This window comes from Choloepus didactylus, chromosome X (assembly GCF_015220235.1).
Source record: "Choloepus didactylus isolate mChoDid1 chromosome X, mChoDid1.pri, whole genome shotgun sequence".
Lineage (NCBI taxonomy): Eukaryota > Metazoa > Chordata > Mammalia > Pilosa > Megalonychidae > Choloepus > Choloepus didactylus.
Window position 1 is genome coordinate 45118554 of NC_051334.1, and position 72089 is coordinate 45190642.

Consider the following 72089-nt stretch of genomic DNA (forward strand, 5'->3'; position numbering starts at 1 on the left):
CCAGCACACCTGGGGTGATTTGAATCCTGTGAAGGGCGGTACTGGCTCTTCCTAAGATGAGGCCAAAGGTATTTGGGGGCAGTGGTCCATAAACTCCCGTTGGTATGAGGAGAGGACTGTTTTCTGGGGTTAATATTGATTTGGAGGTGGTACAGAGGTCCATCCCTGCGCTTCCTGCTGTTGCTCTCCATAAGTCTGCGATATAGCAGCGTGGTTTATAGTTGGGAGCGCAGGTACTGCGACTGGGGATGGCTGAACAAACCGTATTGCCCCTGGGTTTGTTCTGGTTGGGGCTTAGGCTTAAGGGGTTGGCCATTAATGTCTGCGTTAGAGTGGCATTCAGATGCCCAATGGAACCCCTTTTTACAGCGGGGACAAATAGAGGGCGGCAATGGGGGTTTATTAGTAATGGGTAAGGAGGAACTGGTTTGTGGCACGGGGCAATTTTTAAAAAAATGGCCAGGTTGCTTACAGTTATAGCATGTTGGAGGCTTTGCTTGTGCCGTAAAATTTTTATGCTGCGCTGCAAAATTTTGAAGGGCGGCACCAATGGCTATTCCAAGAGTTTGAGTGGGCCCAATGCCAGAACAGAGCTTTATGTAATTATTAAGGTTGGTATTACGAAAGGGGCGGATTGCTGCTTGGCAGGCAGCGTTAGCATTTTCATAGGCCAGGTGTTTAATAAAATCACTTTCGTTTTCACTGGCCCCAAATAAGCGCTCAGCCACGTTTTGCAGGCGGCTAAGGAATTCGCTGTACAGTTCATCAGGTCCCTGTCTTAATTTAGCGAGAGAGGCAGTGGCAGCACCCTTTTGCGGAAGTTTTTTCCATGCTCTAAGCGCGGCCGTTTGTATTTGCGCTAAGAGACCTGGGGGGAATTGAGCCTGTTTATTATTCTGATGGTAGGGGCTTTGACCTAAAAATTTGTTTAATGTCCAGGTTTTAGAGGTGGCTTTACGGGCATTACGGGTGGCATACTTTTTACAATGCTCTTCATAATCGGATTTCCACAACAGGAAATCGCCACCGGACAGGGCAGCTCTGGCTAATTGGGACCAATCGTTAGGAGTGAGTTCTTTTTCACTGAGACTCTCTAATAGGGTGAGCGTGAAGGGGGCGGTAGCGCCATAATCACTCACTGCCTTTTTTAATTTTTCTAAATATTTTAAACTGAGTTTTTTATATTTAACTGTTGAAGCAGTACTAGCTTCTTCCTGCTCTTCTTCGTTAGAACTAGGGGGATTTGATTGTTCCTCTTCCTCGCTTTCGCTACTAGAATCGCCATTTTGGGAGCTGGCAGCGCCATTTTGGGTTTGACTACGTGTAACTGGAAAGGCGTAGGTGTGGTGAGCGCAATGGGGATGTGATGAGTGGGCGTTTTCTGGAAGCACAAGGGCTGCAACGCTCTGAGTTGCCGACCGGAGGTCGGCGAGCAAATTGGCGGCTCGCAGCCGCTCTTGATTAAAAGTTTCTCTAAAGTTATCGGCATGTAGCCGGAGGTTTTCTGTGGCCTCTTCCAAAGCGCGGAACTGAGGTAAGGACGTGACTGAATAAAAATGAGAATATGGTTTTGGAAAATCGGGTGCGTAAGGGGGTGGCCAAAACGGAGGAAGGGAGTTGATCTCCAAAGAGGGAGAGATTTTAGCCTCCGGTTCCTCCAAAAAGGGAGAAATTTTAACCTCTGGTTCGATATTGTGCTGATCGGGCGATAGACTAGCTTGACTGGTTGGGGTATTTGGCCTATCCCTGTTGGGGTTTTTGTTCAGGGGATCCTCAGGTATGTTAATAATTACTGAGCTGCATGCTGAAGCGGGACGAGAGTGCTCTCTTAAAGCTTCCTCTCCTTTTTTGCAGAGGTTTTGAATGTCTGGAGCTAAAGAATGGACTCTTAAGATTTCATTAATTAGATTCCAATAAGAAAAGGCAGTAACCGGGACCTTTTCAGGACCAAAGGTCCGGGAATAATCTTTTAAACAGTCGCCGACTCTTAGCCAGCATTGGTGGTCTATAGTACCTTCTTGAGGGAACCAAGGGCAGGTTTTTAACAAAAAAATCAAAAAAGCGCGTGAGATCTTTTTTCTTAACTCTAGTTCCTCGTGCCTTGAGCGATTGTTTGACCTGACTAATATATAATTCATGTTGGGAGATTGCTTGTCCCATGTTGGGGGTGGGGGCTTACCTTTTGTTGCTTTCTTTTCTTCTTTCCGTTTCTTCCTTTCGCCGGCACTGATCGACTGCTGAACGGATCTGTCTCGCGAGCATGCTTCCCCGCGGCGATCCCGGGTGCGGTGAGTGTGAGAGGCCTCTCTCCTTGAGTGCGGCGTTCCGTCTCTCACAGAACTCCGAGCCCCACGTTGGGCGCCAGTTTGTCCCGGCCCGCGGGACGTTCAACGGAGACTCCGAATCCTGTGAGGGAGGAATGGTATGGGACAAGAGACGCGAGGAACGACAGCAAGACAGGTTTCTGATCAAGCTGCAAAATTTTATTGAAGAGGCAGAGCATATATACTCTAGGAGAAGGGGAAGTGGCTAGCAAGGGCTCGTGGCGGTCTAGGATTGGTGGCTGCTGTTGCTAGGGTAGATGGCAGATGTAAGGTTAGCACTTTTGGCGCGAACTAGCACTTTTGGCGCGAACTACTTCCGTAAAGAAGGCTGAGGGTAACTTAAGCTGTTGTTGCATCAGCCCTGGCGGCCATGTTGCATATTTCCGGCATTGCTGAGGGTGGATTTTATACATGCTACCTTAATCGCCCTCTACAACTTATAACGGAACAGAAATACCAAAAACAAAGGGTGCTGGGGACCACTCCCTGGCTCGCATACTTGGGGATCCGTCTCTGCTCTTTCTCCAGTCAGTGTCCAGCTGGTGACTGCTGATCATCGACAAATAATTTACTGGCGGCCTGTTTTACAGGGGAAAGCTTGTGCCCTGGCCAGAGGCAGGTCCTGGCACCTGCTCACCACTTCAGCGCTTGTTTACCAGCGCTCAAACCGTGGGGATAGGCTTGCCCGCCTGGCCCAGCAGCAGGAAGGCAACACCCGAGTCTGTAGCCACGCGCCGCTGCCTGCAGACAAAGGGCCTGTTCACCCCCACCCCAGCCCTCCTGGAGCCCGTGGACAGCACAATATGCAGAAAAATGATTAAGCCATTTGGGGCAGTCAGTGAGGATGCCGATCCAGGTTTCAATATAGGGAATTTGATTCGGGTGTCCTGCACTCCCGTAAATGACTCTTTGAACCTGAAAGGTAATTAGCAAATTTAGAGTGCCCTCGGGGGGTGGGGGGGGGCAATTAGAATTTGGAAAGGTTGGCCATTTGAATTTGTAAAGGGCCCGAGAGTTCCTGGGTTGACCGTAGCCCCCGACCCTGCAGCTCGTTGGCGGAAGTCCTGAACATTTTTCAAAAAACATTGCAACGGAGAGCAAGCAGAAGCAGACGGAGACTGACCCTATGGGACTGACAGTTGACAAAACAGAAACAGAACAGAACAAAGACACTAACAACAAAACACAAAACAGAGACTAGGTCTGCGCTAAGAGACCAATTCCGAACCTGTACCAGAACCTAAAACCTGAGGCCACCGGCCACCGTCGTGGTCCGAGGCCGGGTCTCAGAGTTATGGCTGCGTCCAGCCCTCCTAAAGACCCTAAAGGGGTACCCCACCAGACCAGATTAGAGATCTCTTACCGTTGTGGGCCCACGTCCAGATGGCTCCAGAGGCAGATTTTTGAATTTTGAAGCCCGACCACTCGGTTCTCCGCCGGGGCTGAGGAACGTCTCTCATGCGCGCCCCCCTGGGGGAAGACCAGTAGTCGGACCTTGTCTCTACCGATAAGCCTCGGAATATGCCGAGGATTAAAATATTCTCGCTGGGGCCTCCAAATGTTACGGTGCCCGCGAGTTAAGGTACGAGGCAGCCAAACAGAATTTAAAGAGCCTTTATTAGTCAGCTAGCTGGTGGCTACTGCCTGTCACTCCATGCAGGGAGTTTAGTAAGCAGCAGCAGCTCGACCGGAGAGTGCTTGAGACTTATATAGGCAGAAATCACATCCTGAAAATGCAAGCAAGCTACTTTGACAAAAGCAGAGTTGGCGGTTAATTAATGGGTGCTTAAGATCTTTAGCAACCTTGAGAAATTTTCTCAAGGCTGGTGCAATGGTTAATTATTGGAACGGTTACGCTTGGCTAATGCATACATCCGCAAGTCTCACTCCCTAAAACGGCACAGTTTCACTCCCTAAAACGGCACAGTTTCACTCCCTTCCTCTCAGGGCTTTAATGTTTACTTTGCAGTCATTACCGGTTGAGGGGGAAGGGGACTCTCTTGTTACAGATTAAGGGGAGGGAGCCCACTTCAAGGACACTGAGTCTCAGAGAGGTTTTAACTAACTTGCCCATAATTACAAAACATTAAATGATAGAGCCAAAAGTGGAATGGTACTTTTCAAACCACTCTCTCTAGAAATGCCCAGCTCTTTTTCAGACTAGTTGGATCTAGAGTAAATAGGATTTCAGTCCTACTAATATCTCTTTAAAAAAAAATTAAGAATGTATTTACAATACACCCAAACTTCATCTGTGACTGGCTTGACAAAATAGGCAAAAGTGTATGGAGAAATTTCTTACTAAAAAAAAAAAAATACAAAAAGTACTCCCACTTCAGAGCTTCTGAAGATGGGGTCTGTATTAAACTCTCTTGGCTTCTCTAGATAACATGGAACCTCTGGAGTACTATAACATTCTCTCCTTCCATTGTAGTAGTGGTTTTGTGAGCATATACTTATATAAAAACTCATTGAGTTGTATCCATAAGACTTTTGCCCTTAACTGTGTGTATGCTATGCCTCAATTAAAGAGAAAAAGCATGGTATAAGACAGTATGTAGAGAAAGCTCCATTTGCACAAAAAGGGAGGGGGAGGCAGATAGTAATATAATGAACTTCCTGGGGAGGTAACCTCTACTTTTTTGTAATTTCCAGTTATAGGAGAGTCTCCTGTTATTCATGGTGGGCCCAGAACCACATCTTATAGTTCATATGCTAATAAAATGCAGGGTTGGCCCAGCCATACCTGTAGTCTTCTGGTGGGGGCTGTACCAGAAAGACTAACTAAGTAATTAGGGTCTAGAGATTATGTTCAACTACATAGGCACCAATTCCACCAGTCATGCCTACTTAATAAGACCCCATATAAACTCAGGACACTCAAAGCTCCTGGGGAGCTTCCATGATTGAGAAGAAACATCTCTGTGCCAGGAGAATAACGTGTCCTGACTCCACGTGGAGAGGACATGGAAGCTTTCATTTGAGACCCTCCCAGACCTGGCCCTAGTCTCTTCTTTTGGCTTCTGCTTTTACTATAATAAAACTATACTTGTATAAGTATAGCACTTTCAGTGAGTTCTGAGAGTTGTTCTTGTGAATTAATCAAACCCAAGGGGGTGGTGGGAACCCCCAAATATGAAGCCAGTTGGTCACAAATGGGGATGGCCAGGGTCCCCAAACTTGTGAAGAGTAATCTTGTAGAGGATTGCCCTGAACCTGTGGCATCTGGCTTAACTCTTGGTTGTTAGAGTCAGAATTGAATTGAGTTGAGCTATTGCAGTCTTTGCAGAAGCTGTTGAAAGTTGCAGAAAGAAGGATGTTGCAACTTTAGAGAGACTCTGTAAGTACATACTTGGATAGGCATATAATGTGTCTGGGATGATGCACAAAAAACTGACAATATTGGTTGTTTGGGGCCACTGTGTCTGGTGAATTTTTACTATATGAATGTTTTCCCTATTTAAAAAAATTAGGAAATAAATAATTTCAAGGAAAAAGAAACACACAAAACCACAAAGTCCCCACAGATGTACAATGTGGTAAGTCATTCTGCATTTACAATGCTCGGCGGGAGTGCAATTATGAGGGGGAGACTTTCAGATACAATATTCTATTTTTCCAGGATCAGGAGAAATGATGATTTGCACTCCCTCCTTTCCACTGTAGTTGTTATGACAGTCAACTAACGATGGGGGATGAGGTTCAGGTTGGTAGGTACATGAAAAAGAACATCTAACTTATTCAGAGGCAAACATGCGTTGATAATTACCACGAATGAATAATTATGGCTGGTATGATTTTACATTTTTGCTTTTCTCTTTCAACCCTTTGCTTTCCTTCTATTTTTATTCTTCTTGATTATACGCATGTCATAAAAAATAGAGATAAGAAATCCAGAGCAATCTCTGTTCAGAAGACCTAAATTGAGATGCCAGTGGGGTTAAAGAAACAATGGCAAACCCTGAATATTGGAAAATATTCAAAAATAGATCCATTCATGTGTCTCTTTTTGACACCTATGCCTATAAGACATGTGCCTTTTCCCCCGGCTCCTAAGCTGACTTATTAATTCTTTAGGGGGTGTTTTTGTGTGGCAGTTTTCATCTTGAAAATGTTGGGTTCTTTGTCCTTTGTTATCAGCAGATTTCAGACACTTTGCAAGAAAATGCATGATTATTTTAAATCCAAATAGAAAAATGAAGATGAAGAAAAATTAGATGATGAACACAATGTACCTCAACAAAATAATTTCACAAGCAGAACAAGATACTTTTAAAAAAAAGTCTTTGCTGCAAATCTCTGTGAAGTCTTTTCTCCAAATATCTGTTTTCTCTTAGCTACTGAGCTCTCCTACAGTATGTTGAAAGGACTTTGTACTCCAATCTGTTTCTCAGTAACTCTAGAGATATGAAGTTTGCCATTTCCTAAAATGGGTTCTCAACCTCAGCACTCCTGACATTTTGGGCCCAATAATTCTCTGTTTTGTGTGTGTGTAGGGGGGTGGGTTGTACTGTGCATAGTAGGATGTTTAGTAGCATCCCTGGCTTCTACTCAATATATGCCAGTAACACCTGCCCAGTCATGACAATGAAAAATGTCTACAGACATTGCCAAAGATCTCCTGGAGGACAAAATCACCCCTAGTTGAGAAACATTGTCATAAATAATGATATCTAGAGATGCTTATTCTAGGAAATACACTAGCACCTCTTATTTCTGGAAAATAGGCATGTGTAGGGAACAGTGTAAATTCATACCCAGAGACTCCATCCTTAGAACTTATAAGTATTTAGGGGAAAGTGTACTGGTTGTCTGTAATTTACTTTGAAATGCACCTAAAGAATAAGACAGATAGAGCAATAGATAAATGGATAGATATGTGATAAAAATGACTGTGTGATTGTGAAAACCTTGTGGCTCACACTCCCTTTAGCCAGTGTATGGACAGATGAGTAGAAAAAAGGGGATAAAAAGTAAATGAATAATAGGGGGGAAAAACAAGTATGAGATGTTGTGGGTGTTCTTTTTTACTTTTATTTTTATTCTTATATTTAGTTTTATTTTTTGGAGTAATAAAAATGTTCAAAAAATTGTGGTGATGAATGCGCAACTATATGATCATACTTGAACAATTGATTGTACACTTTGGATGATTGTATGGTATGTGAATATATCGCAATAAAATTACACTAAAAATTTTTAAGAAAAGTAAAATGTTAATTGTAGAATCTACATGATGGGTATGACTTTTCACTGTAACATCCTTTCAACTTCGCTGTATGTTTGAATTTTTTTCAGAATAAAATGTTGGGGGAAAAAAGAGAATTCATGCATATTTCACTATCACAGCTAGGAATCCAAGAGGTTCAATTCACTAAATTATATTAGAAATAAAAAGAAAAACCAGGAAAAGATCTTGTTGTCAGTACTGACAAGGATATTCTTTTTCCTCCAAAATTATTCTATCAAATGTAAGTAATCCAATCACATGAAATAAATACTTAACAGTGGTGGGGCAGTTGAAAATATCAAGCATTGACTAGAGCCAAAAGAGAACTCCAATTCACAAATTTTCTCATTTTGTAGATGATAAAACTAAGTACTGGAGAGATCATGCTCCATGTTTTAAAACACTGCTTTACACAGAAGTCTTTTTCTAGTATTCCATTTTCAAGGATTCTGTCATTATCCTCAACATTTTATTAATCAAAAATAATCTTAAACACGACTTCCCCCCAGGAGTTTCAATGCCTAATAAAATCAAAGATATTGAAATATTCCAGTTAAATCACTTAAATTGCCTGATGCAAAACTCTTCTGACCCTCAATTATGGTGACTTTGCCTTTAAGCATTTCATTAGACAATTAATTCAGCCAAAGTTTAATGAAACTACCATATGTCAGGAACTGTGTACAGTGTCCACCCTAAGGGCATTGTAAGTTGTAGAGATTTACACCAATGTGAAATGGCTGTGCTATCATCCTAAGATTTTTAGAAGCAGATGACTCCACAGGTATAGGCTAGGGTCTTTGAATTCAATATTTTGCAAATTTCTTAGAAAGCAGGCAGGAAATGAAAAGATGCCCAAAAGCGTCAGTCATCAGAGAAATGCAAATTAAAACCACAATGAGTACTACTATCCCCCCCACTAGAATGTCTCAAATTTAAACGTCTGTTAATACTAGATGTTAGCAAGGATGTGGCACAACTGGAACTCTCATGCATTGCTGATAGGGATGTAAAATAGTATGGCCGCTTTGGAAACAGTTTGGCACTTTCTTACAGTGTTAAACATAAACCTATCATACCACCCAGAAATTGCACTCCTAGGTATTTATGCAAGATAAAAGAAAGCATATGTCTATGCAAAGATGTGTACACAAATGCTCATAACAGCTTTAACATAGCAGCCAAAAACTGGAAATAGTCCATATCTATCAATAGGGAAATAGATAAACTGTGGGTATATTCATCCAATGGAATACTGCTCAGCATACAAAAGGAACCAAACTATTGATGAACATATTTATTCATCTCAAAAACATGACGCTGAGAGCAGCAACAAGGCACAAAAGACTACATACTATACGATTCCATTTTTCGAAATTCTTGAACAGGCAAAACTAATCCATAGTGACAGAAGACAGATCAGTGTACAGAATAAACTTAAATTAAAAATTAAGTAAGAGTACTCATCTAATTCCTACAAAACAGGATAAGGCAGCACAGCCGTTTCACATTGGCATAAAGCTCTCTACAATTTACAGTGCCTCTGTAAATAAAATTTCTTCCTCCACCTTCACCACATTATGAAGTGGGCATAATGGGAGTTATCCTCTCTTTACTGATGAGAAAAGGGAAATTTCCTGGAAGTTAACTCAAAGTCACGTAACTAGTTAGTGGCGGAGATGGTGCTTATTGAATCTAGAGTCACTGCAGTCTACTCACCTTCTTTTACCCCAGTCGTTCTCAAACTTTAGTGTGCATCAGACTCATCAGGAGGGTTTGTTAAAACACAGATTGCTGGGCCCCACCCCCAGAGTTTCTGATTCAGTAAGTCTGGGATGGAGCCCAAGAATCTGCATTTTGAACAAGTCCTCAAGTGATGATAAAGCTGCTGATAGAGGATCACATTTTTTAAAAATTTTTTTAAGTTTTTTAAATTTATTTTTTAGAGCAGTTACAGGTTTACAGAAAAATGCACAAAAGTACAGCGTTCTCATACAGCCTGTGATTGTTTGAAGTTATATGTACCCCAGAAAAGATCGTGTTCTTAAACTTAATCCATTCCTGTGGGTGTGGTCCCATTGTTAGAATCTTTTGGTGAGTAGGATCTTAAGGTAAGTTTCACAGCCTCAGAACTGTAAACTCATAAGCTAATAAATCCCCATTGTTAAAGCCAGACATTTTCTGGTATATTGCATTTCATTAGCTTTAGTTATCTAAAACCCAGCCCCTTCCCCCACCCACACACACTCAGTTTTCCCTATTAACAGTTTTACTTTTTATTTTGAACTAATTTTAGACTTAGAGAAAACTTGCAAGGCAGAGAGTCACCATCTGTTGCTCATCCAGCTTTCCCTATCGTTAACATCCTCCAGTGACCATTGTCCAATGATCAAACCCAGGAAATTTATATTGATGTGATACTATTAACTAAACTACAGAACTTATTCGAATTTCACCAATTTTTCCACTGAGCGTTTTCTGTTCCAGGATCCCACATGGCATTTAGTGGTTGCGTCTCCTTAATCTCCTCGAATCTTTCATGATCTTGTCATTGTTGAAGAGTACTAATCAGTTATTTTGTAGACTGTTTCTCAATTTGGGTTTGTCTCATGTTTTCTCATGATTGGAATGAGATTATGCATTTGGGATAGGAACGCCACAAGGAAAAAATAGTAACTTTAGAGTGAAGAAACCCAGCTTAACCAAGCAATCAAAGTTATAACTAGAAATAAGACATATTGACATCAAAAGCCCCTTGATATGACACATTGAGAAAAGGGTACACATTTTGAGAACCACTGCCTTAATCCAGTAAATACAAATTGTTCAATCTTATATACCTACTCACTTTTTATGATATATTTTCTCATTGGTGCAATGGAAGTGACGCTCCATTTTACAGGGTCTAAGAGATAAGTGTAAGCAATGCAACTCCTTTTTGGAGAAGCAATTTCAGAATTATAAGAGTTTTGAGATCATTGATTACAACTTCTCAACCCTTTTTTACAAACTCCCTAAAGTACATGGGTTCTGAGTTTTTTGGAGGATGCTGAAAAACAGAATTCTCATGGATTTAGGATCTTACAGTTCCTTCCAGGTCTTCATCTGAAACACCAATTTTCCATTTTACAATAAGACCCATATAGACAGCAGAGAATTGGCAAATTAATCCAGATATTTTGTTCTCCTTTTATTTCCACCCCTGCTGCTTCCCATCTTTACCCCCTGCCCTAGGGCCTCACCATCCCAGTTTCCCCTACCATTTGCTTTAGATTCTTGAGCAGTTCTCTAGAACTTTTTCCTAAATTTGATCAATTTAACCTCCAATTAGGAGTACTTCTTTCATCATTGATTTTTGCCACTTCTTGTCAGTCAATAAACAGCCAATTCTGGTGGTGTGGTTTGGTTTGGTTTGGTTTGGTTTTTTTTTTTTTTTTTTTTTTCCCATCTCTAACTACAAAAATTCTGTCTACAGTTTCACACGCCTTGGTTCTTCTCAGTCTTTTCAGATTCTACACGGAACTTGCTACTCATGTTCCATTTTCCTGAAGTTTTACTGAATATCTAAATAATATTCTTACTTAAAATATGTTCTCAAACAACCCTGACTGGGGGTGAGGGAGGATTACAAATTAAATTACTAACCCCAGGCAGTGACTTTACTAGAAAGCTGATCCCTATTCCTTCATATTTAGTCAGTTTCCGTTAAAAAGGATTTATCCCAGAGTCTATCCCAGCCTCATCTAAACTTCTAATCAACTCTCACTTTACAGAAAACAAAATTACCTCTAACCCTCTCAATCTAAAAATGAACAGATAACAATTTTATTTCTCAGATTACTATAAAGCAGAAACCCTCCAGTCTTTGTTAAGAATCAAGACATTCATTCAAGAGGATGAATACTTTAAAAATTTGCAGTGTTGGTTGTAATAAATTATTACACTTCAGATGCAGAAATTATGTATCTTTCATCTCCTTGAACAGTAAATGTGAGGCTAAATTTCAGCTCTACAGCTTACGTTGATTTAACTTAAAAAAAAATAAGTTATATATTCACATGATTCAAAAAAACAAAATAAAAGAGTAGACATACAGAAGTCTCACTTCCAAACCCCATTTCCTCCCCCACCCCATGTAAATAACTACTTTTATTTATTTCTTAGGTACTTTTTCCTTTTCTTTAAGCAAATGTGTCCAAGTCAATATGAATACATTTCATGTATCTCCACTGCTTTCTTTCAAAAAAGGTAGCATCACTGTTCTTTATCTTTTTTTCATATTTTTTAATTGTAGAATATAACATATATACAAAGAAATGATAACTCTCCAAGTGCAATTTAACAAGCAGTTAGAGAGCAAATTTCAAAGAATATCATAGGTCACAGTTCCAGTTTCAGTCACTTCCCCATTGTGAAATATAACATATATACAAAAAGGTGATAGCTTTCAAATTACAATATAACAAGTAGCTATAGAACAAATTCCAAAGGATGCTATGGGTTACAGTTCCACCATTTCAATTCTTTCCTTCTAGCTATTCTAATACCCTAGCAACTAAAAAAAGAAAATTATATAGCGATTCAGTATTCATAATCCATTGTTAAATCCCATCTTGTCTGTTGCTACTCCTTCTGCTAGTTTGATCATTTTCCCAATCTTCAGGGATGTCTAGGCAGTGACCACCGTAACTTATTCATGTTGCAAAGGGGTGTCGACATTATGGGAAAAGGGGACACATCTGGTTGATGTTCTTGAAGAGACTATTGCTTCTGGGTTTTGGGACTTAGTTGCCATAGGAGTTCTCTGAAGGATTTAAGATTCTGAAGAATAAACTTAGTGAGTGAAACTTTTATAGAGTCTAAGATAGGGATCTGGGTATTCTTTAGGGTTTTCGGGACTACTGTTGACTTGGGCTTATCATACTGTGGTCATTTGGCGTATCTAGGTGAAGCTTGCATAGGAGTAACCTCCAGGACAGCCTCTTGACTCTATTTGAATTTTCTTAGCCACTGAAACCTTATTTTGTTGCCTTTCTTTTCTGCCTTTTGGCAGAAAAGAAAAGGCATTCTCAAACCCTTGATGCCAGAGTCAGGCTCATTCCTGGAATCCATGTTCCATGTCGCCAGGAAAACTCATTCATCTGGGGGGGTCCTGTCCCACATCATTGCTTTTCTCTTTTAATAATAAAGTTCGTGGATTATTTTTTAAATTTCAGTTCAGTACATAAGACATTTTCTCATTTCTTATAGTTAAATAGTATTCCAGTGTGTGAGTATATCATAATTTTTTAATTAGTCACTGATTAATGGACACTTGGGTTCTCTCCAAACTTCTATTATAAACAATGCTGCAATAATCTTATACTATGTCAATAAAATTTAATAATGATTATCTTATCTCTGGGCAATATTATGGATGATTTGTTTTCATTATACTCTTCTCCATTTCTCAATTTACAATAAAGTTGTATTATTTTTACAAGGAAAAACATTGTTATCATTTTTACAGGACATACTTTTGAAGTACCTAACTCTTTTTGAAAAACAATAGTGTACAGCTATAATTCCATGAACTGCTAAAAAGCTGGCACCCTGTTCAATATCTTGCCATGTACAGAACATTTAAAACAGTGCATTTGGTCATTTAAAAGTGAACTTATGGGAGTCCACTAAGCCACAAACAGCACGTCCATACCTCCACTAACTTTTCCCCCGCAAAACAAAACTAACTAAATAAATAACAATCACCACTAAGAACAATTAGAGACCACTATCTACAACACTGAAGGACAAAGGAAACTCAAAAATGATTTGCATGAATCTTACTGCTACTTCATGACATTTTCTATTGGTTATTAATTCCCCTAACTTTAGTGTACCCCCCCCCCCGAAAAAAAAACAGTATATTTCGGAATGGGGTGATATGAGCTATTTTTAAAATTGCATTTAGGTGTTTGCTAAACAAACTAAAAGCATTGTTGGGGACAAATTAAACCAATGTGTTCATGTCACTCCCTAACAGGGCTTGATACAGCTAACTAATTTCTATATTTTTGTTCTGTTTTTAAATATTACTTTATAACTAGCCTTGGCTTCATAATGTGAAAATTTTAATGGACTGTGACCAGTAATGGACTTCATTTAAGTTTCTACTTACAAGAAACATAATAAGATTTCTTGGACTTACAAATCAAAAGAAACAGAAAGAGTATTCTGTTTTGGTTCTGAACGATCTATTACAAATATTTGAAAATATCTAATTCCAGAAAGCTCTTTTTCTTGAACTATGCCTAATGCTTCCTTGCCCTTAACTTTTCACTTGTTTCAGGTTGCAGTACTTCTCTAATTACACTTAAACATTGACCCAATTACTCAATATTTATTGAGACTAAACAATGTTATATGATATTATTAAAAGAAAAGTTCAGGTAAGCATTTAGGTGAAACTAGAACTACTATTCAACAAAGTAAAAGAACACTAAATACATTTTATTATAAAAATGGATCAGCCAGCAATGGTCAATCCAAGAAGGAAATCAGGAAAACAAATCCATTTACAATAGCATCTAAAAGAATAAAATACCTGGGAATAAATTTAACCAAGGACACACAAGATTTGTACACTGAAAACTAAAAAACATTGCTGAAAGAAATAAAGAACAACCTAAATAAATGGAAAGACATATCAGGTTCAAGGGTTGGAAGATTTAATATTGTTAAGATGTCAATATTACCCAAAATGATGTACAGATTCAACATAATCACTATCAAAATCCCAATAACCTTTTTTGTAGAAATGGAAAAGCATCTCATATGGAATTGAATGGGACCCCAAATAGCCAAAACAATCTTGAAAAAGAAGAACATGACAAGACAAACACTTCGCAATTTCAAAACTTTCTACAAAGCTACAGTAATCAAAACAGTGTGGTATGGCATAAAGGTAGACATATAGACCAATGGCTAGAATTCAGAATTTAGAAATTGAGAGTCCCATACATGGATAGCCAATCAATTTTCAACAAGGGCACTGTCTTAGTTTGCTAATGCTGCAGAATGCAAAACACCAGAGATGGACAGGCCTTTATAAAACGGGGGTTTATTTCACTACACAGTTACAGTCTTAAGGCCACAAAGCATCCAAAGTAACACCTCAGCAATCGGGTACCTTCACCGGAGGACGGCCAGTGGTGTCTGGAAAACCTCTGTTAGCTAGGAAGGCAGCTGGCATCTGCTCCAAAGCTCCGGCCTCAAAACGGCTTTCTCCCAGGACGTTCCTTTCTAGCAAGCTTGCTTCTCTTCAAAACATCACTCCCAGCTGCACTCTCTTTTCTCCCCCCAAGTTAGCTCATTTATATAGCTCCACCGATCAAGGCCCACCCTGAATGGGCGGGGCCACGCCTCCATGAGAACATCTCATCAGAATCATTGCCCACAGCTGGGTGGGGCACATTCCAAGCAAATCCAACCATCACCAAAACGCCTGCCCCACACAAGACCACAAAGATAATGGCATTTGGGGAACACAATACACTCAAACCGGCACATTCCACCCCCTGGAACCCAAAATGACATTATCTTTCCAAATACAAAATACATTCATTTCATCACAATGTCACAAAAACTTAAATCATTTCAGTAACAAAAGTTAAGTACAAAATCCCATCAAAATCAATTTAGGCGTGGTCAGTCCCAAGGCACAATTCCCCTCTAGCTGTGGATCTGTGAACCTAGAACAAGTTATGTGCTTCCAATATACAAAGGAGAGACATTCATAGGATGAACATTTCCATTGCCATAAGGAGAAACAGTAAGGAAAACAGGGTTAACAGGAGCAAAACAGTTCCTAAAACCCACAGGACAAAGTCCATTAGATTTCAAAGTCCGAGAGTCATTTACAGAACAATGTTGCATCCTTGGGGCTTGAGAGAGCGGGAGTCTAACCCTTCCTAAGGGCCTTTTCGGCAGCCCTTTCCTCTCCAAACGCTTAGGTGAGTGCTCCAATATATCCACACATTGGGGAGACCACCTTCTCGGCCCCACCCTCCTCAAACATCGGGGCAGCTCCTGGATTCCCTTCCATCTCCGGGGCACACGCTCAACCCCTTCAGAACAGTGGGGTGGCAGCCAGGCTCTCCCCAATTCCCTGGGAATGTGCTCCACCCTCTTTCGGACCTCAGGTGGCAAAACTCTTCCAGAGCATTGAGGCGGAAAGCCCGCCCTCGACCTCCAGGGCAAACTCACCCTTTCCATGCATGTGGGCTGCTCCACTCTCCCAGCCCGAGACCTCCTGACTCCAGACCTCAACCTCCATGGCTCTGTCTTTGAAGAGATTTTTCCTTTAATTTTTTCCTTGTCTGTCTCCTCCAGTCCAGACTGGCAATGCCTCTGTCTATAAAGATCTCGCAAAAATTCTGTTGGCTTTGCATGAAGCACGCAGGGGTCAAAGCCATCAGACAATAGGAGTTTCCACAAATCCTTTCTGGATAATTCCATCTCCAATCTTGGCTTGTACTCAAATGGCGGCTGGGTTCCATGTTTGGTTACATCCTCACATTGGGCTGTAGCTTCTGGGATTCCACCCCCTGGAAGCTCATAATTTTCCAAGCCATCAACTTCTGGTTTCTTTGAACCCAAGAGTTCAGTTCTAAGTTTATCTCTCTCTGCTCGCATTTTACTATAAGCTGCAAGGAGAAGCCAAGATACGTCCTCCACACGTAGTCTGGAGATCTCCTCAGCTAAGTATTCCAAGTTGTTGCTTCCAGATTCTTCCTTCCATCTGACACCAGGACTCAATTTTGCCAAATTCTCTGCCACTTTAAAACAAGGATCGCCTTTCTTCCAGTTTACAACACATTCATCATTTCTGTTCAAGTCCTCATCAGAAGTATCTTTAGAGTCCATATTTCCACAAACAGTCTCTTTAAAGCAGTTTTGGCCTTTTCTATCAAGCTCCTCACAATTCTTCCAGAATCTTCCCCTTATCCATTTGAAAAGCCGTTCCAACATGTTTGGTATTTGCAAACACAGCAGCAAAAGCACCCCACTTCTCTGGTACCAAAATCTGTCCTAGTTTGCTAATGCTGCAGAATGCAAAACACCAGAGATGGACAGGCCTTTATAAAACGGGGGTTTATTTCACTACACAGTTACAGTCTTAAGGCCACAAAGCATCCAAAGTAACACCTCAGCAATCGGGTACCTTTACCGGAGGACAGCCAGTGGTGTCCGGAAAACCTCTGTTAGCTAGGAAGGCAGCTGGCGTCTGCTCCAAAGCTCCGGCCTCAAAACGGCTTTCTCCCAGGACGTTCCTTTCTAGCAAGCTTGCTTCTCTTCAAAACATCACTCCCAGCTGCACTCTTTTCTCCCCCCAAGTTAGCTCATTTATATAGCTCCACCAATCAAGGCCCACCCTGAATGGGCGGGGCCACGCCTCCATGAGAACATCTCATCAGAATCATTGCCCACAGCTGGGTGGGGCACATTCCAAGCAAATCCAACCATCACCAAAACGCCTGCCCCACACAAGACCACAAAGATAATGGCATTTGGGGGACACAATACACTCAAACCGGCACAGGCACCAAGACCATGCAGTGGAGAAAGAACAGTCTCTTCAACAAATGGTGCTGGGAAAACTAGATACCCACTTGCAAAAGAATGAAGTTGGACCCATACCTCATACCATATACAAAAATTAACTCAAAATAGATCCACAACCTAAATATAAGAGCAAAAACCATAAAAATCTTAGAAGAACACATAGGAATAAACCTTCATGACCTTGGATTTGGCAAAGGATTCTTAGATGCAACGGCAAAAGCATAAGCAACAAAATAAAAATTAGATAAATTAGACTTCATCAGAATTTAAAACTTTTATGCAAAGGACACTATCAACAAAGTGAAAAGGCAAACTACAGAATGGGAGAAACTATTTGCAAACCATATATCTGATAAGGATTTTACATCCAGAATATATAAAGAACTCCTACAACTCAAACACAAAAAGACAAGCAAGTCAATTAAAAACTGGGCAAAAGACTTAAATAGACACTTATCCAAAGGTATAAAAATGGCCAGTAAGCACATGAAAAGATGCTCAACATCATTAGTCATTAGGGAAATGCAAATCAAAACCACAATGAAATACTAGTTCATATACACTGGGATGGCTATTATTTTAAAAATGGAAAATAAATGTTGGTGAGGATGTGGAAAACTTTGAACCTTTGTGCATTGCTGATTGGAATGTGAAATGGTGCAGCCACTGTGGAAACAGTGTGGTGGTTCCCCAGAAAGTATAGAAATATCATATGAACCGGCCATTCCACTCCTTGGTATACCCCAAAGAACTGAAAGCAGGAACTCGGATAGATATTTGCACACCAATGTTCATAGCAGCATTATTCACAATAGCCAAAAGGTGGAAACAACCCAAGTGTCCATCAACAGATGAAATGGATAAACAAAATGTGCAAAATGTGGAATATGCAAAAAACAGAATATTTTTCAGCCATAAAAAGTTACAAAGTTTGCATACATGCTACAACATGGATGAACCTTGAAAACATTATGCTAAGTGGAATTGGCCAGGCACAAAAGAATCAATCTGGTATGGTCCCACTTATATATGAAATATCTACAACGGGCAAATTCATAGAGACAGAAAAATTAGAGGTTACCAGTGGCTGGGAGTGGGTGGGAGTGAGACGAGAAGTTGTTGCTTGATGGGTACTGAACTTCTGTTTGGGGTGATGAAATAATAATGGCACTTTACCTCTGTGATCTTCCTCTCAAAAACCCATAACTCCAGTTATGAAAACCTCTAGTCATGAAAAATATCAAAAAACTTTCAATGGAAGGGCATTCTATAATTTACTTCACCAGAAATCCTCAAAATTGTCAATGCCATCAAAAAACAAGGAAGTGTGAGAAACTGTCACAGCCCAGAGTAGTCTAAGGGGACATTGCAGCTAAAATGTAATGTGGTATCCTGAATGGGACCGTGGAACAGAAAAAGGATGAGGTAAAAAGTAAGGAAATCTAAAAATGGTATGGATTTTAGTTAATAATAATATATCAGTATTGGTTCATTAGTTGTAACAAATGTACCATATAATGCAAGATGTTAATAATAGGGGAAACTGTGGGGGTTGTATATGGGAACTCTGTAACTATTTGCTCAACTTTTCTGTAAATCCAAAACTGTTCTAAAAAATAAAGTCTATTAATAAAAAATACACAATTTGCCTGCAGCAAAAATAGGACTCTTCAGAATGAAAGAACCTAAAGAATGCTGAGTATAAAGAAAGAAAAACACTCAGAAATATTGTAAGATATGGTTCACTTCCATGATTCTGAATCCTTCTCTCTCTTATTTATTGAGTATTTCTCTTGGGCTCTCAACCTCATAATCCAGCGAGTGAGCTGGCCTTGATTTTTAAATGTTAGTTATGTTTATCTTCTTTGAAACGACAAAAGGTACAGTGAAAGGACACTAATGTACATTTTAAAAGTGCTCTAATTCAGTTTTTAAAAACTCACATTTAGAGACAAGTTAATGAAATTTCAAAACTCCAAGGTGAAAGAAAAAAAAATCCACAATGCTTTCAGAGGAAAAAAAAAAACACAGAACGAAAGGTTACCCAGAAAGGTTCAAAATCAGACTGACCTGACACATCAGATACTAGAAATACAGTGGCGAGATGTCTTCACAGTTCTAAGGGGAAAATGTTGTCAATCTTGAATTGTATAAGAACATAAGATATTTTAAGACACACAAGAACTCAGAAAATTTACCTCCCACACTGTATAAGAATTACTCAAGAAAATAATTGAACCAAAAATGTAGGTAATCCAAGACAAAAGACAACATGAGACATAAGAAACAGCAGGTGTTGAGTCTGTCCCAGATTGCAAATGAGGGCAGGGGAATTAGAAGAAAATTAAAAGGATTTATTACATTTTGAGGGTCAGAGGATTCTCCATCAAACATCAAAGATTTTAAAACATTTTGTTCTCTATGGATCTAATTCCACTCCTTTATTCTACGTACTGATGTTTATATAAAATCACATTGTAAATTCTATTCATTATTTTTTCTTTTGAGGTGATTATTGATATATTTGGTTTTATTTTTACCCTCTTATTTTATGCTTCCTATATACCCTGCTTTCTCTATGCTTTTTTCTGTTTTTCTGTCTTCATTTAGAATGGACTATTTGTATGTTTGAAATGTATTTTTTCACAACTAATGATAATGCATTTAGTGATTGCCCTTAAAAGTTTAACATGTATGCATATTCAGCTTCAAGTGTGAGGTTAATCAATGTTTTGGACAATACAAGGACTTTAGACCACAACTCCAAATATTTCAGTTCTAGATTTTTCTTACGGCCCACCCCCATTAGGCCTAACTATCGTTTTACACATTCAAAGTTGGCTTAGATTTACCCACTGTGGTGAACTGAATTGTGTACCCCTGTTTAGACATGTTTTGGTCTTGGTCCACATTCTAGTGGGTGTGGACCTATTGCAGATAGGATCTCTTGAAGATGTTACTTCAGTTAAGGTGTGGCCCAACTGAATCAGGCTGAGTTTTAATCTGGATTACTGCAGTCCTTTAGAAGCAGAGTGGAAGTCAGATGTTGAGAGTGAAAGCCACAGGAAGAAGCTCAACATCAGCGGAATTCAGAAGAGAAAGAAGACACTGCCACGTGCACTGCCATGTGTTAGAAAAGCCAAGGGTCCAAGGATTACTAGCCAGACTCAAAGCACCCGTCTTCAGCGAGGAAGCATTGCCTTGCTAATGACTCCATTTTGGACTTCTAGCCTCAAAACTGTTAGGCAATAAATTCCCATTGTTTAAGCCAACCCACTGTATGGTAGTTTTCGCAGGAGGGGAAACTAAGACACCCGCTGTAGTGAATATTATTGGTGTCCCACTCAGATCCCTTTTACTGGGCCAGTACGCCCTCTGCCCAGCTGTTGTATTAGCTACTGATGGCTCACAGTTGCACCATTCTGAGAACAGCTCTCAGCAGGGCAGGGAGTCCCTGGCTGGATTACCCACACCAACCCCTAAGGGCAGACTGCAGTCAATGCCTGACAGATATGGAGATTAAAAAAAAAAAAAAAAAAAAGCCAGTGTCCTTGCTTCAAGGAAAAACAACTCAGTGGTGCCTGTATTAGTTTTCTATTGCTGCTGTACAAATGACCACAAACTTAGTGGCTTAGAACACTAATTTATTATCTTACAGTTCTGTTGGTCAGAAGTCTAACACTTTTCTCACTGGGTTAAAATCAAGATGTCAACAGGGCTGTGTTCCTTTCTGGAGGCTTTGAGGAGAATCTGTTTTCTTGCCTTTTCCTGTTTCGAAAGGCTGCTAACATTCCTTGCCTCAAAGCCCCCTTCCTCCACATTCAAACCTAGCAACATAGCGTTTCTCTTGACCATTGTCCCACAGTCACATCTCTTTCTCTCACTTTTCTGCCTCCCTCTTTCACATTTGAGTACTGTTGTGATTACATTGGGCTGCCTAGATAATCAAGGATAATCTCCCTATTTTAAGGTAGTTTAGGTCAACCTAATCCTATCTGCAGCCTTAATTTCCCTTTGCCATGTAACCTAACATATTCACGGTTTCTGGGGAGTAGGGCATGGACATCTTCGGGGGGCAATTATTCAGCCTACCACAGCGTCCTTCATCTCCATACCCGCAGGATCAAGCTGACACTAAACTCCAGCTGAACCCACATAAAGGGACCTATAAAGTGTGCTCTCATTCAAAAGTAAACAATATTTGTCATAATAATGTATGAAACATTACAGGAATCTAATAAGTTGTTGCTACACGGATGCAAAAAGGAAATCCACATCTACCACAATAGGAAATCCAAGTCATTTAACGTAATAGAAATTCTAAGAAACATGGTTGTATTAAATACCAAAAAAACAATTAATGTAGTTGAAACTTCTCTAAGGAAAAAAGTCACTAAGATGGAAAGAGGTAGACTTCTTGAACTATGTGCATTATTTTAATAAAAACAACTTAAAGAATGAAGCAGAAGAGTTTTTAAAAAAAAGGCCCTCTAAAATAACAATAACCTATTAATTATACTTTCCTTTTTTCTAAAAAAATAATTTTCCAACTGTAAATTAACATGTAAATACTCACTGTAAAACTTTCAGACAATATAAAAATGTTGAAAGTACAAAGTGAAAATCCCATATACCAACCTCTCAGAGACAACCACTATGAACATTTTTGTGAACAGTTATGCTTTTTTGTGGGGTTTTTTTAAAAAAATTATCAGTTTGTAGCCTGATTTTATCACTTAACATACGGATATCTTTATAGCTCAATTCACATCGCTCCATATTTCTCTTAATAATTGTATACAATTCTACATTTGAATATACCATTAAAAATAATAATAATTTAACAAAAAATCAGGAGGCTAAAAGGTGGCAAGGAAGAGGTATACTCTATTTTCTTTTATCTTTCATTACTGGGAGTTAGAAGATATTATCTGAAGTTGCTAAATTAAGAAAGAAAATTTTAAGTATAATATTTAAAGTTATAAAGGCAAACACTAAAAGAACTAAAAATACATAAACAATCAAAACAAAGGAAGGGAAAACATGCATGTGCACTAAATTCCTCATCTTTTCAGAGTGGACATTCAATATATACTATCCAAACTTTAACAATAAAAATAATATAAATAAAAATATGTTAAAATGTACATAAAAAGAACTTTTAAAAATGGTTATCTCATAAAGGGGGGATAGTATTTCTGTTATATGTTACTATAAATGTGCCTCCTATTAAAAAATTCATTACTGAAAATAGCTATTTATAAAATAGTACATAAACTATGACTCAATCTCTACATAAAATACACATATATATGTTCATACATGTTTAAAAACTAAAGGCATGGATAATTCTCTAAGTACATCATCATATTAATAAAGTCTATCAATTCTTTTTGCTGATTTATCTTTCTGTAATGAATATATTTCATTTGTATTGTATTTGAAATATGAAAACATACTAAAAATCATCTTTTTTGTAGGTGGTTAGGGGATATATAATAAAAAATAAAAATCAAAATGTCCCTAGGTATCTTCTAAAGCCTAGACCACAATATAGGTATATTTCATATACCTAAGTTTTAATCTCACAAACAGCCTTCATGGCCTCAAACATAAAAATCCCCGTTTTAGACAAAGGCAAGCTATAGGCAACGCCAAGTCATTGCTGACTGAGCCTGATTCACTGAATTACTGTACAGAGACGAACAGTTTCCTACAGGTTGACCCTAAATCTAGCATAGCAATATACTTTCACGTATTTGTTCATTCATTCAAAACACTCACTGAATACTTACCGTGAGCAAAGCACTATACTTGTGTGCTTGCTAAGTTAGAGATTCATTAACACATCTCAGTGTGTCAAGTAGATACAACCTAAGGGAAAAGGAACAGACGTGAGAGGAGAGCCAGGGTCGCTAACAGAGATGGGGCAGGATGGAGAGCACTGATATTTTGCATTAGCATTCAAGTATTTCCAGATACTAGGCAGTTACTTGGAAAAGTGTATGTAAAAATGAGGTTCATCATCTTTGTCAGTTTTCAATCATATATTTGGACTCTGAAAGTAGTTACCCTGACTTCTCATTTGCCACTAAATCATATGCCAGGTTCTCCTATATTATATATGTAACTTTTCATATAAGAACATCTTGGTCTCTACTCAGTTGAAAGCGCTTTGAGGGTAGAGACATTTTGTGCCCCCCACTTTCCTAGTGTATCATGCACAGAAGACACTATAAATATTTCCAAAATGAACAAATTGTGCCAACTACTAGCGTTCCCCACAGCAGCCTGCATCACTGGATCAGATGACAGAGCATTACAGATATGGAGCACAGAAGCATAGCCAAGGTTCCACCTAATGATGATACTCATAAATGTTTTTCCCTTTTAATTCCACAGCAGTGAAAAGCTTGGCAAGGCAGACATAGAAGCCCAAAGAAGAGAAAACAAATACTTATAAGCAAAAGCATTCTGCATATCTGGGGCACTAATGAATAAAAGAAACTTAAGATTAGTCTCACGTTCGATTTTAAGGAGTCTTGTGATAAAAGCACTCAGATTGCAACCAATTTTCAAAGTATGAAATGTCACGTTTACAATACACCAAATATACTATGGGGACTTCCTATCAAAAGGAGGTGGTCTGAATATCTACAGTCTTTCTAATCCAAAGACTTCAACACATGTTGTTCTGCTGCTTTAATCAATTCCAACCTAGAACCCTATGTACAAAACTAACAATACAGAAAGCTCTTTTGGGCAAAGGAGCCTTGGAGGGGGTGTGGGGTTGGCCCTGAGAGAAACGTAAACTGGCTTAAAGTTCAACCAACATAATGATACCAAAAGCATGAAAGCCTTTGTACTTACATCCCAGACTAGATCAAGGAAGCAATTCTCAGTGAGTTACAATTTCATGATTACAAAGAAAATCACTCTTCTTCAAACAGTAAATTCATATTATACTACTGAGTATTTTAATGTGATTTTTACCTCTTTGTGAAGAAGGGGCCAGAATAATAATTAGGTTTCAGAAATGAGAAAAGAAATTCATTCAAGGTTAATAAATGAATCAATGACCCAACTACATGCACAAGCCTCCCCCCCCCCAAATTATTTCTGCACAAAATGACAGGATAAATAAGCAAAATAAAAAATTGGAAGCATATGTCAGAAGACATTTTTAAACTACAGACATCAAAAAAAGAAAAGGAGCTGTGGACATGTAACATTTGCTTGGAAGGGCCTTCTTTGGAACTGTTTATTGCAGTTATTATTTAAGCAAAGTAAGAATTGCAGGCAAAAATAAGTATACTGAAGACTAAACAGAAAAAGAAAACAATGTAAACACTGGTATTAAATTACATCAGTACAGCCTCTTTAACAACTTTAATAATTCTATTATCTCTAAATCCTTCCACAAAATGGCATTAGCATTACAGGTCTTTCAGTTTAATGCAAACATTTCTTATTAAAAGTCAACCCTATTGTTGAAACTATAATACAAATTACTAATTACTAACACTATACTACAAAAGCACAATGAAGAACACTTTATTTAAATAAAAAAGCTGTATTTTATTGGGGAATAAGTCCAACAAACAGATTTTTTATTTCTCCATATCTACATTCAGTGGCATCTTTATAAGCTAATTTCTAAACAAATGCATATTTTCTAGAAATGAGATGAAAGTAAGCCATGTTTTGCCCAGGAATACTATTATACACATACCATACAGGTTAATATACAGCAAATACTAGTTTGTCAAGCTTTAGAAGGCAAAATGCTAAGTTGTGAGTTCAGTATGGTCCAGCTAATTGTTTTCCTTGCCCTGGAGAATCTGGTGGCATGTACTGTTGAGAGACCACCTTGTTGCCAGCATTGTTCTCGTCACAGTTGAATCCACCATGATATAGAAGGTTCGTCCTTAAGATGCAAGGCCCAACAAAAAGCCTCCCACAAATCCACTGGATATCACAATGTTCTGTTTGACAAATTCTGTTGCCTAAAACATGAAGTAAGTTTAAACAAAAATACTCTTAATTATAGAATCCAGAACCAAGTAACGTTTTCCGCTATTTTCATCAATTCAATAAACACTCAGCAAAAATTCCTGAGCACCTAATATTGTGGGTGCAGAACACTACACAAGATCCCAGAGCTGTCAATTACAAATTGGAGGAGCCTCAAGCCCATAGCCAGTCCCACTAAGCTCCATGGCTACTGAGTTAACTAGTATACGGGCAGCAATGATCTCACAGGTAAAAAGAAATCTACCTACAGGGCAGACATAAATGCTCAGTCAGCAAGTTATTAACACAGATTATTGAACGCATTTCCACAGCAGGAACAATGATATTTATTACTCTTCTACTTGGCCAGTAAAAAAAAAAAAAAGGATAAGATCAAAAAAATATAATTTAATATCACCTTGATAAAATGTTAAATTGAATAAAATCATGAGAAAGCAACTAGACAAAGCCACACTATGGGATATTCTGCAAAACAACAGGCATAGATGCTTCAAAAATGTCAGTGCACGAAAGATAAGGAAATTAAAAAAAAAAAAAAAAAACAGATGAGGGGACTGTTTAAGATTAGAGACTTCAGAGACGTGATAACCAAATGCAATGTGTAATTCTTGATTGAAAAAAAAAAGCCATGAAAGATATTTTGTGGGAAATTTTGCATACAGACTGTATATTAGAAAATACTACTGTATCATGTTAAATTTCTTGGGTGTAATATTGCTATACGTAGTTGAGTAGGAGAATATCCCTATCCTTAGGAGATATGTGAAGTATTTAGGGTGAAGAGTTGTAATGTCTTAAATGGTTCAGGGAAAAAAAAGTGTTAATCACACACACAAATAGAGCAAATGTGGCAAAAAGTAAATTTGGTGACTAGGTGAAGGCTATCTGGGTATTCACTGTACTTGTCTTTCAACTTTTCAATTGGTTTGTGTGCCAGTTTGAATGTATTATGTCCCCCAGAAAAAGCCATATTCTTTGATGTAATCTTGTATGGGCAGAGGTTATCAGGGTTGATCAGATTGTAATTCTTTGAGTGTTTCTTTGGAATGTGCCCCACCCAGCTGTGGGTGGTGACTCTGGTGGGATACTCCCATGGAGGTGTGGCCCTGCCCATTCATGGTGGGCCTTGATCAGTGGAGCCATATAAAGGAGCTGACTCAAAGAGAAGAAGCTCAGTGCAGCTGTGAGTGACGTATTGAAGAGGAGCAAGCTTGCTAGAGAGGAACGCCCTGGGAGAAAGCCATTTTGAAACCAGAACTTGGAGCAGACGCCAGCCACGTGCCTTCCCAGCTAACAGAGGTTTTCCGGACGCCATTGGCCATCCTCCAGTGAAGGTACCTGATTACTGATGTGTTACCTTGGACACTTTATGGCCTTAAGACTGTAACTGTGCAGCCAAATAAACCCCCTTTTTATAAAAGCCAATCCGTCTCTGGTGTTTTGCATTCTGCAGCATTAGCAAACTAGGACAGATTTTGGTACCGAGAGTGGGGTGCTTTTGCTGCTGAGTTTGCAAATACCAAACATGTTGGAACGGCTTTTTAAATGGATAATGGGGAGTTTCTGGAAGAACTGTGAGGAGCTTGATAGAAAAGGCCTAAACTGCTTTGAAGAGACTGTCTGTGGAAATACAGACTCTAAAGATACTTCTGACGAGGCCTTGAACAGAAATGATCAATGTGTTGTTGTGAACTGGAAGAAAGGTGATCCTTGTTTTAAAGTGGCAGAGAATTTGGCAAAATTGAGTCCTGGTGTCAGATGGAAGGAAGAATTTGAAAGTGACAACCTGGAATACTTAGCTGAGGAGATCTCCAGACTACGTGTGGAGGATGTATCCTGGCTTCTCCTTGCAGCTTATAGTAAAATGCGAGCGGAGAGAGATAAACTTAGAACTGAACTCTTGGGTTCAAAGAAACCAGAAGCCGATGGCTTGGAAAATTACGAGCTTCCAGGGGGTGGAATCCCAGAAGCTACAGCCCAATGTGAGGATTTAACTAAACATGGAACCCAGCTGCCACTTCAGTACAAGCCAAGATTGGAAATGGAATTATCCAGAAAGGATTTGTGGAAAGTCCTATTGTCTGACGGCTTTGACCCGTGTGCTTCATGCAAAGCCAACAGAATTTTTGTGAGATCTTTATAGACAGAGCCATTGCTGGTCAGGACTGGAGGACACAGATAAGGAAAAAATTGAAGGAAAAATTTCTTCAAAGACAGAGCCATGGAGGTTGAGGTCTGGAGTCAAGAGGCCTTGGGCTGGGAGAGTGGAGAAGCCCACATGCATGGAAAGGGTGAGTTTGCCCCGGAGGTTGAGGGTGGGCATTCCACCTCGATGCTCTGGAAGAGTTTTGCCACCTGAGGTCCGAAAGAGGGTGGAGCACATTCCCAGGGAATTGGGGAGAGCCTGGCTGCCACCCCACTGTTCTGAAGGGGTTGAGCGTGTGCCCCGGAGATGGAAGGGAATCCGGGAGCTGCCCCGATGTTTGAGGAGGGTGGGGCCGAGAAGGTGGTCTCCCCAATGTGTGGATATGTTGGAGCACTCACCTAAGCGTTTGGAGAGGAAAGGGCTGCCAAAAAGGCCCTTAGGAAGGGTTAGACTCCCACTCTCTCAAGCCCCAAGGATGCAACGTTGTTCTGTAAATGACTCTCAGACTTTGAAATCTAATGGAGTTTGTCCTGCAGGTTTTAGGAACTGTTTTGGCCCTGTTAACCCTGTTTTCTTTACTCTTTCTCCTTATGGCAATGGGAATGTTTATCCTATGAATGTCCCTCCTTTGTATATTGGAAGCATATAACTTGTTCTAAGTCCACAGATCCAAAGCTAAAGGAAAAGTATGCCTTAGGACTGACAACACCTATATTTGATTTTGATGGGATCTTGTACTTAACTATTGTTACTGAAATGATTTAAGTTTCTGTGGTATTGTGGGATGAATGTATTTTGTATTTGGAAAGAATATGTTTTTCTGGGGTCCAGGGGGTGGAATGTGCCGGTTTGAATGTATTATGTCCCCCAGAAAAAGCCATATTCTTTGATGTAATCTTGTATGGGCAGAGGTTATCAGGGTTGATCAGATTGTAATTCTTTGAGTGTTTCTTTGGAATGTGCCCCACCCAGCTGTAGGTGGTGACCCTGGTGGGATACTCCCATGGAGGTGTGGCCCTGCCCATTCATGGTGGGCCTTGATCAGTGGAGCCATATAAAGGAGCTGACTCAAAGAGAAGAAGCTCAGTGCAGCTGTGAGTGACGTATTGAAGAGGAGCAAGCTTGCTAGAGAGGAACGCCCTAGGAGAAAGCCATTTTGAAACCAGAACTTGGAGCAGACGCCAGCCACGTGCCTTCCCAGCTAACAGAGGTTTTCCGGACGCCATTGGCCATCCTCCAGTGAAGGTACCCGATTACTGATGTGTTACCTTGGACACTTTATGGCCTTAAGACTGTAACTGGGTAGCCAAATAAACCCCCTTTTTATAAAAGCCAATCCGTCTCTGGTGTTTTGCATTCTGCAGCATTAGCAAACTAGAACAGTTTGAAATTTTTTAAACTAAAAAAAAATGGAGGGAGATAAAAGGATAAAGGCAAGATACTCAGTTCTAAACAGTGCAAGAAGAAAACAGACAAAATAAACATAAAAAGTTAACTAATATATTCATCAAACTAATAAAAACATTTTCAAACTATTCCATCTCAAGAAAAAAACGGGGTGTTTTCTTTTTACTACACCTTTTATACACACATATACATTTGGTAAAAGCACAAGAAAAATTCTGAAAGAATACTTTTAACAATTTTTACAAAGGGGGATCAAGGGGGTAGGGAGATGAGCAGGGGAATCTGCTTACCACCAAAAAGAAAAAAAAAAAAAAAAAACGACTGATCTAAATGGCGGCTTGACCCCAAATTTTACTTAACACTCTACACATATGACCCAAACCACAATTTTGAAAAGATAAACCCCAGTCACATTTTCTGCTGACCCACTGGAAAAAAAAAAAAAAAGAAACCCCAAATGTACATTGTCTTACTTCTTCAATTATATTGTTGATTTCAGGTGCTGCTTTATTTGCTCGTTTCTTAATCTGTCTTTTTGCTTTGTTTACATCTTTTTCAACTCTCTTCCAGTCAATCTGCACATAGCCACTGTGACTGGCAATCTGCAAAAATGTAACAAAAATGGTAAATTCTAAACCAACTAGATAGGTTACTGACTAACCTATTACCCAGGAATTTATGAACCTTCAGATTTCAAGAAATCTATGAAGCTTATAGTAAGAAATCACCATTTATTCACTAATTCACTCATTCAACAGATACTGAGTGCCTTGTTCTCTAGCCGACAACAAATGAGACACAAGATCCCACCCTCACAGAGCTTGGAGTCTGATAGGGAAAACAGACATTAAACATAAACAATACATTACTAAGATGGATGAACAACATGCTGAGAAAAGTGTGGTACACAATGGGAAAATATTCCAAAAGTTGCAATATAATTGTACTACTATTCTACATACTTTTTAGAGTAGGGAATTAGCTAAAAAAGATACAATCTAAATAATACAGCTAATTTTTAAAGTGCCTTTTAATTAAGCAGATGTTTAATTACAAGGGATCAAAAGCCAATCAGTTATTAGGCAACTAAAGAAAACTAAAGAACTGATAAAGGCTCTTCACTAACTCTGACTCCATTTACATTAAGAATACTTTCTGGTAATTGCTTTTAAAAGTGGAATCTAAAAGAAATGATGTGGCAAACTTATGCACTGTACAAGTTCCACGCCAAAAATCCTTTTAATAAAACTATAGCTAAATACCTATTAACCATAAGAAAACCCTTATGTGGTGCTGAGACACTGCAAAATCTGAACGGAAACAATAATGTGTGTATAAGCAAGCAATGTGCCCCCAAATAATAAAATAAAAATATAAATAATCACATGAGTAGTAAAGAATTAAACCACATAAAACATTATAATCACTTCTATGAAGTTTATGCTTTATTTGAAGACTTTTAATGTATCACTTTGATAGTCAACCACATGTAAAATACTTCAAATGATAAAAATATCTGATTTTATATAACTAGCTTAACTGTGAATCTTAGTTTGTTTTCTCTGTGAATGACACCATAGAAGAATTTATTTATCTGCATTTCTTCCTATATTTATTTACCTACTATCACTTCAAACTCCAGCATCAGCAAAACAGAGGTGAGCAAATCAAATGGCAAGTGAAAACTCTTACTGGTAGTTATTTGACACAGCAATCTGGGTCAATGGCATGGAGGTAGTGGTGAACCTCAAGGAAAGGAGTCTTCTATACATAAATGGAAGACCTATTATTTACTTGCACTGAGTAATCAAACTAGTTGATTACTATGAAGCTTTTGCTAAATTCAACTTTTTGCTGAATCTCATCTTCTTCCTCAATCCAAAGCTTGTGAGATGTAGAAAGATTTTATGTATGAATATGGCTTTATTTTTTGATTAGAAGAAACCAAAAACATTATCTATGCCACCAATCATCAGCAACCCCCAATTTTAATTCTAATTTTCAAGATTTAATATTTTAAATTACAAAGTTTAAAAAAAAAAAAAAACAACAATCCACATGCCATGAGTTATACTGGTGATGAAGTAAAGAAAAAAACCTTAACTACATTCCATGAGTGACCACTTATCCCCCCAACATCCCCAGCAAATGAATAAAGGAAGTCATTTAATGAGAAAGATTAAACAAATTCTTACAAACAGCATTCTATACACTGTACATAAAAATATTTTTACATAGCAATTTGTCACTGACAATTAATAAATCTAGAGTTATCTGAGATAAAGATTTTGTATAGTTTAAAGAACCATCTAGAACCATCTATGCTTTTGGGTAAAACGTCAAACAGTTGCAGGGAAAACAAAAAGCTTGAGATGCTGAAGACACTAATGGCTCTCTTGCTTCTTCCCTGATGCCTCCGAGCAGTCAGAGCATCTTCCCTCCACTCTCTCAGCTCCACATATACCTTCCCACCTCAGCACTGACCATACCATTATATTTGTTTGTCAATACCTGTTTCCCAGTGGACTATGAATCTGTCCCTAGAGTTCAGAGTGGTGCCAGGCAAATTAATGAATGAGTGAACAAAAACTGTGAATAAGGACTACATCCTCAAAGCTGCATTTAACCAACCTAGTTCAAATAATAACTCTCAGCAACAAGATGGCTGGGCTAGATTATCTCAAAGAACTTGATCCTGAAAGGCCCTATCATGTCTACTAGTGAGAGAGTCATCTCTGCTGATACTGAAATGATCCACTATCCTTGAACAAATTTCCTTGAGAAGTTCACTGCTATCTTCCCTTGGAGGCAAATCCAGTGAAACTGAAGGATAAGAATACTGCCCTATTTTTAAACATGGGTGGACAAACCAAGGATCATCAGACATAGAAGAAAGACTTTAATATGAAAAACAGAAACCAAAACAAACAAGCAGGGGAAAACAAAAGCAAAACAAATTAAAAAAAAATAAAAACTTGGAGGTAAAGAGACTTGGTAGGGAAAATTTAAAAAACAAAAAAACAAGATCATTTATGAACTCAGATTTAAAAAGATAATCCACAATGAAAGAGCTACCAATGGTCAAAACTGGAAAAATTTTAGCAATGAAATCAAGTATTGCATTTTAACCCAAAGTATAGAATAAATAACTAGGAGTCCAAACTGATATAAATCAGTGATTCAATAAATTAACAAATGGTGGAGAAGATACAAATCCCCCTCACAGAAGAATTCCAAATAAATTATGTAGATGCTCTACCCGCAAGGTGGAAGAATATCACTCCCACTCCTTAAGTGTAGACTGCACATGGTGACTTCCTTCCAAAGGGTACAGTATAGAAAGGGGAAAAAGGTGGTGGGTACTTTCATATGGGCTGGTGGGAATGTAATTGATGTTAACCTTTCCAGAGGGCTACTTGACAATCAAAAGGCTTAAATAACTACATTTACTTTGTTTCAAACGAGTGTGCAAAGATGTATGTAATGGCTGCTCATTGCAGTGTTGTTACAAAAACTGAAAAGATAAACAGCACAGATGAACATTTTGTGTACATGCTAAGAACTCCATGTAGGACAGATCATTTGGACCACCATTTCTTTAAGTGAATTCCACTAAAGAAATCACTTCAAATTGGCATCTGGTGATTAAGGACAACTTTCAACTTGTGTCATTCTGTCAGAACCTTCTATCCTAGATTCAAATTAAAGAACACATTTCAACTACAGCTCCTTCACCAGCATCCCCAGTCTACTGACCGGCAATTTAAATGGTTTTCAAAGATGCTAATGCTCCAGTAAATAATGTATTTCTAAAGGCCATATTGAAGGGATTCTGTCTTCTACCCATGCCATTGGCAGAAGCTATGGATTGGGGGAGGGAGGGAGGCCAAGTCACACATAATAAATATATTCCCCTTCCCAATCTCATAAAAAAAAAAGGATATTGCATCCATGAAGGAAAAACAAGGAATAAGATGCAAAAGTAACATTGCGAGAATAAAAAAACAAAAAGAAAAAGAAAAAATACTTGTGGAAAGTTAAAACAATAGCAGAAATGAAAAAATCCATAAGAGGGTGAGAAGATAAGGTTGAAGAAATCTCCCAGGAAGTAGACTAAAAAGACAGAAATGAGAAATAAGAAAGAATAGATAAGAAAATTAAACAACCAGTCTAGGAGATCCATAACAGGAACTACAGAAAGAAATATGAGAAAAGACAAGGGGAGAAAATCATCGACTAAATAAATATCAAAAGAATTTCCCCAAACAGAAAGGCACACACCTCTAAACTGAAAGAGCCCACTTGAGTTTCCAGCACAATGGATGAAAATAGGCCTATTGTGAGGAACATCACTGTGAGCAATCAGAATGCTGGAGACAAACAGAAAATCCTATAAGCATTTAATGAGAGGGTAAAAAATATATTAAATAGAAAGGTTCAGAAATTAGAAAGCTTTTAAGACTTTTTAACAGCAACACTGGAAGTTAGAAGACAATGGAGCAATATCTAGAACCAGTTAAACTATCAATCAAATGTGAGGGTAAAGTGAAGAAATTTTCAGACAAAGTCTTAAAAACTACATCTTCTATGCTCACTTTCCTAGGAAGTACTGTAGAGTATGTTCCACCAAAACAAGAGAATATATCAAGACATAATAAGAAACAGGAAACAAGACAGAAGTAAAAAGAATTCCTAGAATGGAAGTGAAGGGAGATCCCAGGATAATAGCTGTATACCAAACCTAGGAATCAAGCAGAACAGAGGATTCTGGGATCAAGTATGTTAAGAAGATTAAAATGACAGCTATTTGATGCATATGAGCACACTAAGAAGAGAGCTGGACAACTGGTAGAAATTTGGGAATTGAATTATCAATACATACATAAAAAATGAAGTCAACCATAACATAATTATTAACTTCATGGAAAACAAAGAGTTGTGACAGGATAAACACAGAATAATCACACTATACTACATGGCTCAGTGGTAAATAACACTTACAGTCATAGTAACCTAAAGCAGGGGTCAGCAAACTATAGCCTGTAGGCCTGCTGCCTGCTTTCGTTAATTACATTTTATTGGAACAAAGCAATGCCTATGTATTTATTTACATATTGTCTATGGCTGCTTTCATGGAACAATGGCAAAGCTGAGTAATTCTGAGAAACTATACGGTTGGCAAGCCTAAAATATTTACTATCTGCCCTTTAAGAAAATTTTGCTGACCCTTGATCTAAATATTAGGTGGCACACTTCCAATGAACTATTCTCAAGTTCAAAGCACCATTTTGATATTTTGCCATCATAACAACCTAACCTCACAGTTTACCCTCCCTGTAACTGCTCCTGTAAGATAAGGTACCCTAAGTCCTTCTAAGTCCCCCTCCTCTCCCTGGTGTTCAGAGGCCCCTATCTAGTTTCACAGGGACACCAAATTCAAACGAACACCCACCAATCACATGCTTGCAGTCCAACTGCTAACATTCCACTCCAATAAAGGCTACAGCCCAGTTTCCCTTGGTTCTCTAGCTTCCCCATCATGGTTGCCCTGCATCTGGACGTGCTCCCAGTAGCCCTGCTTGGTGTGCTGTGTACTTCTCTGGGAACTGTGAATACCAATAAATTTAACTGGTTTCAAAACCTCTCCTCTCCTTGTCACCATATCCAACTTTACCACACCTGAATAATTTAAGTCTAACATTCTAAGACAAATCCTAATACAATGACCTTACCATGGATAGCAACTATAAACCCTGGTTAAAATACAAGAGCACCAGAGTTTAAAAAAAAAAAAAAAAAAAGCAAGCAGATTTTGAAGGGTGTTAAAACTTGTAGGAAGGGACCAATATAAGGTGTGTTGCCCATTTTTATAGTTTTATCCTAAGGACAAGATAACAGTCATAGGATGGCTAAACTTCAATAGAAAACCTACCATCTTTCTGGCTGAAGAACCAGAACAACTATACCTCCAGAAAACAGAGATCCAGAAAAGAGGAGCCCCAAATTCTATATATAAACTCTATCCAAGTTGGACCCCCAAACCATATGTTCATGGGGCAGAACTGAGCATTCTGTATCTAAGGCCAAAAAAAAAAAAAAAATGAACTGAAACTTGAGCTGCTACTCACAAGAGGGGAAACATGAGTTCCCAAACTGAGTTTAACCCAAGTTAACTGCCTGCTAAAATTAAAACATCAACATTCTTCAGAAGAATACAACAGAATCCAGAATCTCTACAACATATTCCCAATGTCAAGGATAAAATCCAATTACTTGATATAAGATAAACAAGGAAAATGTGACCTATTCTCAAAGAGAAAAGAAAATTAATAGATACCATCCCTGAGAAGACCCAGATATTAGACTTTAGAGCAGTTATTACAATTATGCTTAATAAGGCAAAGGAAAATATTCTTGTGATCAATGAAAAGACAGGAAATCTCACCAAAAAATGGAAAATATAAAAAGAACCAAATGGAAATTCTAGAACTGAAAAATACAACATCTGAAATAAATTGACAGGATAGGCTTAATGGCAGAAGGTAAATGAAAGAGGAGTCAGTGAACTAGAAACAAACTAGATGAACAGAAATTACGCAATCTGAAAAAAAAACTGAAAACACAAATGAGCAAAACCTAGAGATCTGAAGAACATTATCAAAAAGTCTTAACATATATGCGATTTGAATCATGTTCAGAAGGAGAGAAAGAATGGGGCAGAAAAAAATACTTGTAGAAACAATGGCCAAAACCTTCCCAAACTTGATTTAAGGACATAAATTTACAGATTTAAGATCAGTGAACTTAATGATCTAACCAATTATGAAATAACAATACTAGGATGACTCAGGGGCAGAAAGCATCCATTTGTGTAAGATTGGGGGCAGGGTGTGGGGAGAGCAGAGCACTTCAATGATAGCTAAATTCTTACATTCTAAAATGGGAAGCCTATAGTAATACCTAAAACTGAAAGATCAAGAAACGTCCAATTACTTTCTTCTGGGAAAAGGATACAAATAACTTAAGAATTAAAGTTTAAGATGGTTGCCTAAGGAGGGAAAAATGAGGATGGCAAGGGAGGGAGAGGATTACTCTACTCTGCAATACCCCTTGTACAAGTACTTGACCCTTTGAATTATGTGCATGTATAACTTCAAAAAAAATAAAAACCAAATTTACAAGATTTATATAGCACTATTTTAAGACAGTTGTGTAATAATATCTACTGGGAAACACTTAATATTGAGTTACTGAATATATCTCAATAAAATTACATTTTAAAAAACTGAGTTACTGGAAAAGCTTTAAGTAACTCTAAGTAAATTAATATTTCTTGACCTTTCACACTGATAAATATTGAAGTGGGCCTAAAGAATATTAGGCAACTAGCCTAAAAGCCATTTGATATTCTATTTCCGTTTTCTTCCACTGAGTTTTCAAGGCAAGTCATATTTGTGGGAAAAAATGGTGCTTGTGTTCATCTGCCTTAATGACCTCTAAGAATATGTGGACTGGGTAGGCACAAAGAAGTAGGAAGTGGCAACGGCAAAACGTGGATTTGATGGCGCATACTGACTTCTGAAAAACTGGCATGCAGAGTGGATTAAAATGTACAATTCTCTAGTCTTTGAACATATTAGGAAACTCCACTTTAGTCTAGTACCCTTTTGTGCTAAACAGAAATGACAACTGAGTTTTCAAAATAGCAATAGAATTAAACGTGTTCTTGAGTCCATATAATCCCAAGCCAAAATCAGCTTAAGTAAAATTCTCTTCTGCACAAATGCTGGTGTATTCATCAAAAGGACTAAGTTTAGATGTTAATCATATTCCTTTTTACCTCCTACCATAATAGGCAATTAGTCCTAATTATGCCAGCAACAGAAAGAATATATATTTTTAAAAATGCTTTTTAGTAAACAACTCAAATTTTGTGCTTAATACATATGAATCCAGTCCCTTTGTACTTAAGGAGACTACAATGATTATTACACAATCAATGGGATTAGGTGAAGTCAGATTTTGCTTGCTATGACCATCAATCATTTTTTAAATCTGTCAAACTGACAGTTCTCTGCATCTTTAAAATTGTTGCTAACATTCATTCCCAGATATTTTCAATTTTTGGACTTACTATATTTGATCCTCAGAGACTGTTATTTTTGGAAAAAATATATGCCAGACATGAATGCCAGATAATATCCTGATAAACATCCTTTTACAGGCAAAGCATTTTTAGACCTTATATTTAGAGAAACTGAACAAAACTAAAATTTCAAATTCTGTCCCACAAATAGGATTATGGATGATTTTTTAAACCCAATTTTCTATATTATTAGGGCTCCCTCGTTTTAAAAAAATCTGTTAGAAATTGCTAACAGCAGTTTCCTCTAGGGAGGAAACCTGCATGGCTAGAAAACAGGGGAAGGAAAAAGGCCTTTTGAATTTTATACACTCTGTGTGCATGCAAATTTTACACATATGTTTATAACTGTAAGGATGAATAAGTTACATTATTATATTAGTGAAATGTTTATTTTGCTAGGGACACACTTGAAGAGAAATTTTGATAATAACAAAAACAATGAGGCACTTCAAATTTTAATAGTTGTCTTTTTAATAGCTCAGATTAAAGAATTTATAAGTATTTATATTGTTGTATTTCATGACAGATGCTATTTTCCAAAAGTCACTGCAGTTTTTCCATAAACCAATGCCTAAATGAAAAATTCCATCTTCTGGTAAAATGCGCAGGAATGAAATGGCTACACTTGGCTTTCTCAGTTCCCAATGGCTACCTATGTAAGCAGAAACAAGTACCTATCTCTGACATACCTGAAGGAGAAGAAAGCCACCACCTACTGCAGTTGCTGCAAGTTTTCCAACTTTCTGGAACAAAAATCCTGCACACCTTTAATGAAAGAAATGACAAAAGATGAGAAAAATCGATGTACTAAACCCTTCACCCTCTTCTATTGTTCATGGCTTTCCTAGTGAAATCTTAAAATCTTGCCATTTCTTTTGATCATGTCCCTCACCTGCTCAGAAACCCTCAATGTTTCCCTTCAGTTATATAGGCTAGTTAAAAATGCACAACTGAAAATGTCTGAAATTTGCTTCAAAATAAGGGATGGGAAGAAGAGGAGGGGAACTTGGAGGAAAGAAGACTGGCTACTGAAACTGGATGATGGGTACTCAAGGATTCGCTACACCATTCCCTCTACTTTTAAGTTGGAATTTCCCATAATAAAAACATTTCATTTTGTTTTTTTTTTTTTAATACAAGATGCTGGTCAACCCCCACTCTACCCAAACCTTCTGTTCCAACCTAATTACTTCCAAATGAGTCATCACCTTTGTTCAAACTATTAATTGCCCTGTTTCTACGGATTTCTGCCTAGCTCTACCTATCTAAAGCTTTCCTACCCTTTAAGGTCCAGCTTCATGACTACTGTAGTCCATATTTCTTGTAACTTCCTTATCTGTATCTATCTCTCCTTATGTTAAACCTGTTTTGTCTCATCTATGCTAAGAGCATCACATCCCATACTACTTCCGTGGTTAATTTTCTTCTTCATTGAGCTTACACATTCCCTTCAGTATTCCAGATCCCTACTGGGCAAAAGAATCCCGGATTTCTAACTCTTACATTTCCAATTATATGTTGGGCTTCTCTAGCACCGAAAACCACATATTCAAAATATCCCAAAGCAAACATCACCTTTCCAAATAAACCAACTGTTGTTAGGGTCACAATTTGTAAATGACAGCCCCACTCTCCAGCCTTGCCACCTCACATTCATCTCAGACTCTGCCTTCTTTATTCCCTACTTGGTCCAAATGATTGCCACATTCTATATATTCTAGCTCCATAACATTATGTGATAGTCTTCTTTCCATTCTCCAGGGAATCATTACCTTGCTAATGGTTCAGGCTTCCAATACCTGCTTCTGTACCATGCTAAGGATTCTCTAACTGGTTTTCCCACATTCAGTTTCTCTTAGCAACCACCCACACTGGTACCATTTTTTTTAACCTTATGATGCTCAAAAATCTATAGCTACCTACAGCTAAATATAATCTCCTCAGCCTCCCATTCAGGTCCTGAATTGGTCTGAATTGTTAACTGGCTAGGTTGATACCTATTAACTATTCCTCCTTAATGCAAGCCACAATATTACTGCATCAGCTTTATACCCTAAGAAAACTGCAAAAATATACTAGACAGACTCTAGCGATTGCAACAAATCACCTGTATAATATTAGAGTCCTACGGCATAGCTCCTGGGCCAACACCTGGCTATAACCCAAAAATATGCATTACTATAGAGAACATACTCCTCAGCAGAGGCATCAGCAAGGAAGGCCCACAAAAGGGAGAGGTAGAGGCAAACAGCAGCCAGGTTTCAACAATGTATATCCACAGTTTGATGGCATTAGCCACTAAAATGAACCTACTAACTCCCCCTGCTCTGTTTTTAGGCTCTCCAAGCAAACTTCTGTCACTTATAGGGATTCTCATCAAGCTTAGTCTATAAGGAGAAAACGTGCAATTTGATCATTCTATTTCTCAATTATCTTTTAGTCTTTTTTAAGATTGGGCTTCAGGCCCTGACTCACATTAACCAATCTCACATTAACCAACCATCTATGGCACCAACTTGTGAACTTATATAAGCAGAGGGCAAGACCCTGAATTATGGGGATCAAGGTACAACCAGGCTGTGAAGAATCACCTGAATGATCAGGGTCCTGACCAGGAATCTCCGAACTGCAGATTTTTATCATATGGCAGCATTAATAAGTATACATATGAACACAAAGACTGCATCTTTCCATCACAGAATCTTCAAAATTAGTTTCTACCCATAAAATGACATTTACAAAAAGGTACAGAGGAGTGTGCCACTGTTCCAAAGTGCATGTAAAACACAAATAAAAAATTTTAATTTTATACTTATTAAATGTAAATATTTAAATTAAGTTAATGTAAAATACATTTAACCTAGAATCTAAGAAAAAAAAGATTATTCACAAGTTAAGAACCCTCACTCATTTCAAAGTTTCTCTCTGGTCATAATCATTCTCAAAATAAAGGGTCAGACTTTTTTCTGACCCTTGCTATCTGGCTAATCTTTTATTCGAGGAATATCAAAATTAGATCCACAGTAGCAATTATGTAGTCATGTGGTCTGAAGTGTTAACTGGTTAGGTTTATGCCTACTACTGGCTCTTCCTCAATGTACTCCACAAAATTATTACAGAATAAGCAGTCAGCCTTTTAATTCCAATGCAAAACCAACGTTCTACAACTGTTCTTCAAAGAATTGGCATAATCAGGACCACCAGCCAACAAAAAACAGCAGCATCATCTACGATCATCAATAATTTATACTGAAGTTTTACAATGCTGTCTACAGGGTTGACAGTTCTAAAGATCAGTTCTACTGTGCATGTTTCTCCCAGTCTTTTCCAAGTGTTAGCACAGGGTGACAAAAATTATTTATATATAAACTCTTCTCCTGTTATTCTTCCTATCTATCCACTATCACTTTATCAGATCCACCACGTTTGCTGAAATTGAGAAACGGAAAAAAATATAATCAAAAGAAGGATAAGGGGGGAAAAGTGGAACAGTGGTGGGTTTGGGGAAGGAAAGCAAGTCTCTGAGTACAGATGACACCAATCTTTCACAGAGAAAAGCCTCTTCTAGAATTAACAGTGTAAACCCACTGGATGCTCAGTGAGTCTGGCCCATGTAAAAAAAGGCAGCAGTCAAGTTCCCAATGAAATTTAATGAAAAAGATGTTCTTCTCACCAGCCAGTCACTCCACCCATTACAATCTGAGTGGCCACTGAGTATTTTTCTACCATAGGTCCAGAACTGTGGCCAAACACTCGATTCCACCAGTGGTGTCTTCTTGCATACTCAGTTAAATCCAACACTTCGTAAGAGTCATCATCACTTTCATATTCTTCAAAATACAAAATGGAAAAAATAAATTTTGAGTCACGTCAGAAATGTCCATGCATTTTTTTTTTTTTAAACCTGTTACCATTCATTGTACATTGGGCCTGCAGTTAAAAATGCCCAGGTGGAAAATGCTGACTTTGTTAAAGTCAATTCCGGAGACTAGAGCCTCAAGAGTTAAAGGGCCTAGTGATAATATTCCCATCTCCTTCCCAAAGACCCAGGGGCCGGTTTGGGGGCAAGGAGCTGGGCCAGGTCAGAGTTACACAGGAGGGGTCACCTCCCAAATCTCAGGAGCCAGAGCAGGATCCATTTTCATCCGGGGGTGTGGGGGAGGGGAGTGGGTGGGTTGAGGGAGGGGGTGTTCAACTGAAAGAAATGGTCAGAAGCCGGACGAGACGAAATCATTTCAGGGTCAGACTAAAATAAAATGTTTGAAAACGAAGATGAAAAGGCAGGGGGTGGTGAGGCAATGTTGGGGGAGGGGGCCGCTGTCCGCCTGCGTTCCGCCGACAGGAGGGAGAAGTCCACATCGGAAGGGGTGCTCAAAGGGGCGGCCTCCAAAAAAGAGCCCCAAGGACCTTGGGGCAGGAGATGAAAGAGCCGCCCCGAGAACAAGGTCGGGAGCTGTAAGCCACGTCCCAGATGCTACTTCGGGCCCGGGCCGCTCACCTTGGGAAGGGGGGTTCCGGGTTGCCATTATTCCGCCGGCGGCCGGTTCCGAGGGTGGTCCCCGCCCGCCCTCTTCTCCCCTGTACTGTAAGGGCCGCTCTAGGCCGAGGAAGAAGTCTATGGTCTCTTTTTTTCCTTCTCCTCCTCCTCCTCCTCCAGGCGCGTTGTCTTGTCCCCGCCCGTCCTCGCCACGCGGGGCCTTCCGCGCAAGCGCAAGGCGAGACTCAGGGGTAGGTGAGTGCGTGGGTGGAGTGGGGACGAAAGGGGTGTCGAGGCGAGGCCCCGCGAATGCCTGTGGGAGTTGTAGTCCGTTGCTCTTCACACCCCCGGCCCTATCACCCCCCCCCCCCGGAATTAACATATCTTTTTTTTTTTTAATAGCTTGAATTTTGTTTCAAATCTCCTCAAGATTTGGGGGCTGTCACATGGTAGTGTAAAGGGAAAACCAGCATTTCGAACGCTGTACCAAAATTCAAGCCCTTGAGGAAAAAGGCGTTTAAAAAGAGATAAGAAAAACCCTGTTTCAAACCACACTCTTCTAAGAAAGCAAGGACTCACCAACTGGCAGAAAATTTTTCTAATTCGCTGCTTCAGGGAATTGGAAACTTTTTATCAGCGCCTGCTCCACTGGTCTTTGCTAGGAAACCTAGGGAGGCAGCTAAAGGCGTAAGAACTAACCTGACTCAAGTTACTAAAGAGGGCATAATTTTTTTTTATTATCATAATTGTTATTATTTAAACCTGGTAGAGGAACAAAGTCAAGTTCTTCAACACGAAGCCCCACGGCATTCTGTAGGATGAGGAACTCTTGATCACCAACCAGCTAACCCAAGTTCACAGATAAAACAGCCCCAAACTTGTTTTGAAGTTCGAGCACATTCACTGCACAATTAACCAAAACAGCCTCCCACCACCCCCCGCATTAGTTTTAATGGAAAAACAAGAAATTCTGGTATAGATTGAATTACTTAAAATAATGACTTGCATGATTACACTTGGCTTTTCAAATCCCAGAGCTTTAAATGCAGGAGTTGGTTCTCTCAAATTCCTCAGCCTGCAGCTCCCAAAATATAATCTAAGACTGTCTGGAGATGTTAGTGTTCATTTAGAATTCAAAAGACTAACTGTTTAACTTATTTAAGACTCAACATTTCAGAAACAAAAAAGACTTTAGGGGACATGACTTGAGATCTCCTCACTGAAATTCAGTTTACTTATTTTGAGTTCATACACTCCTTCCTCCCCATTGCCCACCCACGCCTACTGAGGTGCTAACAAACAGAGAAATAGCCACTGAATGGAATAGAGAAAAACAAGAGGAAAGAAAAATACTAAATTGGAGACCAAAATAGAGGGTTGACTGGCCAATGACATCCAAATAACACGTTCAAATTCTTCTAGCAATGTCAGCCAGCTACAGAAAGAAGTCACTTTCCTGTAAAGGAAATGGTGTTTAGAATCAACTGGCCATGGAGAAATGAGGAAAGAAGAAAACAAAACAGTGTTCTTTTTTTTTTTTTTTTAATCATCATTTTATTGAGATATATTCACATACCACGCAGTCATACAAAACAAATTGTACTTTCGATTGTTTACAGTACCATTACATAGTTGTACATTCATCACCTAAATCAATCCCTGACACCTTCATTAGCACACACACAAAAATAACAAGAATAATAATTAGAGTGAAAAAGAGCAATTGAAGTAAAAAAGAACACTGGGTACCTTTGTCTGTTTGTTTGCTTCCCCTACTTTTCTACACATCCATCCATAAACGAGACAAAGTGGAGTTTGGTCGTTATGGCATTCCCAATCCCACTGTCACCCCTCATAAGCTACATTTTTATACAACTGTCTTCGAGATTCATGGGTTCTGGGTTGTAGTTTAATAGTTTCAGGTATCCACCACCAGCTACCCCAATTCTTTAGAACCTAAAAAAGGTTGTCTAAAGTGTGCGTAAGAGTGCCCACCAGAGTGATCTCTCGGCTCGTTTTGGAATCTCTCTGCCACTGAAGCTTATTTCATTTCCTTTCACATCCCCCTTTTGGTCAAGAAGATGTTCTCCATCCCACGATGCCGGGTCTACATTCCTCCCTGGGAGTCATATTCCACGTTGCCAGGGAGATTCACTTCCCTGGGTGTCTGATCCCACGTAGGGGGGAGGGCAGTGATTTCACCTTTCAAGTTGGCTTAGCCAGAGAGAGAGGGCCACATCTGAGCAACAAAGAGGCATTCAGGAGGAGACTCTTAGGCACAAATACAGGGAGGCCTAGCCTCTCCTTTGCAGCAACCGTCTTCCCAAGGGTAAAACTTATGGTAGAGGGCTCAACCCATCAAACCACCAGTCCCCTATGTCTGTGGTCATGTTAGCAACCATGGAGGTGGGGTAGGCGAATACCCCTGCATTCTCCACAGGCTCCTCAAGGGGGCACTACATCTTTTTTTTTTTTTTTTTCCTTGTTTGTCTTTTTTCTTTTTTTTTTTTTTTTAACTTTCCCTTCTTTTTTAAATCAACTGTATGAAAAAAAAAAGTTAAAAAGAAAACAAACATACAATAAAAGAACATTTCAAAGAGACCATAACAAGGGAGTAAGAAAAAGACAACTAACCTAAGATAACTACTTTACTTCCAACATGTTCCTACTCTACCCCAAGAAAGTTACATAATATAGCAACATTTCAGTGAACTTATTCCTACTACATCCATCAGAAATTAACAGACCATAGTCATTTCTGGGCATCCCCAGAACGTTAAATAGCTTATCTGTTCTTCTTGGATTATTGTTCCCCCTTCCTTAATTGCTCTCTACTGCTAGTTCCCCTACATTCTACATTATAAACCATTTGTTTTACATTTTTCAAAGTTCACATTAGTGGTAGCATATAATATTTCTCTTTTTGTGCCTGGCTTATTTCGCTCAGCATTATGTCTTCAAGGTTCATCCATGTTGTCATATGTTTCACCAGATCGTTCCTTCTTACTGCCGCGTAGTATTCCATCGTGTGTATATACCACATTTTATTTATCCACTCATCTGTTGAAGGACATTTGGGTTGTTTCCATCTCTTGGCAATTGTGAATAATGCTGCTATGAACATTGGCGTGCAGATATCTGTTCGTGTCACTACTTTCCGATCTTCCGGGTATATACCGAGAAGTGCAATCGCTGGATCGAATGGTAGCTCTATATCTAGTTTTCTAAGGAACTGCCAGACTGACTTCCAGAGTGGCTGAACCATTATACAGTCCCACCAACAATGAATAAGAGTTCCAATTTCTCCACATCCCCTCCAGCATTTGTAGTTTCCTGTTTGTTTAATGGCAGCCATTCTAACAGGTGTTAGATGGTATCTCATTGTGGTCTTAATTTGCATCTCTCTAATAGCTAGTGAAGCTGAACATTTTTTCATGTGTTTCTTGGCCATTTGTATTTCCTCTTCAGAGAACTGTCTTTTCATATCTTTTGCCCATTTTATAATTGGGCTGTCTGTACTATTGTCATTGAGCTGTAGGATTTCTTTGTATATGCAAGATATCAGTCTTTTGTCAGATACATGGTTTCCAAAAATTTTTTCCCATTGAGTTGGCTGCCTCTTTACCTTTTTGAGAAATTCCTTTGAGGTGCAGAAACTTCTAAGCTTGAGGAGTTCCCATTTATCTATTTTCTCTTTTGTTGCTTGTGCTTTGGGTGTAAAGTCTAGGAAGTGACCGCCTAATACAAGGTCTTGAAGATGTTTTCCTACATTATCTTCTAGGAGTTTTATTGTACTTTCTTTTATATTGAGATCTTTGGTCCATTTTGAGTTAATTTTTGTGTAGGGGGTGAGGTAGGGGTCCTCTTTCATTCTTTTGGATATGGATATCCAACTCTCCCAGCCCCATTTGTTGAAAAGACCATTATGGCTCAGTTCGGTGACTTTGGGGGCCTTATCAAAGATCAGTCGGCCATAGATCTGAGGGTCTATCTCTGAATTCTCAATTCGATTCCATTGATCTATATGTCTATCTTTGTGCCAGTACCATGCTGTTTTGGCAACTGTGGCTTTATAATAAGCTTCAAAGTCAGGGAGTGTAAGTCCTCCCACTTCGTTTTTCTTTTTTAGAGTGTCTTTAGCAATTCGAGGCATCTTCCCTTTCCAAATAAATTTGATAACTAGCTTTTCCAAGTCTGCGAAGTAGGTTGTTGGAATTTTGATTGGGATTGCATTGAATCTGTAGATGAGTTTGGGTAGAATTGACATCTTAATGACATTTAGCCTTCCTATCCATGAACATGGAATATTTTTCCATCTTTTAAGGTCCCCTTCTATTTCTTTTAGTAGAGTTATGTAGTTTTCTTTGTATAGGTCTTTTACATCTTTGGTTAAGTTTATTCCTAGGTATTTGATTTTTTTAGTTGCTATTGAAAATGGTATCTTTTTCTTGAGTGTCTCTTCAGTTTGTTCATTTCTAGCATATAGAAACATTACTGACTTATGTGCATTAATCTTGTATCCCGCTACTTTGCTAAATTTGTTTATTAGCTCTAGTAGGTGTATCGTTGATTTCTCAGGGTTTTCTAGATATAAGATCATATCATCTGCAAACAATGACAGTTTTACTTCTTCTTTTCCAATTTGGATGCCTTTTATTTCTTTGTCTTGCCGGATTGCCCTGGCTAGCACTTCCAGCACAATGTTGAATAACAGTGGTGACAGCGGGCATCCTTGTCTTGTTCCTGATCTTAGAGGGAAGGCTTTCAGTCTCTCACCATTGAGTACCATGCTGGCTGTGGGTTTTTCATATATGCTCTTTATCATGTTGAGGAAGTTTCCTTCAATTCCTACCTTTTGAAGTGTTTTTATCAAAAAGGGATGTTGGATTTTGTCAAATGCTTTTTCAGCATCTATTGAGATGATCAATTGATTTTTCCCTTTCGAGTTTTTAATGTGTTGTAATACATTGATTGTTTTTCTTATGTTGAACCATCCTTGCATGCCTGGAATGAACCCCACTTGGTAATGGTGTATGATTTTTTTAATGTGTCTTTGGATTCGATTTGCAAGTATTTTGTTGAGGATTTTTGCATCTATATTCATTAGGGAGATTGGCCGGTAGTTTTCCTTTTTTGTAGCATCTTTGCCTGGTTTTGGTATTAGATTGATGTTAGCTTCATAAAATGAGTTAGGTAGTGTTCCATTTTTTTCAATGTTTTGTAAGAGTTTGAATAAGATTGGTGTCAGTTCTTTCTGGAAAGTTTGGTAGAATTCCCCTGTGAAGCCATCTGGCCCTGGGCATTTATTTGTGGGAAGATTTCTGATGACTGATTGGATCTCTTTGCTTGTGATGGGTTGGTTGAGGTCTTCTATTTCTTCTCTGGTCAGTCTAGGTTGTTCATATGTTTCCAGGAAATTGTCCATTTCTTCTACATTATCCAGTTTGTTGCCATACAGTTGTTCATAATATCCTCTTATAATTTTTTTAATTTCTTCAGGATCTGCAGCTATGTCACCTTTTTCATTCATTATTTTGTTTATATGGGTCTTCTCTCTTTTTGATTTTGTCAGTCTAGCTAGGGGCTTGTCAATCTTGTTGGTCTTCTCAAAGAACCAACTTTTGGTGATATTTATCCTTTCTATTGTTTTTTTCTTCTCTATGTCATTTATTTCTGCTTTAATCCTTGTTATTTCTTTTCTTGTACTTGGTTTAGGATTGGTTTGCTGTTCATTTTCTAGCTTCTTCAGTTGATCCATTAGTTCTTTGATTTTGGCTCTTTCTTCCTTTTTAATATATGCGTTTAGTGCTATAAATTTCCCCCTTAGCACTGCTTTTGCTGCATCCCATAGGTTTTGGTATGTTGTGTTCTCATTTTCATTCGTCTCTATATATTTAGCAATTTCTCTTGCTATTTCTTCTTTAACCCACTGATTGTTTAGGAGTGCGTTGTTTAACCTCCAGGTATTTGTGAATTTTCTAAGTCTCTGATGGTTATTGACTTCTAATAGTATTCCATTGTGGTCAGAGAATGTGCTTTGAATAATTTCAATCTTTTTAAATTTATTGAGGCTTGTTTTATGTCCCAGCATATGATCTATTCTGGAGAAAGTTCCGTGAGCACTAGAAAAGTATGTGTATCCTGGTGATTTGGGATGTAATGTCCTGTAGATGTCTGTTAAATCTAATTCATTTATCAGATTGTTTAGGTTTTCAATTTCCTTATTGGTCTTCTGTCTGGTTGATCTATCTATAGGAGAGAGTGATGTGTTGAAGTCTCCCACAATTATTGTGGAAACATCAATTGCTTCCTTTAGTTTTGCCAATGTTTCTCTCATGTATTTTGTGGCACCTTGATTGGGTGCATAGACATTTACGATTGTTATTTCTTCTTGCTGAATTGCCCCTTTTATTAGTATGTAGTGGCCTTCTTTGTCTCTCAAAACATCCCTGCATTTGAAGTCTATTTTATCTGAGATTAATATTGCTACACCTGCTTTCTTTTGGCTGTAGCTTGCATGAAATATTTTTTTCCATCCTTTCACTTTCAATTTCTTTGTGTCCCTGTGTCTAAGATGAGTCTCTTGTATGCAACATATTGATGGTTCATTTTTTTTGATCCATTCTGCGAATCTATATCTTTTAATTGGGGAGTTTAATCCATTTACATTCAACGTTAAAACCGTGAAGGCATTTCTTGAATCGGCCATCTTATCCTTTGGATTATGTTTGCCATATTTTTCCCTCTCTCTATTAATATCCTTTATTGTACCCATACCGAATCTCTTTAGTACTGAACCTTTCTCCAAGTCTCTCTGTCCTGTCTTTGTTTCTCTGTCTGTAGGGCTCCCTTTAGTATCTCCAGTAGGGCAGGTCTCTTGTTAGCAAATTCTCTCAGCATTTCTTTGTCTGTGAAAAATTTAAGCTCTCCCTCAAATTTGAAGGAGAGCTTTGCTGGATAAAGTATTCTTGGCTGGAAATTCCTCTCACTCAGAATTTTAAATATATCGTGCCACTGCCTTCTCGCCTCCATGGTGGCTGCTGAGTAGTCACTACATAGTCTTATGCTGTTTCCTTTGTATGTGGTGAATTGCTTTTCTCTTGCTGCTTTCAGAACTTGCTCCTTCTCTTCTATGTTTGACAGTGTGCTCAGTATATGTCTCGGAGTGGGTTTTTTTGGATTTATTCTATTTGGAGTTCGCTGAGCATTTATGATTTGTGTATTTATGTTGTTTAGAAGATTTGGGAAGTTTTCCCCAACAATTTCTTTGAATACTCTTCCTAGACCTTTACCCTTTTCTTCCCCTTCTGGGACACCAATGAGTCTTATATTCGGACGTTTCATATTATCTATCATATCTCTGAGGTCCATTTCGAGTTTTTCAATTTTTTTCCCCATTCTTTCTTTTATGCTTTCATTTTCCATTCTGTCATCTTCCAGGTCACTGATTCGTTGTTCAACTTCCTCTAGTCTTGTACTATGAGTGTCCAGAGTCTTTTTAATTTGGTCAACAGTTTCTTTAATTTCCATAAGATCATCCATTTTTTTATTTAGTCTTGCAATGTCTTCTTTATGCTCTTCTAGGGTCTTCTTGATTTCCTTCATATCCCGTACTATGGTCTCATTGTTCATCTTTAGTTCTTTGAGTAGCTGCTCTAGGTGCTGTGTCTCTTCTGGTCTTTTGATTTGGGTGCTTGGGCTTGGGTTATCCATATCGTCTGGTTTTTTCATATGCTTTATAATTTTCTGTTGTTTTTGGCCTCGTGGCATTTGCTGAACTTGATAGGGTTCTTTTAGGGTTTGTAGACCAGTTGAAGTCCTTATCTCTAATTTATCAGATCTACAGCTTCATGGAGTACACTTTCTCTAACTAACCAGCAGGTGGCGTCCACGAGCCACCTGTTCTCCACAAGCCAGATCTCCCCTGCTTGGCCTTTTTGGTGAGTGGGGGAGTGAGTCTTGTGGGGCCCAATTGGTGTACCAAGCTTGCGTGTGTAGTTGGTGTTGCCTGCCCTGTATGTGGGGCGTGTTTCTGGGCAGTCGGGGAGGGGGGGTGGCCCTAACAATCAAATCTCCCTGATGATCCTAGAGTTTTAAAGCTGCTGCAATAGTCTAATCCTTCAGTTCAGTCCTGCCACAGTTTGTCTCTGCCACTGACCCACAAGTCTTTGGTATTGGCGTATGGCTCCTGAGACTTGCAAGTGGGCCCCTCTTCCAGGCTGTGCACCCCGGGTCCTCTGTTGAGGGAAGACTGTGCTATGTCACAGGTGAGTGCCGTCCCCCCAGGGCAGTTCTGGGCTGCTGGGCTGTGTTGGGAGGCTCCCAGTCTGCTCAAATGATGGCTGTATGGGGCTCTGTTAATTCACACTGCTCCCCCTTCCCAGCTCTGCGACTTTCAGCTGAGGTTGCAGGGAAGGCTAATGTCCACGCCCAGTTTTGTGGTGTGTGCCTGTTATTTGAAGCACTTCCGTCACACTGGGTTGTCTGGGGCAGCTCTGGGCTATGGGGCTGGCGATGGGCAGGAGTGTTTCCTGTCCACCAGGATGGTGGCTGTGAGCGGACACCCCCCTTTTCTTGGGAAGTTGTGTTGTTTAGTGAATTTTCTCAGCCACTGGATTATTGCCTTTTGTCTCAGAGCTCTCTCAGTTCTGCTCTTGACTTGACGTGCCCAAATTTCAATTCTTTGAAGCTTTCTGTATTGAGCTTCTTAGAGTAATTGTTTTAGAAAAAGCAAAAAGGATTAAAAAAAAAAAAAAAAACGGCCCTCCTCAGAGATCTAATGGGTTATTGAAATGCTAATAGACAAAGCAACCAGGGCCATTAAGGAAAGGTGCACAGGGCAGAGAGATCAGCTTTGCTTCGGGATTTGCATATGCGCCTCAAGGCCTGATCTCCGCCCTTCCCCTTTCTGTGTTCACCAGAACTCCAAAAATCCTCTGCTTTTATTTTGGAGTTTTTCGTGTTGTTTTTTTTCTATGCCTGTCTCCTCTCTGCTGGGCTGGCTGCTCTCAGAGTCTCTGGTGTCTGGTCTCAGTCTATCTATGGTTGGAGTTTGAATCAGTAGAATGAGTTTCCGATAAGAGCAGCCACTGCAATTCTCCCTTCTCCTTCCCGGAGCTGACAGCCCCTCCTCCCCCGGGACTGAGCCTGGCAGGGAGGGGCGCGGGTCCCCTGGCCGCGAAAACTTACAGATTTCGCTGATCTCAGCAGTTCCACGTTTTCATGAGTGTTGTATGAAGTATGCCCAAAGACAGATTGCTCTGTGGTGTCCAGTCCACGCAGTTCCTGGCTTTTTACCTACTTTCCTGGAGGAGTAACTAAAACATACAGCTCACCAGTCTGCCATCTTGCCCCGCCTCCAACAGTGTTCTTAAGATGCCAAAGAATAGACTTTAAATGTATTTTAAAATGATTTAAAAGTCAGTCATTTCTCTAAAGAACTTAAGGACTGAGAAGGAAGTTTTTAATGTTCTTTGTCTTGCAACAATATACCTTGCCTTACCTTAAGAAAGTATAATGTATTGTCCTGGTGTGGATTTATTTTTGTTTTCTTTTCCAGTAGTTTAAAGCTATCATTTTGTTGGCTGAGTGACAAGTGGTTTAATTTGTAAATTCTATACACAGACTTCCTAAAGAGCTGTGATCTACCTGATGTTATCAAGGGGGTGATTTTTTTTGTTGTTTGTTTCATTTCCAATTTAAGTAGTGGAAGTAAATTTTCTTTTCAGTGAGCACACATTTTCATTATGAACACTGATATTAATGCCGGAAAGCCCCCCGGAGTTCTTAGAGAAGTCGAGAACTCAAGCAAGTGCTGATGCCATGAGGGTTCTTGACTTAGTTGCAGGAAAGATTTCAAGGACTAGTCAGTGTGTACAGCCAAAAAGTTTAATGCGTAGCGTAAGTACACACTCAAAAGGGTGAGTGCAGGTGTTCTCCAAAGGAGGAAAAACGCTCTGAGGTTGGGATTCCTGCATTATAAGGATTTAGAGAGGCCCTTCCCCTCTGGTTATGCTAATAAGGGATTAATGAGCTGCACTTTTCATTGGTTCTTTTTGGGCACCGACCTGAGTGAGTGCTAGGTGTGCGTGTGCCAAAAGGAACTTCCTGTTAATGGGTCTTAGGGGCACTCCCCGCCCCCCACTCCTTCCCTATCTAACTACCTCAATATCATCTTATCTACAATTACACCAAATCATAATTAGGGTAGTCCCCAACTTTTCAATGGCTAGTATTCCAAAAGTTTGAGTAATTTATTTGCAACTGAGAACATTTCCCATTTAATCCATAATAAAGCTGTAATGAAACAATTGGCCCCTATTCATTCTTGATCTCCACCTTTCCATAATGTCCTTGGAAACCTCATTTGTTAAAAACAGTTTAATCAGAATTGAGAAAAACAAAAAGCAGAAGGAAACAACAAACAAAAGAATACTTCATTCACCCTGGACAATCTCAACTGTCACTCAGTGCTGGATATCTGCATTTGAATGAGCTGCAAATTCTGCAAATCCAAAACAATTCCATACTATCTTTGAAGCTACTCAAATGGAAAGGAAAAAATAAATAAATAAAAAAACACAAAAGTTCACACTCACTTTTTCCTTTTTCCCTCCTTTTTCTTCCACAGTTAAGCAGTCATTTCTTCTGTACTCGCATCACCTAAGCTGTGGCATCTATTCTCTCCTTGATGGTCACCAAGGATTTAGGTCAGGCCATCCTTTGGACCAGTGCAATGGTCTCTCAACTGACTGCTTCCTCCATTTTCTTGCCACTACCCAGCCCAACCCACCCCAATCCAATCTAATCTGCCACCAGATTTTCCCTTCTAAAACCTGAATCTGATCATTTGCTTTATCTATTTAAATACGTGTCCCATCAGTTAAAAGAGCAAGCATGGCATATTGTAGGGGTTGGCAAACTTCTTCTGTGTAATTTAGGCATTCCTGGCCACATATGAGTCTTAGTGACATATTCTTCTTTGTCTTTTAAAAAAAAAACAAAATAATAAAACAAAAACCAATCCTTTTTAAATGTACAAACCATCCACAGCTCATGGACTTTACAAAAACTGACCATGGAGCAAACTTGGCCTGTAGGTCATAATTTGAGATCCCTTGGCATTTAGGTTCCTTCACACCTCTCTGGTCTCCTGCTGCAGATTGCCCCAAGATTGCTCCTCTTCTAGGCCGACTGCAATTCCTAAGTTTTCTGAATACACATTGCTTTTTCTAACCTCTATGACTTGGTACATGCTCTTTTCTGTACCTGAAACTAATGACTGCCTTCTCTGCCAGGAAAACACCCAGACAAGCTTTTAAACATATCTTAAAAGTAACTTCTGGCCCTACCCCCTGATCAAGATGGCTGAGTGAGATGCTTCAGGGCTTTGTCCTTCAACAGAAGATTTGAACAACCAGCAAGAACTGGAAGAAACATCTTTCTCAAAGCTCCAGAAAAACAGTTACAGGACTGCAGTGACAGTGAGAGTATGGAATCAAGAAAAAGGCAACTTAAAAGCACTAGGATTCCTGACACCCCAGCTGGCCCCTCTCACACCCTTCACCAGTGGTGTGGAGCTAACAAGTGCTCCCAGTGTAGATCCCTGGTCCCAGTTCAGATCCGAAGTCCCAGTTTGGATCCCTGGTCCCAGTTCCAGAGGAAGCAGAATAACCCTCATTTACATGCTGGAAACATATGTGTCTGGCCCAACCTGTCTGATGGTGCCTGAGGGACTTGCTATCCCAGAACTTTCCCAGAGTGTACAAGGTGGCTCATGGGATGCCCTCACAGAATGCTGTGAGGGAGCAGTCAAGTTGTGTTGCCTAGGGAAAGGGACTGCTGTCTGTAAGACATACAGTGTGGTGCCCAAGACCATGAGGAAACCATGTCCTAGGGAAAAGGGGACATTTGTATCTGTGTAAATGGGGGAATTCCTAGGTTCGCATGCACATTGCCTAAGACAAGATGCATGTGTAGAAAGGTTTTGGGAGACACCTAGGATTTGGCCTGGAGCTGTTGCCTAAATTCATCGTGTTGATAAATTCTGAAACAGAGCTCTTGCACAGGGCAATCTACAAAGACTTTTTCCTTTTTTTCCTTTTTTTTTTTTTGACCAGCTCCTAGCATTCAAGGAAAGTTCAGTCATAGCATTAGCTGAAGCAAGCTTAAGGAATAGATGCCCAGATGCCCTTGTCTAAATTCCAGTGACAAGACATTAAAATATATCAAAATGTCCAGGTTTCAACAAAACATTCCAAACCAGCCAAACAAATAGAAAGTGATGGCCCAGGCAAAGGAGAGAATTAGAGTGTTACAAACCATCGATGAGCAGGAACAGACCTATACATAGGTGACAAGGACTTTTAAAAAATCGTCCTAAATATATTCAAAAAGCTAAAGAAAAACATGGACAAAGAACTAAAGGAGAGCAGGAAAACAATAGATGAACACAAAGAGAATATCAATAGAGATGGAAATTATGAAAAGGAACCAAACAAAGCTGAAGATCACAGTAACAGAAATGAAAAATTCCCTGGAAATTTTCAATAGCAGAAAATAGAATCAGTGAACTTGAAGATAAGACAATTGAAATTATCCAGTCTGAGGAGCAGAAGGAAGAAACAAGAAAAGTGACTGAGCCTGAGGAACCTCTGCAACACTCCAGCATACCAATATATGCTTTGTGGGAGTCCCAGAAGGGGAAGAAAGAGAGAAAGGGGCAGAATAAATATTCAAAGAAGTAATGGCTGATGACTTCCAAAATTTGATGAATATACACATTCATGTTGCTCAATGAACTCCAAATAGGATAAACCCAAATAGACCCACATGAGGCATATTATCATCAAATTGTTGAATGCCGAAGATAAAGAGAATTCTGAAAGCCACAAGAGAGAACGAACATGTCATATGCAAGGGAGCCTGTGCCAGTTTGGATATATTATGTCCCCCAGAAAAGCCATATTCTTTAATGCAATCTTGTGGGGGCAGATTTATTACTTTGTGATTAGGGTGGAACCTCTGATTAAATTATTTCCATAGAGGTGTGGACCCTGCTGATTCAGGGTGGGTCTTGATTAGTTAAGAGACAAGCTAAGAGCCTACACAGACCCAGATGCTTGCTGATGCTTAGAGATGCTTGGAGATGCAGACAGAAGTACATTTGGAGATGCTAAGCTAAGAGATGAAGCCCAGAATTTGCCTGGAGAAGCTAAGAGAGGACCCCCAGATGCTTAGAGAGAAATGTCCTGGGAGAAAGAAGCAAGGAGGCAGAGGAGCTGAGAGAGAGGAGCTAAGATAGATGTCTAGAGACATTTTAGAGAAAGTCATTTTGAAGCACAACCCAGGAGCAAAGGACTAGCACATGCCACCCACATGCCTTCCCAGCTGACAGAGGTGTTCTGGATGCCATTGGCCATACTTCAGTAAAGGTATCCTCTTGTTGATGCCTTAATTTGGACACTTTTATGAACTTAGAACTGTAAATTTGTAACCTAACAAATCCCCTTTATAAAAGCAATCCAGAGAACCTAAGATGGCAGCTAGGAGAGACAGGGCAAAAAAAACACCTCCATGAAAAATACTAGATAGAGGCCAGAAAGTGACCCAGAATACCAGTTCCAGCAATGCACCAGCTGGACAAGGTCTGCTAAATCCACAGGGACTGTGAACTTGGTGAAACCAGGAGTCTGCATTCTGAAACAAGTGAGTGAGCCTGCTGAATGTCTGGCAGCCACGCTGCGGGGTGGGGAAACCATGGGTTGGCATTTGGAGGTGGACTAGTTCTTTTTTAAAAAAACCCAAAAGCGGCTGCAGATAGGCAGTGAGAACCACACAATGAAGCACAGCAGGAAAGGGCTGTGCGAATGCCTCAATATCTGGCGTGGAAGATAGCCTTTTGCACACCCCCTACTAATTATCTCCGAGCAAGGAAGGCAGAGGTGAGCCAAAGGGGGAAAGTAACCACGCCCCTTGCAGCCATCTTCCCAGCTGGCTGGAATGCTCCTGCCCAGCACTGGAGCCACAGCCCAGAGCCACGCCAAAAAACCCAGTGTGACAGGAAGTGTTTCCAGCAACATGCGCACATGCCACAATATCGGGCATGGACAGTGGCCTTTTGCATACCCACAGCTAATTGTCCTGGAGCTGGGAAGGTGGAGCTGTGTGAAAAGGGGGAAATTAACACGCCCCATTCAGCCATCTTTACAGCAGGCTGGGAACGCCCCTGCACAGCCCAGGGGCCCAGGGCTTCCCTTGAGGGACAGTGTGCACTTGTGATATAGCACAGCCTTCCCTCAGCAGAGGCCCTAGAAGGGCACGTGTGGGAAGAGGAACCCACCCAGAAATCCCAGGGACCCTATGCCAATACCAAGGACTTGTGGGTCAGCGGCAGAAACGATCTGTGGCGAGACTGAAATGAAGGTTTAGACTCTTGCAACAGCCTTAAATCTCCAGGAATACCTGGGAGGTTTGATTATTAAAGCTGCCCTGCCTCCCTAACCACTCAGACACATGCCCCACATTCAGGGCGGACAGCACCAACAACACACCCAAACTTGGTGCACAAATTGGACCCCACAAGAATCAGAACCCCACACACCACAAAGACAAAGTTGGGGAGAACTGGCTTGAGGGGAATAGGTGACTCGTGGATGCCATCTGCTGGTTAGTTAGAGAAAGTGTACGCCACCAAGCTGTAGATCTGAAAAATTAGAGATTCGTCATCAAATAATCCTACATATCCTAAAAGAACCCTATCAAGTAAAGCAAATGCCAAGAAGACAAAAACAACAGAAAATTTTAAAGCATATGATAAAACCAGATGACATGGATAACCCAAACCCAAACACCCAAATCAAAAGATCAGAGGAGACACAGTACTTGGCACAATTAATCAAAGAACTAAAGACAAACAATGAAAGCATGACACAGGATATAAAGGACATGAAGAAGAGCATGGCACAGGATATAAAGGACATAAAGAAGACCCTAGAAGAGCATAAAGAAGAAATTGCAAGAGTAAATTAAAAAATAGATGATCTTATGGAAATAAAAGTAACTGTTGACCAAATTAAAAATATTCTGGATGCTCATAGTACAAGACTAGAGGAAGCTGAACAATGACTCAGTGACCTCAAGAACCATAGAACGGAAAATGAAAGAACAAAAGAAAGAATGGGGAAAAAAATTGAAAAAATCAAAATGTATCTCAGGGATGCGATAGATAAAATAAAACATCCAAATACACAACTCATTGGTGTCCCAGAAGGGGAAGAGAAGGATAAAAGTCTAGACAGAGTATTCAAAGAAATTGTTGGGGAAAACTTCCCAAACTTTCTACACAATATAAATACACAAAGCATAAATGCCCAGCAAACTCCAACTAGAATAAATCCAAATAAACCCACTCCAAGACATATTCTGATCAGACTGTCAAATACTGAAGAGAAGGAGCAAGTTCTGAAAGCAGCAAGAGAAAAGCATCTCACCACATACAAAGGAAACAACATAAAACTAAGTAGTGACTACACAGTGGCCACCATGGAGGCAAGAAGTCAGTGGCATGACATATTTAAAATTCTGAGAGAGAAAAATTTCCAACCAAGAATACTTTATCCAGCAAAACCCTCCTTCAAATTTGAGGGAGAGCTTCAATTTTTCACAGACAAACACATGCTGAGAGATTTTGCTAATAAAAGACCAGACCTACTTCAGATACTAAAGAGAGCCCTACCTACAGAGAAACAAAGAAAGGAGAGAGATATATAGAGAAATTTAACAGACATATATAGAACATTACATCCCAAATCACCAGGACACACATTCTTCTCTAGTGATCATGGATCTTTCTCCAGAATAGACCATACGCTGGGACATAAAACAAGCCTCAATAAATTAAAAAAAACATTTGAATTTATTCAAAGCACATTCTCTGATCACAATGGAATACAAATAGAAGTCAGTAACCATCAGAGACTTAGAGAATTCACAAACACCTGGAGGTTAAAAATGAGAGGGAGATGAAAACATTCCCAGATGATCAAAAGCTGAGGGACTTCATCACCAGTAGATCAGTACTATAAGAAATGCTAAAGGGAATTGAGCAGGCTGAAAGGAAGGGACACTAAACAATTGACTGAAACCACATGAAGAAATAAAGATTTCCAATAAAGATCACATGGTAAATATAAATACCAATACTACTGTATTTTTGATTTGTAACTCCACTATTTACTTCCTACAGGATCTAAAATACATAAAGTGTAATGATAAATCAGTGGTTTTGGACTCAATGTAAATATGTAATTTTTGACAAGAACTACATAAAGGTGGGGGAATGGAGGAGTATAGGAAAATAGTTTATGTGTCCTATTGAAGTTAAGTTGCTATCAAAGAAAACAAGATTGTTATAGATTTAAGATGTTAAATTTAAGCCCCTCAGTGAACACAAAGAAAGTATCAGAGAATATGAACATAGAGATGAAAAGTAGAGTATGGGTTACAAGAAGTGGGGGAAGGGACAATGGGGAGTTAATAAGAAATGATTGTAGGGTTTCTGTTTGGGGTGAAGGGAAACTTCTAGTAATGGATGGTGGGAAGGTGATGGCATTGCAACATTGTGAATGTGATCAATCCCGCTAAATGGAATGGAATGCTTGGGAGGAGTTGAAATGGGAAGATTTATGCTGTATGTATGTTTCCACAATTGAAAAAAAAGACAGTCTAAATAGATGACAATTAAATGCCATAGATGATCCTGGATGAGATCTAAGAACAGAGGAGAAAAGGCTCAAAAGGACACAATTGGGTCATAAGAAAAAAATGAAATATGGAATGTAAGCTTTATATCAATGTTAAATTTCTTGAACTTCTTAACTACACTTAATGTGATTACATAAATGAATATTCTTGTTCATAGGAAATGTGTATGTGAATTATATTATTTGTTCAAGGAAGTGTGCAACTTGCTCTCATATGTTCATAAGACAGAGCAATAGATGATCGATGATAGTCAGGGAGGGAAAGAAAGAAATGGTAAAGTGACAAAATATTAAAGTTGGTAGATCGGGGTATCGGTGGAGGGGGGTTGGGGTATGCTGCAGTTCTTTGTATGGGGTTTGTATTATTTTTGCAACTGTTACTATAAGTTTGAATTTATTTCAAAATAAAAATTAAAAAAAAAAGCAGTCCATTTCTGGTATTTTGCATAACAGCAGTTCTAGCAAAGCAGAACAGAGAGAGCATCAATAAGATTAAGTACCAATTTCTCATTGGAAACCAGGGAGCCAAGACAGCAGTGGGGTTGCATACGTAAAGTGCTAAAAGCACAAAACTGCCAACCAAGAATTCTATATCTGGCAAAACTTTTAAAATTAAGGGAGAGATGAAGTCATTCCCAGATAAAAGCTGAGGGAGATTGTCCACCACTAGGTCAGTCCTACAAGAGATGCTAAAGGGAATTCTTCAGGTTGAAAGGAAAGGGCACTGGACAATATATCAAAGTCACATGAAGAAATAAAGATCTCCAGTGAGGGGAACAACATGGGTAAACATAAATGCCAGTACTATTGTATTTTTGGTTGGTAACTCCACTTTTTACTACCTTCAGGATCTAAAAGGAAAATGCATAAAATGTAATGATAAATCTGTAGTTTGTGATTCATAATGTATAAATAGGCAATTTTATATTTATACATTAAATATAAAATTTTGGGGGACAGAGAAGTATAGGAACATAGTTTGTGTATACTATTGAAGTTAATTTGTCATCAAAGCAAACAAGACTTTTACAGATTTAAGATGTTAAATTTAAACTCTATGGTAATGACAAAGAAAATATCAGAGAATATGCAATCTCAGAGAGAGAGACATTAGAGTACAGGTTGCCAGGGGTAGGGAGCAAGGGATACAGGGGGTTAATTCAAAATGGGGGTGTAAGGTTTCTGTTTGGAGCAATGGGAAAATTTTAATAATGGAAGGCGATGAGGGAACCACAACAGAGTATGTGATTAGTCCCACTGAATGGTATTCTTAAGAATGGTTGAGATGGGAAAGTTTATGTTGTATATATGTTCCCACAATAAGAAAAAAAGAAAGAAAGAGCAACTAAAGAGCCAATGACAATTAACATCAATACATGAGCCTGGACAGAATCTAACAGGGGAAGAGGGAATGCTCAAAAGGACATTATTGGGACATATAAAAAAATGAAATATAGACTGTTTTATACGAATGTCAAATTTCTTGAACTTGGTAACGTCACTTAAGGTGGATGCATAAGTGAATACCCTTGTTCTTAGGAAATGTTCATGGCAGGATTATGTGTTCAAGGGCAATGCTATATACAACCTACACTCAAGTGTTCAGAAAATGGATTGATGATATGCAGAGAAATAGATAGATAAACAAACAGATAGAATGATGGATTGAATAGAATGATAGCTAGAATGATATGGCAAATGTGACAAATGTTAAAATTGATAGATCTAGGTATCTGTGGGTATAGGGATATGCTGGTTTAAATTTATTATGTACCCCACAAAAGCCATGTTCTTTTAATCCAATTTTGTGGGTGGAGACTTACTATGGTGGGATCTTTTGATTATGTGGTGTTCTAGTTTGCTAATGCTGCTGGAATTCAAAACACCAGAGATGGATTGGCTTTTATAAAAGGGGGTTTATTTGGTCACACAGTTACAGTCTTAAGGCCATAAAGTGTCCAACGTAACACATCAGCAATTGGGTACCTTCACTGGAGGATGGCCAATGGCGTCCAGAAAACCTGTGTTAGCTGGGAAGGCACGTGGCTGGTGTCTGCTCCAAAGTTCTGGTTTCAAAATGACTTTCTCCCAGGATGTTCCTCTCTAGGCTGCAGTTCCTCAAAAGTGTCACTCTTAGTTGCACTTGGGGTATTTGTCCTCTCTTAGCTTCTCCGGAGTAAGAGTCTGCTTTCAACAGCCATCTTCAAACTGTCTCTCATCTGCAGCTCCTGTGCTTTCTTCAAAGTGTCCCTCTTGGCTGTTGCGCCTCTTCAAAATGTCACTCACAGCTGCACTGAGTTCCCTCTGCCCGTCAGCTCATTTATATGGCTCCACTGATCAAGGCCCACCCTGAATGGGTGGGGCCACACCTCCATGGAAATATCTCATCAGGGTTATCACCTACAGTTGGGTGGGGCACATTTCCATGCAAATCTAATCAGAACCAAGATGTCTGCCCCACAAGACTGCATCAAAGAATATGGCTTTTTCTGGGGGACATAATACATTCAAACCAGCACAGGTGGTTTCCTTGGAGATGTGATCCACCCATTCAAAGTGGGCCATAATCATTTTATTTGTGTCCTCTATGAGAGGATAAAAGGTGGAGACATTTTGAAGAAAGCTCAGACACTTAGAGAGAAAACACCCAGAGATATTTTAGAGAGAAGCTAAGAGATGAAATCCAGAGTTTGCCCTGGAGAAGCTAAGAGGGGACCCCCAGAAGCTTACAGACAGAAACACCCTGGGAGAAATAAGCAGAAGGACCCAAAGAAGCTGAGACAGAAGCCCAGAGACATTTTGAAGAAATCCATTTTGAAACCGGTGCCCAGGAGAGAAGGATCAGCAGATGTTGTGATGTGCCTTCCCATGTGACAGAGCAACCCCAAGTTTCAGTGGCTTCACAACTTCACTAACCTTTGGTGTTGATAAGTCTTCTAAATTTTAACCATTCTAGTAGAAATGAAGTAGTAAATAATTGTGGTTTTAATTTGTATCCCTAATAAACAATGTTGTTCAAAACCTTTTCAGGTGCTTATGACCACTCCTATATTTTCCTTATATGCACACACACATAAAATTAAGTTGTCTTTTTAGTTATTGGGTTCAATGCTTTCTTTACATATTCTCAATGCAAATCTTTTGTTAGATATATGTGACATGAATTAGGTTAGATATGTGTTGTGAGTTCATTTATTTTTCTCCATATGAATATTCAGTTGTTACAGCATTATTTTTTTAAAAGGCTTTCCTTTTGTCATTGAATTTCTCTGGCCCCTCTGCCAAAATGCAAAGCCTGTGAGTGTACAGATCTATGTCTGGCCTCCCTATTCTATTCCACTGATCTATTTGTCTACAGATCCTTGCTTGTTTTAAAGTGGCAGAAAATTTGGCAAAATTGAGTCCTGATGTCAGATGTAAGGCAGAATTTGTAAGCAATAAGCTAATATACTTAGCTGAAGAGATTTCCATACTAAATGTAGAAAATGTGGCCTGGCTTCTCCTTGCAGCTTATAGTGAAATGTGAGAGGAAAGAGATAATCTGAGGACTGAACTCTTGGGTACAAAGAAACTGGAAATTGATGGTCTGGAAAATTCTAGGCTTCCAGAAATTGAGATCTCAGAGGCTAGTGCCCCACACGAGGATTTAACAAAATCTGGAAATAGCCAACCATTTCAGTACAAGCCAGGATTGGAGACAAAACTATCCAGGAAGGATTTGTAGAAAGTCCTTTAGTCTGATGGTTTTGACCTCTGTATGCTGCAAGCCAAGCCAACAATTTTTTTGTGATATCTGTATAAACAAACCATCGCCAGTCTGGACTAAAAGGCACAGATTGAAGGACAAATTTCTTCAAAGAAAGAACCATGGAAGCTGAGGTCTGGAGTCAAGAAAACTTGGTCTAGGATAGGGGACCCACACAAGCATGTGGATAGGGTGAGTTTTGCCCCCCTCCAAGTGTTTAAGTGTGCTGCTGCCTAAGAGTTCTCGGATGCCTGGGGAATTGAGGGGAGCTTGGCTGCTCCAATGTTCGGAAAGAATGTTGTTGCCCAAGGCCTCAGAGAAGGTGGAGCATATTCCCTGGGTATTGGGTAGAGCCTGGCCATCACCCCACTGTTTGGAGAGGAGAGAGACTTTGCCTCAGAGATGTCAGAGAGTCTGGGTGGTGCCCTGATGCTTGAGGAGGGTAGAGCTGAAAACAAGGTGGTCTCCCCAATTCTTGGATATGTTGGAGCAATCATCCCAGTGTTTGGAGAGAACAGGGCTGCTACATTAGCCCTTAAGAAGGGTGGAATGCCACTCTCTCAAGCCCCAAGGATAACACATTGTTTTATAAATGACTCTCAGACTGTGAAATATAATGGAGTTTGCCCTGTGGGTTCCCAGAACTGTTTGGGTCCCATGACCCATGTTTTCCTTCCAATCTCTCCCTGTGGTAATAGGAATATTTATCCTATTACCATTTCTCCTTTATATTTTGAAATCAGATAACTTGTTCTAAATTTCACAGCTGGAGGAAAATTTTGTCTTAGGACAAACCATGCCTGTAACTGATTTTTTTTTCAATTTTATTGAGATACATTCACATACCATACAATTACCCACAGTGTACAATCAATTGTTCACAGTACCATTATATAGTTGTGCATTCATCACCACAATCAATTTTTGAACCTTTTCATTACCACACACAAAAAAGAATAAGAATAAAAGTTAAAGTAACAGAGAACACTCAAAACATCCCATAGCCCCCATTTCTCCCTATTATTCATTTACTTTTTGTCCTCATTTCTCTATTCATCTATCCATACACTGTATAAAGGGAGTGGGAGCCACAGAGTTTTCACAATCACACAGTTACACAATGTAAGTTATATAGTTATACAATCGTCTTCAAGAATAAAGGCTACTGGATTGCAGTTCAACAGTTTCAGGTATTACCTTCTAGTTATTCCAATACACTAAAAACTAAAAAGGGATATCTATATAATGCATAAGAATAACCTCCAGAATGACCTCTCAAATCTATTTGAGATCTCTCAGCAACTGAAACTTTGTTTCCTTTATCTTTCCCCTTTTGGTCCAAGAAGATTTTCTCAATCCCATGATGCCAGAGCAAGGCTCATCCCCACAAGTTATGTCCCATGTTGCCAGGGAGATTTACACCCCCTGGAGTCATGTCCCACATAGGGGGGAGGGCAGTGAGTTTACCTGCAGAGTGGCTTAGAGAGAGAGGCCACATCTGAGCAATAAAAGAGGTTCTCTGGGGGGAGACTCTTTTCTTTAAATGTAATTTTATTGAGATATATTCACAACATACAATCATCCAATGTATACAATCAGTTGTTCACAGTATCATCATATAGTTGTGTATTCATCACCACAATCTTTGAACATTTTCATTACTCCAAAATATGAAATTAAAATTAAAATATAAAAGAACATCCAAAACATCCCATCCCCCCCATTGTTCATTTACTTTTTTAAATACTGTTTTGAGATATATTCACACACCCTACAGTCATCCACGGTATAAAATCAGTTATTCACAGCACCATCATACAGATGTGTGTTCATCACCAGAATCAATTTTTGAACCTTTTCCTTACTCCAAAATAAAAATGAAAGCAAAAAAGAACACCCAAACTTTCTATCCCCTCCATCCCACCCTATTCTTCATCTAATTTTTGCCCCCATTTTTCCAGTCATCTGTCCATACAACTGGATAAAGGGAATATGAGCCACAAGGTTTTCACAATCACGTAGTCACACCATGTAAGCTACATAGTTATACAATCATCTTCAAGAATCAAGGTCACTGGGTTGCAGTTCAACAGCTTCAGATATTTCCCTCTAGCCATTCCAATACACTAAAAACTAAAAGTGGTATCTATATAGCACATAAGAATACCCTCCAGAGTGACCTCTTGACTCCATTTGAAATCTCTCAGCCACTGGAACCTTATTTTGTTTCATCTCTCTTCCCCCTTTTGGTCAAGAAGATCATCTCAATCTCACAGTGCTGGGTCCAGGCTCATCTCCAGGAGTCATTTCCCACATTTCCAGGGGGATTCACACCCCTGGGAGTCATGTCCTACATAGGGGCGAGGGCAGTGAGTTCACCTGCTGAGTGGGCTTAGAGAGAGAGGGAACCACCTCTGAGCAACAAAGAGGCTCTCTGGGGGAGACTCTTAAGCACAATTATAGTTGGCTTAGCCTCTCCCTTGCAGCAACAAGCCTCACAAGGGAAAGCCCCCAGATCAAGGGCTCGACCCACCAAATTGGCAGTCCTCAGTGTTTGCGAGAATATCAGCAACAACCCAGGTGGGGAAGTCCAACATTTCTGCATTTCTCCCCTGTTCCTCGGGGGCCCCATAAATACACTTTTACTCTCTGCCCATATCACTCTGGGATGTCTCAGGATTTCACCCCAGCCTGTACAAACTCACCAAATCCCACTTTCCATTCAACGCTCCATGCACCTATGGTGTTAAAAGTGATCGTACAAGTTAAACTATCTAGTGTGCTGCAGAAAATATAGTTCCCGCACCAAATAAACCTATCCTCCCTTTGTCTCACACAAAAGTTGTAGTTTTAAAACCCAGTCAGTATCATCCTTTACCCTTTGGCCTGATTTGCCTTAGTCCTAACCAGATCTGCTTTGTTCATATCTCTAATTGAAGACTAAACTCTTTTTCAGCTCTTTCAACAGTTACCATATGGGGTAATACTGACATTCATACCTGCCAAGCTCTAGCTCCAAGTCTCAACTGTCACACAGATACCCAAAGTTCCAGAGACCGACCAGGTTATACACAATGGGCTCAGCATCTCAAGATTTAGAGATAACCATTATAACTCAAGAATAGATGTGACTGCTGTAAGAGCTTACAATCTAGAAGCCATTACAATAAGTGTTCCCCTGATAAGCTGTGCTCTAAGATTCAGTTCTCAGAGTTTATACATTATAGTTAGTCCATATTAGAGAGGCATTATAATGTTTGTCCTCTAGTTTCTGGCATACATCAGTCAAAATGCTTTACTCAAGATCCATTCACCTAGCTGTGTGTCTCACAGCTGCATTCCTTCTTGTAGCTGCTCAATATTCTATTGTATGCATACACCACAGTTCACCATTCTGTTTATCAGTCAATGTACCCTTAGGCCACCTACATCCATTGCAAATTGTGAATACTGCCACCATAAACACCGGTGTGCAAATGTCCATTCGAGACCCTCCTCTCAGATCTTCCAAGTATATACCCCATAATAAGGTTGCAGGACCTTGTGACACCCACAGACCTAGCTTCTTGTGGAACCACCACACTGTCTTCCAGATAGGCTGCACCATTCTACTTCCCCACCAATAGTGAATACATACATCTCTCTCTCCAAGTTCTCACCAGCACTTGTGTCCCTCTGTTTATTTTTTCCTGCAATTTCATAGGGATGTACTCAAATACCATACAATCATCCACAGTGTACAATCATTTACAGTATCATCATATGGTTATACATTTGTCACCACAATTAGCACTTACATGTATTCATTATTCAAAAACAGAGTTGAAACAAAAGAATAATAAAAAGGATAAAAGAAAAAGTAAAAATAAAATAAATTACAGCAATAAGGTCAGACAACAATACCACTACCAAGAATCCCGTAACCCTCCCTTATACCCCACTCTCACAGACATTTAGCTTTGGTATATTGCCTTTGTTATATGCATTTAATGGGAGCATATTACTACGTTACTGTTAATCCCAGACTCCAGTTGCATTGATCATATTTTTTCTATGGTGTGTCTCTTAGGCACAATTTTAAGTAGGCTTAGCCTCTCGTTTGCAGTAACAAACTTCATAAGGACAAGCCCCAAAATTGAGGTCTCAGCCTTCTGAATTGGTAGCCCCCAATGCTTGTGTGAATATCATTAATTCCCCATGTGGAGAAATTTAATATTTCCACATTTTCCCCCATCCCTCAACGGTGATATGTAAATACATACTTATTCTCTGCCCAAATTACTCTGGGATGTATTGGCGCTTCACACTAACCTGTACAAACCAACCAGATTTCACTCCCAGGTAACCAGCTTCTTTTTTAGAGAAGAAATGTTTCAGCTTAGCCTGCCACACTGGTGGGTGAGGGGCACCAGCTCTGCAGTTTGGGGACTTTTACTTACAGTTTATGCTGTGATCTCAGCCATTCCACTCATTCCAGGCTGGTGTACGATGCATGTCCTGTCATGGTTGTCCCCCAGCAGTTGTTCCAGACTATATGCTAGTTGTTCATGGCTATTTACTAGTTGCTCTAGAGGACTAACTAATTCCACATCTCTCCATGCCACCATCTTGCCCCACCCATGTAACTGATTTTGATAAGACTTTGTACTTATCTATTGTTACTGAAATGATTTAAGGCTTCTGTGATATTGTGATAGAATACATTGTTTAGCATATGAAAAAACATGTCTTTTGGGGGTCCAGGGGTGGAACGTGCAGGTGTGAATCTGTTATGTACCCACAAAAGCCATGTTCTTTTAATCCAGTTTTGTGGGTACAGACTTACTGTGGGTGGGGCCTTTTGATTAGATTGTTTCTATGGAGATGTGACCCTCTCTCATTCAAGGTTGATTGTAATTGTTTTACTGGCAACTTCTATGAAAGGATAAAAGGCAGAGACATTTTGAAGAAAGCTCAGACACTTAGAGAGAAAACACCCAGAGATATTTTGGAGAGAAGCTAAGAGATGAAATCCAGAGTTTGCCCTGGGAAAGCTAAGAGGGGACCCCCAGATGCTTAGAGACAGAAATGCCCTAGGAGAAAGAAGCAGAAGGACCCGAGGAAGCTAAGACAGAAGCCCAGAGACATTTTGAAGAAAGCCATTTTGAAACCCATGTCCAGGAGAGAAGGACCAGCAGATGTCACTATGTGACTTCCCATGTGACAGAGGAACCCCAGATGCCAATGGACTTTCTTCAGTGAAAATATCCTCTTGTTGATGCCTTAGTTTGAACACTTTTATGGCCTTAGAACTGTAAATTTGTAACCTAATAACCCCCCTTTTTAAGAGCCAATCCATTTCTGATATTTTGCATTCTGGCAGCTTTAGCAAATCAGAACAAGAGATATGTTCAAGTTCCCTGTATTGTAGTTTTATTATTTGTGGAGCTGTACTTCAAGTTTGAAAGCATTTCAAAATAAAAAGTTTAAAAAACCAAAAGGTAGCATCTACACAGTTTTTCTCTATTTCCTGCAAAGATCTCCCTCCCTTTCTTATGATAGTTGTATCGAATTTGAAGCAGGCAGTTTACCATTTTATTAAGCATTTAGATGAACTTTCAGGTCAGCCAGACTCAATTTGAAATTCCAGCTTTGAACTTTCTAGCTTTGTCTTTGGAAAATGTTTTAGCCTTCCGGAGCTTCACGTTCCTTCTATAAAAAGTTAGGAAGATAAATTGGAAATAAGATAACAAAATCAAGTATATAAGAAGCTTAGAGCCTGGACTATAATGTATAGTCATTAAAGATTAGCTTTTATTATTCACTCATATATTTACTTACCATATATTTATTGAGAACTTACAAAGGGCTAGGCACTGTCTGTAATAGATTAACAAACAAGACAACAAGTCTTTAGTCCTCATGGGCCTTATAGCAAGAAGGTAAAACAGATAAACACAAATTGTATTTAGTGCTGAGAAAGAAATGTAAAGGGCATAAGGACTGATGTATGTAATCACTCATCTACCGGAAATAAAGTCATTTGAATGCCAAATTTAAACTTAGACAAGTCATTTAAGCTCTTTGGGCTTCCCTTAACTACAAAATAAGGATTAGGTTTCTAAACTCCCTTCCAATTTCCAAATCAGTGTGTAATATTCCTAAGTCAATTCTGCTATTCCCCACCTCCCTTGCCCAAACTACCAATATTAGCAAGAACTCTAGGGATCCAAGCTATCTTCCTAAACCTCTTCAACCCATTCTCACTTTCTGTGTCCAGTGTGGGATCCCCAAGACCTTATCAGATGTTCAATTTAGATAAATCCTTTACAGGTTGGTCCTGCCTTGGAATCTGGACCCAAATGTTGGAAACTCAGCTGTCAGTGAGGAGCAGGGGATGTGGGGTAAGGGTCACAAATGCAGAAGCAAGAACTTCAGCCCCTAGAACAGCCATGGCAACTAAACGAATACTAATAGGTGAAGCACTCTTCATGTGCTGAACTAAATTGAAAGGGCTTTGCAGCTCCCTCCCCAAGTTTTTCAACTCCAGAATTCAGGATCTTTCCATCTTTTTTTTTCCTATTCAGTGCTAAGGCTAACCCATTAGTTCCACTTCTCTTTACTTTCCTGATAACTTTATTGCAAGACTCTTTTTTTAATGCAATTTTATTGAGATATATTCACATACCATACAATCATCCAAAGTGTACAATCAATTGTTCATAGTATCATCACATAGTTGTGCATTCATCACCACAATCAATTTTTGAGCATTTTCATTACTCCAAAAAATAAGAATAAGAATAAGACTAAAAATAAAAGTAAGAAGAACACCCAAAACATTCCATTCCCCTCATCCCATCCTACTTTTCATTTAATTTTTGTCCCATATTTCTACTCATTTGTCCATACATTGGATAAAGGGAGTGTGATCCACAAGCTTTTCACTATTGCAAGACTCTTAGTGGTTGTTTAAGCCACTAGATCTTGGTTAGTGCCACCCTAATCCACCACTCTGTATAGTCATAGTGAATCTCCAGAAGTGTTTTTTGGAGGGGAAAGAGCACAAGGGGGGAAGGAGGAAAGAAAGGAGGGGAGCGTCTTGTAATCTGTAGCGTTACTTACTCCCAGAAGACACCTGGGCCCCTAGGCAAATGAATCTACTCCCTGGAATGGATCAGCATTCCATGAGGCAAAAACTTTTTAAATGGTTTTGTTCCACCCTAATCCCAGCACATTTGGACCAACTCATTCTATATTTGCATGATTTAAAATGCCCTCAAATCGGTAGTTAATGCTTAATGGGTAAAGAATTTCTGTTTGGGGTGATAGAAAAGTTTGGTGGTGGATAGTGATGATGGTAGCACAACATTGTGAATGTAATCAACACTGCTGAATTTTATACTACAACTTTTTTTCTTATTAGAGAAGTTGTGGGTTTATAGAACAATTCATGCATAAAATACAGGATCCCCATATACTACCCTGTTATTAATACCTTGCATTAGTGTGGTACATTTGTTACACAAAGCACATTTTTATAATTGTACTATTAACTATAGTCCATGGTTTAAGTTAATGTTTACTGTGTTGTGCATTCCATGGATTTTTTTAAAAAAAGTATCATTCTAGTAACATATACAACTTAAAATTTTCCCTTTTTACTACATTCAAATATATAATTCAGTGCTGTTAATTATGTTCACAATGTTGTGTTACCATCACCATCATCCATTACCAAAACTTTTTCATCATCCCAAGTAGAAACTCTGTACATTTTAAGACTTAACTCCTTATTCCCGACCCCTACCCCACCCCTTGGCAATCTATATTCTAGATTCTGAGTCTATGAGACTCCTTGTTATAATTATTTCATATCGGTGTGAACAGACATTTATCCTTTTGTGTCTGGCTTATGTTACTCAATATGATGTCTTCAAGGTTCATCCATGTTGTTGCATGTGTCAGAACTTCATTCCTTTTTACAATGGAATAATATTCCATTGTGTGTATTTACCACATTTTGTTTCTTCGTTCATCGGTTGATAGACACTTGGTTTACTTCTTTTTTTTTGACAACTGTGTTAAATGAGAAATGTTACTTTGTATATACGTTACCACAGAAAAAAATTTTTAAATGCCCTCAAGTGATCCTTCAAAGGACTGAGATAATCATTTGCTGATTGGTAAAATTGATAGGCCATACACTCACTACCTTGTTGGAGTGTGAGCCGGTGTGGATATATTATGTCCCCCAAAAGCCATATTCTTTAATGCAATCTTGTAAGAGCATTAATCTTTTGATTAGGTTGTTTCCAACAACGCCCCAAGAGAAGCTGAGAGTGACGTCTGGAGAAAGCCATTTTGAAACAACCCCAGTTGCAAAGGACCGGCAGATGCCAGCCACGTGCCTTCCCAGCTGACAGAGGTGTTCCGAATGCCTTCAGCCATTCTTCAGTGAAGGTGAAGGTTATGCTCTTGTTGATGCCTTAGTTTGGACACTTTTATGGCCTTAGGGCTGTAAATTTGTAACCATATAAGCCCTCTTTATAAAAGCCAGCAGTAACAAACTGGAACAGAGTGTAAACAGGTGCAAACTTTTGTAATCTGCATCCACAACCTGAAAATGTGAGTGTCCTTTGCATCAGTAATCCCACTTATAAAAATCAGAGCTAAAGATTTGCTTTTATATTCAAAGATATTCATTGTAGCTTTTTTCCATGAAAAATAAAAAAGAAATAGGGGAAAATGGAATGTGTCAAATAATAGGGGAATAGTTAAGTAGATTATGGAATGTTATGCTTTAAAAAGATTGTCATAACAGGAAAATACTTAAGTGAAAAAATTGCATGCAAAATTGTATATACAGTTTTACCATGTTATTTATTTAATTTATCCTGAAAATGCATTAACACTCAATAAACTGTAATGGATTACATTGCAGACTTGATTCTGGTCCTTAAGCATTTATCCCCAAATTAGGCTTAACTAAAAGGTTTATAAGGTGGTGATTGTAAGAAAGGGATAAGTTTAGTTTTCACATAGAGACAGCATGGAATAAGGGAAATGGAGGCAAAACCAGTTTAAACAAGCCCCGTGATAAAGAGAAGAATCTGCCAGCCCCTTATATGAAAAAGTAACCATGGTTACTGGAATGCAAAGAAATATGAAGTAAAATCAGAGGCAGGAACTCACAGCAAAAAGAAAAACTTTTTTTAAACTAAATGAACTCTCTGGGATTGGCTGTACAAATTAAAATCTCAAAAGATGAATTAGTTAGTGTTCTCGGATAGGCTGTAACCTCTGTAGTACCCAGTCAATGGGGAAACAGGGGAGGGACTTGCGAATTAGGAGTAGGAAATTTAAAGATCGCCATTCTCTTCCTCTGGCGCGCCAGCCTTTCATGTGTTTGGCTGGACGCCCTATCTTGCAAGAGCGTAAATAAATTCTTTTCTCCTCCAGAACCGAGAGAGCGTTTATTCCCTTACAGGTACCGCTTTATTTCTGACAACTTGGGGGCTCGTCCGGGATCCAAAGCTTCGGAGGGGGACCCCCGAGGTGGACAAAGGGAAGGCGCACCCCGCTGATTGAGCGGTCTCGGACTCCGCCATTGGGGGCCCATCTCCGGCAGCTAAAGGGCCCGAGACCAGACGCTTGGATCTGCCGGTTGTGGATGAGAAAAAGGGGAAAAGGAAAGGCCTGCCTCTGGTTAACCAGGCAACTCCGTGCATGGACCAAGGTAAGGAAAGAAATATTATATTACCTTGGTGGTTAAAGCATTCTGAGAGTCTGGGGCTGATCCTGAGGGAAAGATGCCCAAACAAGACTCAGAATGGGGACATTCTGATGAGCCTAGAGCTGATCCTAAGGGAAAGATGCTCAGGCAAGACTCAGAATGGGGAATAGAGGCAGTCAGCCGACCGGGAATAAAGGGAAGGGGGTATCTTTAGGGTCCCCGGGGAACATTCCATTGGGAAACATGTTAAAACATTGGGCTAAAAGTAATTGGACCAAGGGAAAGGGTAAAAGAAAATGATCAAATATTATTGTTATGTTTAGACAAAAAAAAAAAAAGGCATTTTGCTGCCAAATATATTCTGGCCAAAATATAAGGCAGATAAGAGTTGGCTCTGTGCTGACCTCGTGTGTCATGTTAATAAAAATAAACCTTTTTCCAAGGCAGAATTGAACTGTGCCATGTGCTGGCTGCAGGGAAAAAAGAAACTAAAACCTGG

General features: G+C 39.3%; 1 protein-coding gene across 1 annotated transcript; it reads right to left on the minus strand.

Moving 5' to 3' along the window:
• Nucleotides 1–24531: 24531 nt before the first annotated feature.
• Nucleotides 24532–41577, minus strand: FUNDC1 (FUN14 domain containing 1). The gene is made up of 5 exons (XM_037821468.1): nucleotides 41389–41577; nucleotides 40564–40720; nucleotides 37580–37655; nucleotides 29218–29346; nucleotides 24532–25163 (listed from the first exon to the last, which is right to left on the minus strand). Exons 1-5 carry the CDS (start codon nucleotides 41414–41416, stop codon nucleotides 25086–25088), a joined length of 468 nt encoding a protein of 155 aa, XP_037677396.1. The 5' UTR covers nucleotides 41417–41577; the 3' UTR covers nucleotides 24532–25085.
• Nucleotides 41578–72089: the final 30512 nt, after the last annotated feature.

Coding starts and splice junctions, on each gene's coding strand:
- FUNDC1 (XM_037821468.1), bottom strand. CDS start 41,416: ATGGCAACCCGGAACCCCCCTTCCCAAG. Junction 29,347..37,579: donor GTGGCTTTCTTCTCCTTCAG/GTATGTCAGAGA, acceptor ACATTTTTGCAG/ATTGCCAGTCACAGTGGCTA. Junction 25,164..29,217: donor TCAACAATATAATTGAAGAA/GTAAGACAATGT, acceptor TTCATGTTTTAG/GCAACAGAATTTGTCAAACA.